Below are 71,839 nucleotides of genomic sequence, written 5' to 3'. Positions count from 1 at the left end.
CCAGACCATGGCCTTTTCCTCTGAAAACCTCAGCAGTTTGGCTTGAGAGGAGAACTGGTTTATATTATATTACTGTTTCTAATCAATAAAAAGAAAGACTACACTGTATGTAGATGACAGCCACAGCAGGGTCATGGAACATTTTGCAATCATTTATTATGCCTGACAATGCCTTTGGTATTAAAAAAAAAAAAAAAAAAACATCACTCATGCAGTTTTTGACAATCTCTAATTAAGTCTAGATCCTCGCTAAGGGTCCAGCCACAAATCTGGTTTGAGAGCCCAGCAATGTCTCAGTGGGGCACTCCATCACCAGCCCCTGGCACGCTGCCTGCTCGTAATGAATGAACAACATTGAGCTCAAATGAGAATTACTGGGTTGGACATGCCATGTAAACTGAAAAGCAATCAAGTTTTTGATCTCCCACTATTCCATCACACTTCATTCTGGAGGGGACCCAGCAAATCTGATGTCCCTGCCTAGAGTGGTTGTACTTCTGGAATAAGTTAGGTAATTGGACACTTAAACCTGACCAAAGCAGTCTTCCTAACTCAAACTTTTAAAAATGGTTTAGAAAACAAAATGAACCTAAAAATAATAATCGGCTTTTAAAATGTAGCAGAATAAAAGACTTTCAAGTTAAGTTTTTCTACACCCAACCACAGCTCAGACTTTATTATCATATCAAACATCAGCTTTCCAGAACACAAGGGAACTATTCATCCAGCAGACGAATAGGTAGCAGTCATCATATATTGCAAAGAGAGTTTTGGCATGCAAACCTTGACATCCTGGAAGCCTGGATATTCTGGGATGATGGGCAGGGCACACTTGCTGACACTGTTTGCCCACTCTTGTTCCACAGTCCTACGAGAGCACCTGCAGCTCCTGGAGAGAGGGCGTTGCCCCAGCTCAGGTGGATTTTCAGCAATACCAAGCACTTTGCAGTGTTTTATGTAGCAAGTTCTCAGGCACAGCGTCGAGGCAGGTCCTTCCATTTCAGTAGGATGCAGAGGAGTCTGGAAGCAGTGTGTATTCCAGAATAACTCTCTCTCCCAGCTCTCCTCTACTGCAGAACCTGGTCCCAGGGCACAGCCTGCAGTGCTGAGTGCCAGCAGACACAGCACAAACAGCTCCAGCAGTCTCACAGGCAGGGGATGCCCGTGCTGAGGTCTGAGACCCTCAAACCATTAATGCTGCTTTTATCCTCTGAAAACTCTCCACAGAAGGTCGGCAAATCTGAACCAAGAACGCAAAGGGTTCAGGTGAGAGGGGAATTTGCAGGGATTAGTGTCCCACCGTCATCTCAGCCAGCCTGATGTGGCTGCTGACGTGGCAGCAATTACAGAAGATCAACAGCCACACGCAGGAGTCGTCACTCAGCCTATTTGGAGCAGGCAGATGACTGCCCCCGTGACTGACAGGGATTCCTGACACCAAAACATCAGGGCTTTAGCTCAGCAAGGTGAAAGGTGAATTAAGTCAACACAACGAACAAACAGTTTAAGAAAGACAGTGTAGGAAGCTGCAATAAGAAATTCCTCCCAAGAAATCCTGTGCCTCTTGGCTTCCTCAGTGTGGTTGGAGATGGGCTGCAGCCCTGGAGATCTGAGGAGACCCAAACTGCCTCACTGTTTGTGTCAGGAGAGGGATGCTCTGCCTTCAGACAGCCCAGCCCCACTGCAAGTTTGGCAAGAGATCATGGAAACAGCAGGATTCCTTTCAGCCAAAGCTGAGCAAATGTTCCCAGCAAGAAGCCATAGCTGCCCTGAACAGCTTACAACCCACACACTGCAGAGGAAGGGCAGCCAGGGAGGCAGCTCCACAGTTTGGATTTGGAGATACCTTGGTGGTATCGCCTGCTGGAAGCAGATAAATGTATGTAGTTGCAACAGTTGGCACATCATGAGCTCTGTCAGCACAGGGCTCCTTTTTGTCCCCAGTGACAGGGGACAGCTCCATTCAGTGGCCCGCTGGGGCCACTCTGCATGCAGAGCTTTGGCACTGAGGGGTGAATTGCCTCTTCTCCATCACACACCGTGGAGTAATTACTGTGCTCACTGGTGCTTGTGGAAGGAGTACAGAGGGGATTTGCAGTCCCCTCATCCTCCAAGGCTTCTCACTTATTCGAGGTATTCAAAAATGTTTGCCCACTCTGAATACATTCATGCAAATATTTGCGGGTGCCCTGAATGAGCTAGAGATCCTTATCAACCCAGGGTACCCACAAACACTTCCATGCACGTATTCAGAGCCCTGACTGTGAGCTAAAGAGCTCTGGATGTGATCCATGAGACCATCAGCTGGGTCCAGGTTAGTGCTTTAGGCTCCCTGGCAGATGGCAGCAGGGCAGGCTCAGGGCAGGACCCTCAACAGCAGCACCCCCCTGGCTGCAGGACCAGCAGGTCAGGAGTGGGACAGGAGCCCACAGAAACGCTTCCACCCAGCCCTTCACTGTCCAGCTGCAAAGGTGCAACACTCCTTTTTTTACCTGCTCTGTCATTGTTTTCATTTGAGGGTAGAGCAGCTCTCAGGCAGAGAACAAACCTCTCCGGGCGAGTGGCCATTGCAGCTGCACCCCCACCAGCCCTCACGGGCCAGGGTCTGTGTCCACAGCTCTGCATGAGCCACACACAAATTCAAACACGAGGCTGGCAGTAACAATTTGCATGTCGAGATGTCACGATGCTCACAAAGTAGTGGAGCTGTGAGTCATCCCTGCTGCAGCCCTGATGGTTTGCAGTGCTGTTGTATACATAATGGTACCTTCCTGCAGAAATACAATGTGGCCTTGCTAGGGGCACCTGAGAAAAAAATTTTAAAAGCATCCAAAAGATTTCCTGGCAAGGAATTTTCCCCGAAAAGGCTTTCCTTGTCCCATTTGGCAGGAAAAAAAAATATATATATTTTTTTTTTTTACTACTCATCCTTCCAAAATTTTTCAGATACTCCCTGAGCCACAGTTGTTCTGGGGATGTGCTCCAGGCAAACCTGGATCAGTAATTCCCTGGGGACATGCAGGAGCTGGGTTTTGTCTGTGAGTCTTCAGACCGGGTCACTGCCTCAAGGTCTAAACGCCTTCAGGCGTGTAGAGACCGAGCAATCCGCACTGCAGAACGTGCCTTACCCTGCCAGGGGGGAGAGAAAACAGCAACAGCAGGAGCCCAGGTGGTTTCACTGGCGACAGAGAGGTACTCGTGGTGCTGCCCACACTTGTCACCCGGCTCAGACAAATGAGAGCTGTGTGAAACAGCTGCTGCTGACACGGCTGGCCACACGTAAAGAGTTCCCTGTTTCCATTTAAACCTGCAGCCTAAAAACCTCTCATCAAAACCCTGCTGGCCCCTGAAAGCGTTTCCCTGGTTCAAGTGAGACACCAGCAGCTTTTCGCTTGTCACTGCGCATCGTGCTCAATGAATGTGCGAGCGCTGCACGCGATGGGCGCTTCCCTGGAGCCGGGAAAAAACAGTTCCTGCTTCAGTGGGAGGTTCTGATTCTACTGAAACTGGAGTTTTGTTCTTTTCCGTGCTCCTTCCTGTGCCATGTCATTACTGCATACAGTGGGGCCAAGGCAGTTCTCTCCTCAGCAAAACTCTCCATCCTGTTTAATACTCCTGTTTAATACTCCTGTTTAAAACTCCCCATCTGTTTAATACACGACTTTGCATTACCCTGTGATCCTCCAGTGAAAGGAAACATGATTTTCAGTAATGTGTAGGCTTCACTAGTTACCCCCCTTATCTACCAACCTTCAGATTCTTTTAAAAATCATTTTTGGATAGTTTGGGTATCATAGTAGGGTTCCCCACTGGGTAATAATTAGTATTGACTTCATGATTGTAGAAGGCTGATCAATCACTTTATTTTACTATACTATACTATACTATACTATACTATACTATACTATACTATACTATACTATACTATACTATATTTTACTATACTACTAAGAAGTACACTTTACCTTTACAGACAGTCTGATACAGTCCTTGAAAATCTAAACAGTATTACTAATGTCTAATTAAGAAATTACCCTTTGGTAAACAAATTTCTATAACACATTCTACATGTGCACAACAACAGGTGTAACAAGTGAGGGTAATAATTTTTTCTCATTCTTTTCTCTGAGCTTTCTCACAGCTTCTCAGGAAAATCCTTGGGAAAGCTATTTCTCTCTCTGTTCAGAGGATATGTGATTGCCACAGTTTGGGGGACAGTCACACCCCTGATGTCAGATAAGGTGCTCAGGATGTGCACAGCCTGCATCAAAACCCAGAAGGATGCTCTCCTGTGTCACACTGTGACACGAAATAACTCACAGAAGCAAGCTAGATGTAAAAGGAAAGAAAAAGAACCCAAAAAAGCAAACTTTATTTTTTGACTCCAGTATATATCCAATAGCAAAAGTTGACAGTGGATTGGAGGGTGAAACTGACACTTCTCCAACCACACAGGTCAAACCAAGAGTCTATCAATTCTCTCCACCCACAAAGAAGAATGCAAAACAACCACTACATAAACATGCATAAGAAAATTCAGTTGAAATATGTAAATATCAGAAAACGTTAAAACTTTTAGAAAAACTTTAAAACTCTCAAAAGAACAGAGCAACGCTCCTGTAAGACTGAGTGCATAAGCAAACAAGAACATTCACAGCAAGAACAAAGCGAATTGCACAGCAAATCTCTTCCTTTGTGCTGTTCAAGGGGTGCCACTGCTCCAGCACGCTCTCCTGTGCTAGAAACAGTCCAGAGTCTGCCAGGACAGCAGCAGCAGTCCTGCTACAACACCCAGAGCTCAGCAAATCCTTCCTGAGCTGCCTCAGCGCCTACAGAGCTCCCCTCTGGCCAGCCATCCTGGACCAAGTGTGATGGAAAGCCTTTAAACTGTGAGGAGTTCTTGTGAAACTGGGGTAAGTGCTGGCTTGTAACACCTAAGAGACAGAGAAGTCAGTCCCAAATCCCTGATAAGCCAGAGCCAGGCAGGATTGCAGGGGAGCCCAGCAGAGCTGAAGTTCCTCTGACAGCCCAAGGCTCTGAAACAGCCCAGAAGTGGGAAAGATGAGAGTGAACACACCAGCCCCATTGCTGCTGACCACAGGAGCAAAGTGCCTCATGAAAAGAAAAGCAAGGAGCTGTTTCTGGCACAGAACAGGGCCCTGGTCCCTGCTCCAGGGGTTGGGGGTGGGAGCAGAAGTAGAATTGCAAAAAGCTGAGTCAAAATGTTGTCTTCTGATGTTACTCAGTTCCTCATTTAGAAAAGGCCTTGGTCTGGCCCTAAAAAGAAGGCTGGGCTGTATGATTGTCTGTGCATCCCAAGTTCCCCCAAATCTGCAGGTGTGACTTCATGACACTTGCAATTATCTCCCCACCACTTCCCAAGATGAGCTGGGGGGGTGAATCTATCCCCCATTTTACTTTGCAATCAGAAACCCCTGATCTCACTCGCACTCTTTTGACCTCAGACCAAGTTTCATGCATCTCTTTTCCTTTTTTAGACAGTTAATACTCTTAAAAGGAGAGACAGATGGCACCCATTTGCAGATGTCAAACGCCTGCCTCACGTGGCACATTTACGATTGGATTTTCACCAGAGGCTCGTGGCCCAGATAGTGACATTTTAGTCATAATCACCAGCTTGAAACGTGAAGCAAAACACTCCCTGACTAGGTCTGGACACAGTTACATCTCTCACTGCTTCTGATTCTTTTTAAAATCATTTGTGGACTGGAGTACAGAAGAGGGACTAAATGCCTGGAGTGCAGGAAGAGGAATATTGGAAGTGGATGCTACAGAAGAGACAGAAAAAGAATAAAAAAATGTCACTGCTGCACTGGTGGGAGGGAAAGGGCAGAGCTACAGGAGGTCAGGACCCACATCTCTCAGTACACATGAAGCTGATTTGGGAGCAATGCCACGGCTGTTTGTGATGAATACTCTGATTTACACTCTGATTTACACTCGGCTCTCCTTCCATGCAGACTTTCCCAGGTGAGCAGCGGAGCAGGCAGGTGCGACCCTTGGCACAGAACAAGGCAGCTGTGAAGTTTGCTGCTGCAGTCCTCAGAGCACGGCTCTCGGGGCTTCTGTTTCTTTGTTTCTTTTCCTGTTTTTGAGTCCAGGTTTCTGAGCTTCCTGGCGGGTGGCTGGAAGCACGGGGACCGTGCTGCTCCCTCTGGGAGGGCAGTGGTGCTTCCTTGTCCCTGCTCACAGGTGGTCCGTGTCAGGAATGAATCCACCTGGACCTGCTGAGCCCTGGGGCAGCTTTGTGGCACTCTAACAACATTGCTCATCTCCAAGAAAAGTGCTCTGTAAGGTACTAAAGCAGCCTCCTCCCTCTTAATTCTGGAAACTAAAGGGGAACACAATCACAGTGCTGACACTGCCACGTGTTTTGGACACGTTGAGCCAGTGTGGTTACTCCAGAAGCCCAAAGTGCCTCATCTACCCACCTTCATCCCATGGCAGCTTCAAAACCACAGGGAGGCTTTCACAAATCCACAGCTGAGCATCCAGGGTGCAGGAAAAATACAGCAAAAGTCAAATGAAATATCATAAAGAAGGTGGCTGCTCGCCAGGTACAGAAATGGTCTGACTCACTCCACAGGTACGTTCATTTTGTCTGTGTTCAGTACCTGAGCTGGGCTGGGCTGCAAAGCGTGCACGTGAGCCACGCTGACAGTGACAGCAAGGGAGCTTCCCATGCTCACCCTGCTACCTCAGCAGGCTCAGGAGTGCCACATTTCTGTCCCTCTGCCCTCACCAGGTACTTGGGGTCCTCCTGGGGAGCAGCTGAGCTGCAAAAGCCTGAGATAGTACAGGGCCACCTCTGCTAGCCAGGACAGCGTTTGCACAGCCATGGTATCAGCTCTTCTCAGGGCTACCAAAAATGTCACAGGCAGAGAATCAGGGGCATGAGCACAGTTAGAGAGTCCAGGTAATTTTCACTGGGACTGCTGCCTTGGTGGCCACAACAAATGTCTTATCTGGGTCTATGCCACCACAACTCTCCTCCCAGGGAAGGAAGGAAGGAATAGGTTTTGCTTTCTCTGAGAGTTATGAGGCTCTGGCACAGCTTCCCAGAGAAGCTGTGGCTGCCCCATCCCTGGAAGTGTCCAAGGCAAGGCTGGACGGGGTTTGGAGCAACCTGGGAGAGTGGAGGTTGTGCCTAAACCCCAAATAAGACGTTGAGATCCCCTAATCCTCAAATAACACACAGGAGCCCCTAAACCCCAAATAAAACACTGAGATCCCCTAAACCCCAAATAACACACAGGAATCCCTAAACCCCAAATAAAACACAGAGATCCCCTAAACCCCAAATAACACAGAGGGGCCCCTAAACCCCAAACAAAACACTGAGATCCCCTAAACTCCAAATAACACACAGGAGCCCCTAAACCCCAAACAAAACACAGGAATCCCTAAGCCCCAAACAAAATACTGAGATCCCCTAAACCCCAAATAACACACAGGAATCCCTAAACCCCAAATAAAACACTGAGATCCCCTAACCCCCAAACAAAACACAGAGATCCCCTAAACCCCAAATAAAACACTGAGATCCCCTAAACCCCAAACAACACACTGAGATCCCCTAAACCCCAAATAACACACAGGGATCCCCTAAACCCCAAAAAACGCCCCCAAAATCCGCCCCCCCCCCCCCCCGCGCGGCCCCAGCGCGCCCTCTGCCGGTGCTTCGGGGCCCTGCACGGGCCGGGGGTCCCGGAGCTGCCGTGGGGATTTGGGGGTCCCGGGGCCAGGACGGAGATTTGGGGGTCCCATAGCTGCAATGGGGTTTGGGGTCCCGTGGTGGCCATAATGGTGTTTTAGGGAATAATGGTGCCATGGGAATTTGGGGGTCCCACGACTGCTATGAGGATTTGGGGGTCCTAGGGCCACAGTGGTGTTTTAGGGTCTCACGGCCGCAATGGGAGTTTGAGGGTCCAGGGACCACAATGGAGGTTTGGAGGTCCTGCTGCCACTATGTGGATTTGGGGGTCCTGGAGCCACGATGGGTACTTGGGGGTCCCGGGGCTGCCATGGGGATTTGGGGTCCCGGCTCTGCTGCGTCCCCCTCACACGGAGCTCACTGGGAGCGGAGCTTTGCCACCTGCACAGGGAGCAATTCCTTCCCAGTATCCCATCTCACCCTGCCCTCTGGCAGTGGAAGTCATTCCCTGTGTCCTGTCCCTCCATCCCTTGTCCAAAGTCCCTCTCCAGCTCTCCTGGAGCCCCTTTAGGTTCCCAAAGAGGCTCTGACGTCCCCCTGGAATCTTCTCCTCTGGGCTGACACCCCAACCCTCCCAGCCTTTCCTGGCAGCAGAGCTGGGCCAGCCCCTGGCCATCTTCACGGCCTCCTCTGGCCCAGCAGGTCCCTGTCCAGCCTGTGCTGAGGGCACCAGGGCTCCATCCTGCAGCAGGGCAAGGAGGGCGTTTAGCAAAATGTTACCCCTGGCTCCAGCTGCAATTTTAGGTGCTGCTTAAGCCTCTGAAAATCCCAAATTTTGAAAATCCCAGCATTGATGTAATGGTGGAGGTTGAATCTCTGGCTTCTGTCAGTTCAAACAGGCATGTGAGACAGGTCCCCAAAAAACAAATCTATTAAATGGTGTTAATTCAATGAACCTGCAGCAGAAGCAAAAGCTGTCACCTGATTAAACCACATTTAAATTAGTGCTGTTCACTGTAGAAATGAAAAATGGGGTCGCAGCCTTGGTGGAACATGTGTTTGCAAATCCTCCTGAGCCAAACCAGGCAGGGCAGTGCCAACCTGTGGCATCTCCAGGCTCCCAGGAAGGATTCACTGCAAGGCACAGCCAGAGGTACTTCTGCCACAGCTCCATCTACACCAGCACAGCTGCAGCAAACTGAAACCTTAGCTTCAGGCTCATTGGCAAAAGATACAACCAAAAAATACCCCCAAGCAAAACCCTTCTCTTTGTTTATAAAGCAGAGGTGCACCAGAACTGTGCAGTACAGCCCAGTGCTAGGGAAAAAAAAAATCATGGAACAGTTTACATGGAAAACAGGACGCTCACCACACTGTGAGCTTGATTTTCCTTTTTTCAGCTCAGTAACAGTTACTTCTCTTTCCTATCACTGTCTTTTCTTCCATGTTGAAAATCGGTGGTTTTTATAAGGTATTTAGGAGGGTTTCTGGTCCACAGTACAACCACTCCTGCCCACTGTATTTATAAGCTTTAAAGGAGACTATGAAGGGGGGGAGGAAGTAATAATCCTGGTGTAGGTTATGCCTGTGCAAAATGGAAGGGTGAAGGAGCAGGGTGGAGACCACAAAGACCAAAGAGAGGGTGGGAGTGATGTCTGCACATCCTCTGGGAAGTGGGTGCCTCGTTCTGCTGTAGTCCAGATGCTCACAAATCTCCCACCCTGGTGAGGCAAGACGTGCCTTGAAGCACAGTGCTGCTTAATAGAAGATTGCTGTCACACAAATAAAATTAAAGTTGTCAGGACATACCCATATCATGATTCTGGAGATTTTAGTTCCCAGCTGCACCCACACAGAGGCAAATTAGGAAACAACAGTGAGGTAAATAATGGTTTTCAGGGTACAGCTACAGCTCCCCTGAGACCAAAACTGGAACTTGGCTGAATGAGGCTTTTTCTTTGTCTATGTCACTTTAGTTACTACTATGCCTTTCTCAATTTTATTTAGCACACCATAACTGATAAATATAAAAATATAACCTGATTTTTCCCTTCCTTTTTCTGTGCAGTTTGAGAGCCCTGTTGGGACATCAGTTACATACACAAGGGCAGGTGACCCTTAGCACTGTAACCTTGAACAGAATCTACCTTTGGCAGTTCCCAGCCTTGCAGCTTTCCCTTTCCATCCACTCCCACCCCTCTGGGGGATCAGTTGCATCCTTGGGCATCCCTCTTTGAAAATGCTGAGCCCTGAAAAGGCTCAGCACTTCCCAGTTCTATTTTCCTAACTTGTAGCCTCTCTTTTTCAAAAATGAAAGAAGAAATAAAAAAGACTGATTCAGGTTTTGGCAGCTCTCCTCTCACAGAAGAATATTCCACGCCTGCACATGAAAGGGAATTTTTAGCCAACCAGAAGAAAGAGTCAAAATAAAAAACATGAAAAATTACCAAGAAAATTGCCACACTCAGTAGTTTTTGTGACTGCTGCTACTGGCTCAGTGAGAGGCTGGTTCCTTGCCTAATCTTGAGCTCAGAAAAAGACAGATCATCTTGAAATTTACAGTGCTATTGGCCCAGCTACAGAGGATAGGATTTCCCTCAAGCCTTTGCCCAATGATGACTCCAAAAACAACAACTCGCCTCGAGGTTGGAAATTTTGCTTCAGAGAGATTTTGTTCGTGTTCTGTAAATGATACACAAATTTTCTTCTGAGTGGATGGAAAATGTTTAAAAGCTGCATAACGTAGTGAATGAGACCAGTCCCGAGATGGAAATAATTTCCTTAATTCCTTGCAGCACTGCTGTCACTCCCAGCCATCTGTTAGCTGGGAAGTCGCTGATAATCCACGGAGCAGCTTGGGCGATGAAACCTCCTGAAAGCAGAGATCACAAAGAGTTCACTTATTTCTCTACAGTAGAAAAGGAAGTGGGTGGAGAAAAGGAATGAAAGGATGAAACACACAGCTCGTACCCTCCTGGCTCCAGGATAAAAGATTTGCTTTAAAGAAAACCCTGGTAATTTCATACTTCCTTAGCAAGAAACGGTGTCCAAGATGTGGAGTGAGCAGCAGTCAGAGGCAGGGCTCTGTGAGCCCAATTATCTTCATTATGGGGTTAGATTGCAATTTTAATCCCACAGGTCTTCCCTGCGCCTGGGGATTTTCCAAGCAGCCTGGTCAGGATGTTGAGAGCAGCTTTTAACAGTGGCTGGTTGAGCACTGCAAGAAAAGCAGCAGAGATGGGTTTCCCATTCATTCAAGGAATGACTTGCACCAAAACTCTGCCCCTGAGGTCTCACCACGAGCTGAGGTTCTCAGTCTCAGTGGTATCTGTAGCAGTGCTGCCTTTTGTCCTTCATGTTTTGGGGTTTCATACTGTTTGATATCTCTTTACAGACTAAGAGGGACATGAGCTTCTCCTCTATGCTCTTTGCTGTCCAGATCCATCTCTGTGGCACTGCAGGTATGCCAAAAGGATATGTTCATGTTGTGTGTAGTGCAGAGGTGTAAAAAATGTCTAAACCTAGTATTCAAACCATTGAAAAATTATTAAATCAGTAAATACAGAACAGGAACTAAGAAAAATTTATGTTCAGCTGTTCCTCTGAACTGCAGCTTGAGAAAGAAACTGAAAGGTTTCAATTTATTGCCAAGTCAGTGTATTTTTTGGTAACTCTGGGAGAGCTTCAGTGCTGCAATTGTCAGCCTAACTTGGTCAAACATTTCAAGTTCCTATCTCATCTTAGTCATGACATGGAAAAACACTTGAAATCTATCTAATCAAATGGTTCACCAGCTGAGACAGGCCCGATGAAAACCACATTTGCTAATGCTGATACAGCTTGAGCTCAGCTCCTGGCAGCTGAAGTGCAGCCTGGCACTTGGACATGTCACCCTTGGACACCCTGTCCAGGACACACTGACCACCACAATCCCCGTGGGCTGAGGGGTCTGGCCAGGCAGCACCTGGGATTCCTTGGGGAAAACATGTCCTGAGGGGCTGCCGTGCTCCAGTAAGGGATCAAACTGACAGATTCTGCTTGAAAATTCACATGGCAAAGAAAACAGGAGCCCCGTGTCTGGAGATCCCCCTGACAGCAGTTGTGGTGCTTGCCCAAGACAGGGAGCATAATCCCCATCCCCAGCCCTGACCCTACAGCACTGCTCTTCCCAGCCACCCTTTCCTGCTGGTTTGCAGAGTTTTGTGCAAGGTGAAACAAAAGCATGAGAGTAACAGGGAGTGCAGGTAAGCACCGGGTTGAATTTTGGGCACATGACCTCTAGAAAGGCTGGAGTGATGCCTCAGGTTTTAGCTTTTGTATTTTTCAGATTTTGTACTGCTTTAGTGTGTACACTGCTTTAGTCTGAGCTTCATATTAGGGGATGGTGAGCTCTCTGCACAGAGCAGGGAGACAAAACAATTCCTTCTCCAGCTGGGCACCAAGGACAAATGATCCAAATCTCAGCCCAAGGGCACAAACACCGTGGACTGAAGAGAGAAAAACAAGCAGGATGGGAGTGCATGGGCTAAAGCTGGAATGGGACAATGAACTCCAAGGTGCAAATGGAGCAGAATTGATCAAAGTGAGAGACCCCGTGACCAATTGTGCATTTTGGGACCATTTTGGTTCATCTTGGGTGCAGCCCTGGCTGGGCTCTGGTGCTGCCCAAGGTGGATCCATGGAGGAGATCCTTTGAATAAATCCCTGCTTTATTCTTCAGCTCTGTCTAGTCTCTGCTCTAGGCCAGCCTTCACAAGGCATCAGGAACAAGGGTAAGAGCCTTCAGCACGCTGGTCACTGCTTCCTGTAGGAAATGTCCTATGGGGACATTGGGGGATGTGACTTCGGGGCACAGCACACGGCAGGAGCAGCAGGGACAAAGGGACAAAGGGACAGCTGCTGGCCCTGTTCTGCAGGTTTGTGTCACAAAGCACGTTACCAGAGCGTTATCTGCTCTGTAATGGCAACTTTCAAAGCAATTTTAATCTCAGTGCACGGGGATCCCCCAAGTTTTGGTCAGAGCGACATCAGCTGACACACAGAGCCACTCCAGCAGAGTTTTGCTGTCACTGAGCTGCAGTTTTGGCTGACAGGAAGGTCACCGGGTGCATTTGAGGAACAAGCAGCTGCGACCTTTCCCTGTTGGGACTCTTGCTCCAAGCCCCAAATCCCTACGAGCTGTTCAGCCGAGAGCCAGGAGAGGGTGCTGCTAATTTTGGCAGCGCTCCCGTTCCTCCTGCGAGGAGCCACATGCCGCTTTCCCCGCTTCTTCCCAAGCCCCTTGGAATGGGAATGCGGCGCTTTTAAACTCCTGACTGCGATGGATTTGCACACGATCAGTCAGGATAGAGCAGCCCTGATGAGAAGCATCTTTCCCTAAATTACAGCCAAACGGGAGCGATCAGAGCTGCGGCTGCAGCTGCTGAGCACTTGCACGGCAGCACAGCAAAGTCACAGAAATCCTCGGGATAAAGGATGCCCCACAGCTCGCTTTGCACCGTGGCTTTGCCAAAAGCTCTGGGACATGAGCTGTGCTGGATGCACAACAAGAGGAACTGCCTCTGGCACGGGGAAATGATCACTGTCATGCAAACAGGGCTTCTGGTTTGTCAGGGGCAGACATTTGGCAAAAAAAAAAAAAAAAAAAAAAAAAAAAGAGTAGGACTTTGTAAGACTTGCTGCCCGGTTTTAGGATGAAAAGAGTTATAAACAGTTTATAAAAGGGAGTGTATATATGACTTTTCAGCTTTGGACCAGTCACAGAATTATATAGGACCTCTCTGCATCACCAGCCTAATGAGTTTTCAGCCCAGAAGCAGATGCTACCCACTTAAAATGTCTGAATTGTCAGTAAAAAACCAAGCACACCCAACCTGTTATCCAGACAGGAGTATTAAATATTTTTCTCTCCCCCACTCTGATTTTTAAAACCCTCCTTCTCCACACCAGTGGGCTGGCAAGTGCACTGAAAGAAATGCAGCAGGAACAAAAGAAATGGGAGATGGAGCAGGTACAAGAAGCATCTTCCCCTGTTCAAGTGACTTACTGCAATTTGTTCAGAGCCCAGTCAGAAGTGAGCCCCACTGTGCCATTCCTTCTTCCAAGAAAAAAAGGGCAGAGTGTAAACTGTGAGAGCTGAAAATGGGATAATTATGGGACATGAAGCCATCTCGACCCAAACTCTGTTCAGAACATAGAAGAGTTGTCAGCACACAGATTTGGTGTATTTGTAGAATATTTTTAATTTTTAGCTGAGAAACACAAAATAGGGTAGAGTTTAAGGCATGCAATCAGGCACGAAACTTCTCTTGCTTGTTTTGTGTGCTCATACCTTCAGTGTAAGTTCTATGAAAGGAAGTAGATCCTATCTTTAATCTCTACATAAAGCAACTCTGAGCACCCACTTACAGCCTGAGGTTGGATGCAATGTTTACAGTTGTTCCTGGAATGAAGGGTTTACTCCTAGGGGAACAGTTCTTTTGCTGTCTGTGTGATTTGTTCTGTGCCACATGGAGCAAGTGTCACCTATTTCCAGGAGCAAGTTTGTCATAATACCAACTTTCCCCACATGTACACAAATTGCAATTACAAACATCTTCATTGCCCTTCTACTGAAAAATACAGATAATCTAATGAATAGGAAAAATATCTTTGCTTTCTGCACGTTGCAAGTCTACTTGTTGGTGTTGTAGAGAAATCAAACAAACCCAGACACCACAAAGAGAGTGGTGCAATCAACTTTTTTACCTCTGAGGTATAAGAGCAACTCAAAGATTAAGAATTCTGTGGGTTAAGGTACATCAGGTTAGAAACATAATAGGTATTGAAATAAACATCACAGGATTAGAGATGCTGCTAAAACATCCATTTCCATTTCAGTAACTTTCATCTTGGGGTAGTGTAAAGCACCTTTGTGTCTACTCATGTGGGGCATTTGCTCTGAGCAAGCAAAGACAGTACCTGAAAGGGAACATATTGCCAAGGAAAGTGTTGTTCATCAGCAGCTACAAACTTAGTTTCTCTCTTTAACACCCCACCTTTGTTCATAAGGCTCCTGGTTTTATTTTCTATTTTTACCATTTTAAAACATGATAGTCAAAGACTCTTCTCGCTTGCTCATGCATTTTTAAAATCAATATGATTAAAAAAGAATCTACTGTGCATCCATGTGATGAATGTGGTAAGAGCTCGTTCTGCATCTTTCCCATGAATGTCCCCATGCTGAATTTTTTATTATCACTGAGACTAATGCAGCAAACACTGGGAAAATACAAATCCCCAGTTCTAAACTGGTTAAGCTGCCCACTCCCAAGGGCTTCAATGCTATCAGAAGTTCTGTCCTCTGCTGTGGTAGGCATTAAGAGTTTGTTATAACAGTGGATTTTCAAAAGGGGTAATCCTGAGATTACAAATAGTTGGCAAGTCCAGAACTGGATGGTCCCATTTCCTAGGCCCCAGCAGAGGAAAAAAAAAATTAAAAAAAAAAAAAAATCATGCACATGTTCAGTTCATTCTTATTCAGTAAAACATTGAAATACAGCTTAAGCATGAGGTCAAATACCACTGGAAGTGCCTGAAGTAATATGACTTCACCATTGAATCTTTCGGGAGCATAAAAAGAACATTAACTCAGTGCACAAGAATTACACCTTACAACATGCATATTATGGAGGCACTGACCTCTTCTTTCTTTGAGTTCCTAAAAATGAACAGGGCATGAAGCTCTAGAGGAAGAATCAGAACTTTCATCCCCACTTTTAACTAGGGAAAAGCCCCTGGAAACAATTTTCTTTACACAATACCTGCAAGAGTGGCTTAGAGTTAAAAGAAATAATCAAGTCTACCAAGAGAGTTTGCATTCTCAAAAATGACAAACTAGACTTAGATTTTTAAACATTGATTGTGACAGCAATGTATGAAATATATCTGGCCTTTCTGATAAAAAAAAAAAAGTACAAAATGTTCAAAAGCTAACTGTGCATTTAGATTAGCCAGCACATAAACAAAAGTTCAAGACAAGCACTGCAAAAAAAATGGAAGAGTAAATAATGAGAGAGTGGGAAACAGCCAGACTACAGCTGCAAAGCTTGTAAATAGAGCAAGCAGCTAATACACTTTCCCAGCTTAAACTGTGATTTAGTAACGCTGCAGTGAATTAATCAAAAAATATATGAACACATGAAAAACTCCATGCCAAAATGTGCTTTGCAGTGCTGACACATTCCCAGGACAACATGGAATGCTCATTGGGAATGTCTTTCTCTACCATCCTTTGATTGCACAGGGCAGAAATAAATTCCCCTTGCTCTCAAGCTTGATGTGAGAGTGGCTGAACCCCAAACCCAGCTCCCCATTCCACTGCAGCTCTCCAAAATCACAATTAGGAAACCCTGAAATATTTGAGTGGGGCAAACAAAACTCGGCAGGATGATTTTAGCAGGAAAAAAAAAAATTGAGTAAAACAAAACCAGATTTGATTTGCTGGTCCTTTGCCAAAGCACTGTTGCTGCACAGAGCAGGATTGTTCAGGAGACCTGGGAGAGACCAGATGCTTCCTGATAGCAGCATCTGGTGTCACACTGGTATGAGGGACAAATCCAAGCTTTGCTGAGATCAGTGTGCCCTGAGAGGGATATTTACTTATTTACTGTCACATTTCCTAATGGCAGTTAGGAGTTCTTCAGAGATTCTGCCTCTTTTAGAGCCTTTGTTCCCAAGGGAATAGAGGTTATCCCATTCTCTGAAGAAGGTGATTGTCTACTGCAAAAAAAAAAAGGGGGGGAATTTAGGAGATACAAAAATTACAAAAATGAAAATCGTGACTGGGGAAGTGTTTTGATTCAGCAATAAAGGCAAAGCAAAACAGACATCACTCTGAAAGAACAAAATCACACAGGAAGGGATTGGATTCTACTGAGCTTAACCCTGAAAGACGCTGTCCCTTTATGATTAAATTTGCTATGAATGACTCACCCACAAACTAATGTGAAATATTCTCCTCAGCTGCTTCTCCCAGCAGTTCAGGATGTAAAAGCTAGTCCCAAATAAAAATTACGAGGCAAAAATAAAAACCCAACCACGCTATCACCCATTTCTCATCACCAAGGTGCCTCACAAAAGAAAATAAAAGAATTGAAAGCATTTTAACTTGCGAAGTATGAAAGGAAATTCATGCTATGGAGGAATACCTCAGCCTTTCAGCTGGGAAACAGTCCTTCCACGGGTGCTTGGTTAATAGCTGTCATGCAAAAACAATTAGTCATTCAAGCAATTAAGAAGGTAAGTATCTCCTAAAAAGGTTCTGAGCTTTCCAAGCCCTAAATGCAACTGCTATAAACCTAGACTGTTCCTGAGTGTAATTTCCTTATTGTATGGCCTCTCCTGAAGGGATCCATTGTGTCTCATGTGTTGTAAATTCTTGATGCTCTTTTAGCTGCAGTCTGAGCCTCTGGTGAGTTCTCCTCTTGCTCCTCGCTCTTCTTGTGGTTTAGGAAGATGTCTGACTTCAGGAAGCGGCTGTAGCTGTCATATTTCATGAGGTTGAATATCTGGGAGGAGGGGGAAAAGAACACAAAGCAAATGAGCCCAGTGAAATGAGATTTTAAATGAGAAGGATGCTTTAATTCCAATGCACTTTCATTCTGTCTGTACTAGAGCATTACTACAGAGCAGGACATTTTTAAAAATACACTTCCAACTCTCCAAGGGGCAGCATGCAGCCAGCAATGTCGTGGGTTCCACGGTCACTGCCTGGCAGTAACACCCACATTAGTTTAAAAATCAAATCATACTTTTCACAATAGCCAGCTTTGCACACCTAATACTGAAGGTGAGAGGTGCCATGCCTGGGTCAGGGAGGAGATGATCAGATCCTTCCTCCTGGCAGGGTATCTGGAAGGCATTCAGAGGGACCAAGCAGAGCTCTGAAGAAAGAGAGGTACCTTTTATGCACCTTGCTGACTGCAGTGACTCCTGAATGCTGCAGAGTAACTCTTGCAGAGCCCTAGATAACTAAGGAAAGCCTCTGAATAATTTACACAAATACTGAAACTGGTTTAGCCAATATTCCTTAAACCTATGCCAATCTTCCCATCCTTGTTAGACAAAATGCCAAGACTGGTCTCAGGCCACATAAGAAATGTTGCAGGGACCTGCCACAAAGAGCTGACCTGGTACAGGTTGTATTTTGCCAGTTAAAATGTGGGTTTAAATTGCTGGTGGATTAAATTTGTGTAATTACACTTTTCAGTAGGCCAAGAGCTTCTCACAGCCAGCATGGAAACACGAAATCAGCCCCAAGTACAGCTCTTCTCTCCCAGGGCTTGAGTTCAGGCTCATCCCTCAGCATAACTTCTGCTCTTCTATTTATACCCACTGCAGACAAAAAAAAAAACCCTACAACTCTTTTGGAGTTTTCTGAAAACAAAAGGGTTGGGAGAGGAGCCTGGAATCTGCTCAGGTGTCAAGGTCAGGACTATATTTTGCTTGGTGTTGAAACAGGGGAAGGGAAAAAAAGTTAACTTCAAAACTATAATTGAGGCAAAACCAAAGCCAGGCTCACCCTCAGCCTGTTATTTCACTGGTGGAGCCTCTCTGAGTCATCTTTCAGGACACTTTTTTTTTTTTTTTTGATACTCAGAATAATTGAATTTCCAAGACAAATTCCTGGATTCTTGCCTGCAGATGTGGCTACTCCATGTGTGGATAACTCATCTTTACCTTTACAGGCCTCACTTCTAACTGATAGTACAATCAGCTAACACAATTCTTTGCCAAGACAAAAAAACAATCTCAAATTGCTTTTTTATTTCACATCCTTGAGGAACTTGGGCAGACACAGGCAAACACCTAAAATTTGACTGTTCTTGTCTGTGCATTTGCTGAAATAGCTCCCTTACAAGTAAATTACATGGTGGGTTTTAGTAGTGTTTGTTTACATATTTAAATATTTAAGTTATTGTCTAAAATTGTGGAAATATTATTCTTCAAGATACATATTGGAATATAAAAAAAAAAAAAAATCCCAAAACACCCACTTTGTGTAGAGCCTGATCTTCAGGGTCTGAACTCTTCCTGAGTTAAGCAAAGTCAAATTATACCTCCTGGCACTGGATAACTACAATATAATTAAATTTATCCTTTGATTGCACAGGGCAGAAATAAATTCCCCTTGCTCTCAAGCTTGATGTGAGAGTGGCTGAACCCCAAACCCAAACCAGCGCAAGGGAAAAAAAAAAAAACCTGTAAGGAAGACATTTCCTGCTAAAACATCATGCCTGTGTTAAGAACTTAGACCCCTCTTGTTTCTGGTATCACTTAAAGCATCTCCCAGAGAGAAAGAGCATTGAAGATCAAGATCTTCTGCAGTCTGGGCAGCCAAATACACAGAGCAGAGTTCATAACCACGTGCCAAAGCAGAACCCTCTTTTCCCCCTCCATCCCTCCCTCCTCTCACTGCCTGTGTGGAGCAGGAACATTTACCCCACAAGTATTCTGGAGCACGTGGATTTCTGGGAACCACTCTCACACCACTTCATTCAGCACAAACAAATGGCCTGGGGGCAGTTGGGGCCACCCCATTTAGCAGGCACACCCCGCCAGTGTCCCCAGTTAAATCAGGAGCTCTCTGGAGAGCTGAAGCTCTTGTTAGCAGCACTGCTGTACACCAGACTGTGGCCTTCCAGCTCTGCCTTTTTCTCCTTCAGACCCACAGTGCCAGCAGTGCTTAACGCTGCTCCTCAGAGAGCAAATTACACCACTCTTCATAACTTTATAAGGATTGAAAACTGGAGAAGACCATAACTCTTCTGAGCCACTATCTAACAGCAATAAACAGTAGCTTCAAGCACTGGAAACTTGCAATGACCCATAAATGCTCTGCATTTGTTTTTAAAAGCTCACAGATTTTCTTCCCACACTAGTGGGATTCCTCTACCACTAGTGCAGTATGTTTCAAGTTCAGGTATTACTGATCCTTGGCTCTCCATGTGCATGTCATTTACAAAACAGCAAATATTTTAACTCCAGTATTCTCTCCAGCTTCACTCTTATAGTCACTCACCCTGAACTGCAGTGCTTAGATCTACCAGAACAGGTCCTTCCCTTTACCAGGGAATGTCAGAACTTTTTCCATCAAAAACTCTGTTTCTTCACATGGAAATTGGAATTCAGGTATTTCCACTTCTAATGTCTTGGAGTCTGCCTGAAAAACAGCAGAGCCTTTGCTCCTCAGACCCCTCCAAGTGACCCAGCCAGTGCCCAGCCAATGTATTCAATACCTGATTGAAATGGGCTGAAAACACTGTTTAAATCACTGTGCTGTTTCTCCACAAAAGGAAAGAGCCAAATGGAAAATACAGGTAGTCCTGAGGATGGTACAGGAATTAAAAATAGTACTGCAAGTGCTGGAAAGCTGCAGATAAGAATGACTCACTTCATAACTTATGCTTTGAAATCAGCTGAATATCAAGAAAATTTACCACCTAAAGACATGCCTGCAAGATTTCTAATTTCTACCAGACCTCCCAGGTTCTTTAGGGAAAGGCAAAGCAGAAACCAACTCCTCTAAGTCCTGCATGTTGCAGAAGAGGAGGGTTTTCAGAAAATTGTGCTATATTCATGTCAAGATAAACACCAAAGCAAAGTAAAATGAAGAAATTTGAGCCCTCAAGGAAACCAGGGGCAACTACAGAAACAAACATCAGCAATGACTCAGAACAAGTGAATACACAGGAAAACAAAGGCACTGAGTTAGTCAGGGCGATTCTCAAGCTACCCACGCAGGAACCCAACAGAAAACTCCATCCAGTTTTCCAGGAAAGTCCTGAGTTGGAATTAGAATGATTGTATTGAGTCTCAATTAATTGGTGGTAGTGAGATGGGCCAAGAACCTGGAATATCTCAGAGCAGCTGCATTAATATCCCCAACATGGAAGCAACCCAGCTCTGTGCTTACCTGTTCAATCACAGCTAGAAAGCAGAGTTCACCAAAACCAAAAATCTTCACTAAAGACAAAAATGAACGAAACTGTGTTATTGAAATAAACAACTTTACCTGGTCCTGGAGCTTCTGAAACATGAGGGGGTGAGGTGTCTCCAGGATGGTCTCACTCAGACGGGACTGCCCTTCAACATTGACTTGGGAGGAAGCTTTACTGGACAGGAAAGTCATGTAAATCTCTTTAGCTTTTTCCTGCATCTGCAAAAGGATATTTATTTAAAGAATTATTTGCTGTGGGAATGTTCTCTGCATCAGGTTTATCTCACTGGTGTATGTTCATTTGTACTGGAAGAGGAACACCCCCAAAGGCCAAAAGCCACACTGGTATCAGTGCAAGCTGCCAGAATTCAGCTCAGAGGGCAGGTTGGCATGTTTCAATCTCAGCAGCCAGTGTAAAACTGCTCAGCATCATCAACTACACCTTGTCTTTGCTTTTAAGACAAATGTCTTTCCCAACAGATCCTCAGTGTGGGCAAGAAACCCAGAGGAAGAAAAACTGGGAACTTGCTACAAGGGAAAATTAAGTGAAGAGAACTCCAACAGCTTGGCTCATTGGCAAAGATAAGACTCTCAATAGCCTCTGAGTGGTGATAAAGAAGGGCCTGACCTGCATAAAGCTGTTTGTTTGTAGGTATTTGCCCTGTTTCAGAGCTCTTCCCTTGTCAAACCAGTAACAGCAATAACATCTTGACTCCACCAGCATCTTCAAGCTTCAAAGCAGCGAGTGGCCACAATCCCCTGAAGTTCAATGAAAGGCCCCTTAACAGATGGTTGGATAAGAGAAAGCCAGAGAGGGAGAAGAGAACCGAGCCAGGCAAGAGCCAAGCCCCCTGCTGCAATGTGAATTCTGCATGCTGAGAGCAACCAGCAGCAGCTGCTCTGGGCCATCCCGAGCCCTGGGCACTCACCAGTGTCCCCAGGGTACCTCTAATGAGCAGCCACAGCTCCACAGCAGCTAAAGGGCTGTGCCTTTGGTGGGAACGGGGCTTGAAGAAGGAAACATTTAAATCCTGCCCATGAAGGAGTCTCAGAATTGCTTCCACATTTTACAGCTGAGGTACATTTACACTCGGAGGTAATCAGAAGAAAAGCTGCATGTGCTTGAGCATTCAGGAGGCCTAAAGAGTTGGGGCTGTCTCACTGCTGAAGGGGACACCCATGCTCTAGTATTCCTTTTTAAGACTCATTATTCATCTGGTGGGTAGAACATTACGTGTCAAGTGCATTAGGTCACAATGAACTGTTTTTAACAATTTCCAACCTGTTTCACAGCTCAGGGAGGACTGGGTCAGCCACTTCTGTTCCAAATAACCAATTAATCCAAGGGATCAAAGGTGTGACTGCTACAAGTGGCAAAGTTAATGTCCTAATGAGGGCACAGTAAAGGGGCCTTCAGCTGTTATTGCATGAGCAATTGCATTGCCAGTCCCACCCAAATGACTGTTGAGCTTGCTGTCCAATTTCAACCATACTTGAGAGAGGGGCAAAGGACTGAGAAAAAGAAATTGCCTTCCTGCTGAGCCAATGGAAAATCAGCAGGAGAAAAGAAAGGGAGAGGAAAAGCAGCACACGCACCAAGGGAAAAGCTGCAGTATGTGCTCAGAAGTTCTCTGCTCTACTTGAACTGCCAGGATGTTCTTTGCTGCTGGCTAATCAAGGCAGATGTAGCTCCTCACCAGCCCCAGCACAAGGTGCTGCTTGCCCAAGGACACAGGAGCAAGCTGGGCACTACAGAGAAAGAGCAGAGGGAGGCTTGAGAGGGAACACAAAACTAGAAGTAACCCTGAGGAAGTTTAAAGAGCATGGAGAGGAACAACAGGACTGTGTGGGAGGCTGGTGAAACAGGGAGGCTCTTTGGATTTTGTGAGGAAGAATAACAAAGAAAGGAAGTGAAAGAGCTGTGGTAGGGATAGGAGGCCATTGCAGAGACACAGAGGACCTGGCTTTATAGCAGTGGGGAAATATGGAAATGCACAGCTGAACATTACAGGTTCTGCTGCAAATAGAACTGTTCTGCTACGTCTGTGCTTCAGCAGTACAGCAGCTGATTAACTACAGCTTATAATTTGCTTTAAAAAGAAAGAACAGTTAAAGCTGCCAGTGTGCTCATACACCCCCCAAATGTCACTCAGGCAGAGCCAGGTTCAGGTGGAGGAGGCAGAGATTGTCCCTGTTCACTCGGTGGCATTCTCTGCTCTGCACCAGCCTGAAACTAAAGCCTCAGCACAGGGAACTCAACTCTGGAACTGAAACAGCTCTTAAACTGGGATCTTGTTCACAGGTGGTTATTAAAGGATTTCTGGCAGTCCCCAGTTCCATCTGTGTGCTCTCCCCAGTGTCCGTGCCAGATTCCCATTTGGAGTATGGAGTTCTGCCTATTCCTATCTGCTTGCTATTCCAGTGGATCCAATATTCCCCCCCACTTCCTTTCCTGAGGTCAAGCTCAGCTCCCAGGCATGTGTGGCTCCCAAACGAGGTGGATGGGAGCCCCAGATGCTCACCAGACCAGGCTCCCTGCACTCAGCAGCTGTGCAGCATTACCCAGCCCTTGCTACATTCCACATGGGAAGCACCAGAGGAAACTCCTCATGTACAGGACTTTGTTCTGGAATCATTCACTACAAAACTTCAACATGGATATTTTGGTGGGTTTTAGCAATAGCTGAAAATATTCTCTGTTGTTGGAAGCATTTATTACAATCTGTAATTTATTTTTGAAGCTCAGCTGCAAGAGGAGAAACATTTAAACCCTGGGAAGCAGCACGACTGACATGTTGTTTATTTAATTAACAGTCACAAATGCAACAACATATGACTAACTCCAAAAAAATATTTAAAGTTAAATTTTATTCCCTTATCCCCACCACTCCCATTTCAGTAATTAAAGATGTGCCCTAACACAAGGGCCACATGGGTGGCAGCAGAACTCATTGCTACGAGTGGACTTGACCCCATTGCTTTCTCAATCTTCACTAAACATTAAATCTTTATTTTAACTTCAATCTTAAAGTAATTTTTTTTTTTTTGAGCTACAGAGATGTGTCTTGAGCTGAGGGGGAACTTTGTACCTCCCTGTTAGAAGAAGATGGGCTGAACTCTAAAACCTGCCTAGAGCAGCAATGCACTCTGCCTGCTGCCTCGCTCTGCAGCTGCCAAAAATCTCCCCTGCTCCCTGAACCATCCACTTTGTACAGCAGCCTGTACAAAACCAAACACTGCCCCAGGCTGGCAGAGAAAGGATAACAAGAAATATCCCTGGCACAAGGGATGCTTAACCCACTGCTCATGTGGTGACCTTCGGGCAAGTTTAAACTGATCAAGTAGAACCCCAGGCCAGAGCTCTCATGTCCAGTAATGAAAAGTTTATCTCATCCTTTAAAAATAGTGGGGGGGAAATCCCATTCATAGAATCATGGAATGGTTTGGGTTTGAAATTACTTTAAAGTAATTTTGAAATAAAGTAAGTTTGAAACTACTTTTTGAAATTACTTACTCAGCTACTTCCAACCCCCTGCAGGGACAGGGGACATCTCCAACTGGATCAGATTGTTCAGAGCCCCAGCCAGCCTGGCACTGAATGTTTCCAAGGATGGGGCTCTGGGAAACCAGTTCCAGTGTTTCACCATCCTCACATTAAAGAATTTCTTCCTTATACCTAATCTAAACTTGCCCTATGTCAGTTTGAAGCCATTTCCCTGTCCTGTCACTCCATTCCTTTGTCAAAAGTCCCTCTCCAGCTCTCTCCAAGCCCCTTTAGGCACTGGAAAGTCTCCCTGGAGCCTTCCCTTCCCCAGGCTGAGCACCCCCAGCTCTCCCAGCCTGGCTCCAGAGCAGAGCTACTTCAGTCCCTGGAGCATCTCCGTGGCCTCCTCTGGACTCCCTCCAGCCAGGGTTAAACTGATATCAGCTCCATCTGACCAAGAGCCTCAGCGTCTGTGAGCTAATCTGTGTGGGAAACCAGTTTTAAGGAGAAGTGAATTACAAAGCAAGTAAAAGTCTGTTTTTAGAGTACTGTGTGCACAATAGAGAAATGCAAAGGGACTTCTGCAAGAGTCACTTTCAGAAGAAAAATCCACGCTTTGTGCTACCATAAACACTGGAAAGATTTCTATTTTTAGTGCTTTTCCTAGCTTTGTAAATTATCTAAACAAAGCCACCGATAAGCAATAGCTACAAAAATTTACTGTAAGTCTTTGTCATTCTAAAGCACATTTATTCAGCCACTTATAATAATTTGGGCAACCCCAGACTCCAGGCTGACCACACTGTGGAACGACTGGTGCTGGATAATTAACCCAAATAGAACCTAGTTAAGTCTCTGTCCATTCATTTGGCAATTCATTGAAGAATTCAAGCTCCTCTTCCTGTACATCACTTTAGCATTTTCTCTACTGGCATCCTAAATTAGCAATCCTAAATCAGCTAGAAATATGGAAATTATTTAGCAAGGGAAAATATGATTATTATCCCACTGAAAGCGTGGGACTTTACAGAAAAGTCGACTGACTGGTTGTTCTTTCCTCAAGACTTTCTGTATTCCTGGACCTTAATGAGGGAGGGAAGCAGCTGAATACACAAAACTGGAATTACTAAATGTTACAAAGTTCACAGACATATTGAACATTTCCCTCTTCTTGCAAAAAATAATATTGTTGTATTTTTATGGATTTATCAATACCCAAAAATACTCACAGCTAAACCCAGCAAAATTGTTTTGAGGGGAATTTTTTTTCAGTGCAAAACACAGGATATTTACAGAAAGTAGACTCCCCTACCCAAAATACATTGTTTGGAAAGGCAGGGAAATTTTTTGTTGTTGAAAATCTGCTGGGAAACTGTTTAAGCTGACAATATTTGACTGACCTTAAGAGAGGAATCTGCAGTCTGGACACAGCCCTCTTACACCTGCACTTCTTAACTCCTCTCCTAGCCCAGCTCTCCTGTCTGATTCCTGTTCCTGGGCATTTCTGATATTCCTCCAAGCACATATAATCCCACAGCACACTCCTGGAAAAGCTGCAGCTCACGGCTTGGCCAGGAGCCCTCAGTGCTGGGCTCAGAACTGGCTGCATGGCTGGCCCAGAGAAGTGGTGGTGAGCAGTGCTGCATCCAGCTGGGGACAGTCACCAGGGGTGTCCCCCAGGGCTCTGTGCTGGGGCCAGCTCTGTTCCATATTTTTATTGATGGCATGGATGAGGGGATTGAGTCTTTCATTACTAATTTTCATAAATAAAATAAAGAAATTTCATTAGCAAATTTGCAGATGACACTGAGCTGGGAGTGTGTGTCCATCTGTTGCAGGGTAGGAGGGCTCTGCAGGGAGACCTGGAATGGCTGGAGGGATGGGCAGGGTCTAACAGGATGAAGTTTAATAAATCCAAATGCCCAGTGCTGCATTTCGGCCACAAGAAGCCCTGCAATGCTATGGGCTGGGGATGGTGTGGCTGGGCAGTGCCCAGGCAGAAAGGGACCAGGGGGCACTGACAGCTGGCTGAACATGAGCCAGCAGAGTGCCCTGGTGGCCAAAAGCCAATGGCTCCTGGCCTGGATCAGGACTGGTGTGGCCAGCAGGAGCAGGGAGCTCATTCTGCCCCTGTACCTGGCACAGGTGAGGGCACACCTGGAGTGCTGTGCCCAGCTCTGGCCCCTCAGTTTGGGAAGGACTTTGGGATGCTTGAGCACGTCCAGAGGAGGCAGCGAGGCTGGAGAGGGGCTGGGAACACAAACCCTGTGAGGAACCACTGAGGGAGCTGGGGGTGCTCAGCCTGGAGAAAAGGAGACTCAGGGCTGACCTCAGCACTCTCCACAGCTCCTGAAAGGTGGCTGTGCTCAGCTGGGCTTGGGCTCTTTCTCCAGGAACTGACAGAACCAGAGCACACAGCCTCAAGCTGTGCCAAGGGAAATATAGGTGGGATATCAGGAAAATGTTTTTCACAGAAAGGGTGATAAAGTTCTGGAATGGCTGCCCGGGGAGGTGGTGCAGTCACCATCCCTGGGTGTGTTTAACAAAGCCTGGATGTGGCACTGGGTGCCAGGGTTGAGTTGAGGTGTTGGGGATGGGTTGGACTCGATGATCTTGAAGGTCTCTTCCAACCCAGTGATTCTGTGAATTCTGTGATTCACTTGGAAGATGTTTAAGGGGCATTTCCCACTCTCACCTCTTCATGGTCCCAAATGTGCCCTTTGGCAACAAGGGCTGCACTCAGGTAAAAAGCATAAAAGTGGGATTTCAAAAAAAAAAAAAAGAGCTTTAGGAGTCTGACTCTCAAGGACAGGAATACTCACTTGGAGTTTTGATACTACTTAATTTCATACACACAGAATGAGTTCTTAAAGAGCAGATAAATTTGAAATTTCTCAAAAAAAACAATAAAACAAACAAAAAAAACAGACACAAAAACATTTTGAGAAACAAGCAAAGAAAGCATGGTACATATTTTAGACCTGATTCTATGGGCTTCAAAGTCTAAATGTGAAAGTGGATCCTGTGTTCCTGGTGGATCTAAATGTAAGCCAAGATCCAAGCAATGGAGAAAAAAAAAACTTATTGGAGGTGCCTGGTTGAAAATTTTTCCAATAGAATATTTCCTACTAGAAAGGTGGAGCTGTCATCAAAATGAAAAAGCTCTGCAGGTATACATCAATTTGGATAAATATTTAAGCAAAGAAGTTCAAACAGAGCCCTTATGTTTTGTAACTTGTAATTTGATAAGGCAAAATGTTTAATTTTGGTGCTGTAAAATATTTTTGTTTGGGCCATTTGTTATTTTTATGTTCCACTAAGATAGCACAGTGGTGTAAATTTCCAGCTAATAGCCGCTCTGCTCTAAAAAAGTTCTGAATGAAATATCTTTATATTTGCAAACAAGAGGATGCAACATCACCGAATTAATAAAACTTTTGCTACACCCTCGAAACTACAAAAAGTTCAATTTTCAAAACATGGGAAACTTGACAATTTCAGCTCTTTGTTTTGATTTGAAATAAAACCAGCTTTGTTTCCAAACAATTCCACCAGGATGATTTTAGTGCAATTTCTTCAAATATATTTATTTTCAATCACGCAAAGCACATTATGCAACAGAGATGTTCTAGCTCCAGCTCTGCCAAGTAAACTTTGTTGACAAGTAGAATTTATTTAGGAAACATACCTGCTTTTTTCCCTGTGTTTTCTTAAATTCTTCACATGCTAACCAGAACAAAACATTTTCTTCACTAAATTCTTTCTTTAAAAATTCCTAGGAAAGAGAAAAACAAACACAGAAAGGTTAGGATCCAATTTCTCAGTTGTTTTCCCCTCTTCCTAGCTAGAAGCTGCCTGCAATTAACTTTACCATGAGTTTACCCAGCCCAGTGTCACAGAACCAGTGCATTTGTGTATCTGCAGGATATGGAACACTCTGATATTCTGCTCTTTGCAAGCACATTCCAGGAGGAGGATGGGCTACAACTAATCTCAGACCATATCAGTAACTAACAGGAACAGCTTCTCCAGCCTCCCTTAAATAACTCCAGCACTTTTACAGCCACTGCTCAAAGGGAAATCCAAAGAGATATGAATTCATCCCCAGGTGAGTAAAATGAACCATTTTAATGAGAGTCACAAATCACTTGGGATTCTCTTGTAGTATCTTTCTGACTTTTCTAATGAGTAAAATCTCTGCAAATAAAAGTGTTTGTAAACGTGATCATCAGTGGCAATAAATTCACTTAAAGAAACTGAAGCAGAAGATGTAGCTGAGTTCTCTATGCTGTTTAACCACAGCACATTCCTCCAAAAGTGAGGCATGCTTCTAAAGGGGAAAAATGTACATTAAATGTATTTATGAAATATAATGACTGAAACTTTTATAGCTCTGAGATCATCAGTTTTCTCTTTCAAGTGTTAGAAAATAGAGACTAAGTAATGCTGGAATTAAACAGCACCAAGATTACTTTTTTTTTTTTTTTAAGTAATTTAAAATCAGCATTTTGTTATTCTTGTTTACCTCACTTTTCAAACCAGTCTGGTGGGAAACCATTTTATCCCAGTGCATTTTATCAGTACAGTATGGCAAAAGCACTTTGAAGTAGGCAGTTCCTATTCTTACATCTATCATGGCAAGAAGGCCTTGAAACACCAACTCACCACCCTCACCTAATTAAACTTCAAGCCATTTTGAGCTGCACCAGCCCACACTTTGTAGTAAACTGAAAGGGAATATTTTCAGTAGAGCTGCTAAACACAGAGCAAGAGCCACAGAGTCATCAGATTGCTCCTGGTAACTCATTGCTTAAGGACAGAGTGTGAGAAGTGAGAGCCCAGGACCTCAGTGACAAATAATGCCTGGCATTATAGTGGCCCAGGGACTGCAGTTTATCCAACAGCAACTTGTTAATCCTTGCAAGAGAGGACAGATCCCCTTAGGAAGGTGCAGCCAAAAGGCTTTTGAGCACAGGCTGCAGTGGCAGGGGGCAAAAGGAGCCACCTGGGAAGCTCCTCAGGGCTCAGTCAAGATGTAGTGACACTTAACCGTATGGATATTAAAAAAGCATAAGATAGCATTTCATAAATTACACGAGCAAACTGAAATCAATGTGAGAGAGAACAGAAATTTGAATAGATGAAGTAGTACATTTTTTAATAGATACTGATATGCATGTTTAAATTAAATTCTTGATAAATAATTAGCTACTAACTATGCTGTGACAATGTTTTGCCAGGGGTCATAACCAGAGGTATCTAGAGGGATGTGTGCCTCTGCTCACAGTGCTGGCACAGCTGCACCCTTCATGCTGAGGCTCATTCTGCTTTAAAACCTGAACTTTGCTTTATGTAAATATCCATATTTAATATATTGACCCTAAACCGTTTCACTCCTTCCGGGTCTTCGAGGAGGTTCTCCAGTGACGTGGCCCATTTCGAGGTCCCTTTCAAGGTTTGCTGGCTGCTGCTTGGGTGGCCCTCACCATCATTTATCTCTGGAAAAAGAATAAAATGAACAAAACAGCATCTTCTTTAGAAAAAGACAAGCATCAGCCACATGGATGTCTCCCCCATTTCCCCCTGCACTCCTGATTTCAGCTTCTCTCTTTAAAGGAAATGCCATAAAACTGAAAATGAACACAGACACACACATACAGACACTTGAATTCTGCTTTGCTTGTAAGGACGCAAAAATTCCTTACAGACACATAATTAATGAGCGTGTAAGGAGGCACTGTCACTGTTTTATAGGGGTTCAAGCACCTCCTGCCTGGGGAACACAATGAGCACAGTCCATATTTTGCTCTGGCACTGTCAACAATGTTGGCCTCTCTAAAGGAACTTCTGACCAGTCACACACGTGAAATTTATTTTTAAGAAGAGAATCATCACTGGAAGCTGGATGTAAAAGCAGAGAGAGAAAGAAAAATAATGGTTTCTTTAGTAGGGGAACCAGTCCAAGATATTAATCCAGTCTAATGGGAGGAAAGACACCCAGCAGAAAAGCATCACTCCAGCTGAGTCAGCCTGGTTTTGGGCAAGAGGGTGATTTTACTGTTTGTTTCCAAGTCCTGAAATTCTCCTTTTATAAGGTGTACTGGACTGTGCCCACATCTGATCTGCCAGCCAGCCTTCTCACAGACAAGGCAGGTGGAATACAATTCCTATTTTCTCTATCCCAGGAACAAGTGCATTTCATTCAAGGCTGGTGATGGCAAAAAACCCCATTTGCTGGCGACCCTTCAGAAAACCTATTACTTGGAACAGCTCCAGGAATGCTATTGCTCATCTGAAAAACTCTAACACAGACATAAAGTGCTCAGCCTCCTCCCCTCTAACACACAAAATGCCCTGGGAACACAAGGGGGGAAGTCAGAAGGATAAGAGCTGCACTTCAGGTCACTGTGCACTGGAGAGATGCACAAAACTCTTACTGCAACCAGTAGAACTTCTATTTATAACTCCTTCATTTCTCCCTTACCAACTTACTGGTTCTGCTTAAGCTCTGCTTTTAAAAACCCTTCTTTCACCATGAAACTAATCCTCACTAAGTATCTCAAAAAACTCTCAATGCAGAAATACATATATATATATATATATATATATATTAATATATAAATACACACTAGCAGATGCCCTTTCCAGCTGGTGACTGGAAATAAAGCTGAGGTTAAAGCCCTACAGAATATTGGCATGACAGCAGAGGCTCCTGAGCTTCGGTTGGTAGGGACCTGTGGAGTCTGTTTGTTTTACCAACTGCTCTAAATGAATGAACATCTCTCCTGCCTTGATAGGGAGGGGATTTTGCTTTAGAAACTCTCTGCTAGCTTAAAGGTCAGGAGCCAGAACCTAAGGATTGTGTCCAAACCACAGCTGCAGCCTTCACATGTGACAAGAGCACAGCGAGCTAACACCGCCTCAGTTTGCTCCCCTTTGTGCAAAAGGATGTGGTTCTTGATTAGCACTTGAAAAAAATTGTTTTAGAAACCTGACTCAAAGTATTTGGGTATTTAATCTCAGTAAAATCTGTGAGATTTGAGTGGGAATGGCCAAGTGTATTGCAGCAGAGCACAAAACCCTCTGAGGAGCTCAGATGTGTAGCTGTGTCCACGCTCACCCTGGAGCAGGATGGCAGCTCTGGGTGTGCAGCTGCTGGTGGCTGCAGAGCCAGGCCATCCCTCACTCAGCATGGTTTAGCACACAACAGGAGGGGGCAACATTTGTTTTCCAGTGTTTATTTTCCAGCCAAATCTGAAGTGGACACTAATGATTACTTTGAAAAGCATGTGTTTCAATGAGCCGATGCAGACCCAGGCCCTTGAAAACCTAAAAAAAAAAAAAATCTGGTGAGCAAAGACCAGAATAAGTCCTTCCAGAAACCCAGGATCCATCAATCTGCTTATCTTCTGCTGCTTTAACTGATCTCCCATTTTACTGCTGGCCATTCTCTATCCTCCCTGATCATCATTTTCCCCATTTTCCTCTCACTTCCAGCCTACCCAGCACAGCCCAACTCTACCCTTCCATTTGTGTTCTGCCCCCTCTCCTCCTTGTCAGCCTCCAAACCCTGCTCCCTTTATTCCCCTTTTTCCTGCACTCTCCTCCTACAGCCTTAACCTCAATTTGGTTTTGAAGGGAGGACCTACACTGCATCTTCCTAGTGTCCATTCTGTGGAGCCTTGCACAGAACACTATCACTCAGTTTATTTCCTCACTTAACCAGCTCTCCACAACCCAAAAAATACCATGGTACAGAGACAAGGGTTGTCTGTCCATTGCAAGCCTTCCATTTACCCCTTGCCTCATTCATTCCATTTATTCCTTGCCTCATTTATGTCCCCAGAGCAGAGGCTGAGGGATGTCTCAGGTGCTGGGCAGCTCTGGGTGCCACCAGAGGTGCAATCCCAGCTCAGCCCAGCCCACAGCTCCCAGCACTGCCCACCCCGAGGCTGGGGACACCAGACTGAGCATCATTAATCCCAGTGTCCAGAGTTCCTCTGCAACCACCATGAAACATCAACATTCCCCTTCAGCACAAACATAAATAGGCTGCACATGACAGTAGGAAACACCCCTGAAATTTTATGAGTCTATTAAAACTGCTGGGTATTTTTATTATATCCCATTAAATATGCCATCACCAACATTTATTCTAATACAAAAGTGACCTGACATCCTCTCAGTCAGGATCATAACCTCCCGCTCCACATGCTGGTTTCATGTAGCAGATTTAATATGTAATTTTCACCATTTTTTTAAAGACAGGAAAGAGGTTTTCCCCAGAGAAGCTGATCCCCAAATCTATCTCTATTACTAAATTACCTTAAAAGTGATACTTTCACTGCAGTGCAAATTAATGAGTTTGAAACAATTAATTTGAGGAGGAAATACAGCAGTGTAGTTACATGAATGATCCTCCTGACACCTATTTATCTCTGATATTTTTAAAAAGACAACTTTCTCCTGTTAAAATCATCTGCTGACAAAGTAACATAGCCTTGGAAACAACAAGCTTGATCCCATTGTTTGACTAGAACCCAAATGTACATACATTTGTAGGATCATTTAAATGAGGAAGGCAGACATTTGCTGTTACTAAAAACTGGGAGATAATTTTGTGCATCACAAAGGGCACTACAAAATGGCAGTTCTCCCACCAATATTTCTGTAAAAGTAACACACAGAATACGCATCAGATGATAAATAAGCCAACTGCATTTCTTACATTACATTTGTTACATTATAACATGCTAATTAAATTTCAGAGCAGAGCCTGCCGTCTTTTACATGGCTTAGAAAGCAAGAGGCAGAGAAAGGCAGCAAGGCATGCACAGCAGAGCACAGTTGTAAGAGTTTCTGCTGAAGCAAACTTTCCACTGAGTTGGAAATCTGCTTCAGAGACACAGCGGCTCGCACGACGCGCGGGGAGCAGCCAGCTGCTCCTACCAACGCAGCAAATGATTGAGTGCTTCTTTGAACAGCACCATTCTTCAGAGGCACTCCATGCTAAGCCAGCAAACAGGCAGTTGCATTATCTGGAGCATTATTTTAGAGGGAAACCTCGCAGAAGCTGCCCTCCCATCGCACAATGGCACTGCAGCAGCAGGCTGCAGATAAAGGCTCTTTGTGCGCGGCAGAACGGTAAGTGCAGCACTAATAACGCCGTAATTATCAGCTGAAGAGTGCTATCAAAAATGCCAAATATTTGCACCCTCCAAACAGGAACTTGGACAGGAAATCCCAGGAGGCATCAATACCATCAATATATACAACTTTGCAGGTCAGAACTCACAGTCCTGGCCCTTGTTTCTGACAAGCACGAAGAGAAAAAACCTGCGGGAGCCCATCAAACCGAGTGATTCAGACACGGCTAATTGAGTTAGCCACGCTGATCACTCTGCTTTCCAAAGCACTGCACACTACAGCCGTTTCCCAGGCTGCTGCCACTCTCCAGCTGTTGACACCGTGGCCTTTGTGGCACCATATCGAGCAGCACAGACTCACAGCCTTGACAGAATCCTGCTGAACACATCCCTTCCCAGCCGCCTGCTCTGCCCATCTCCTTCCCGCACACACCTTCTGCACGCTCCCCAACAAACAGCAGCCACACAAACACTCACAATGACAAAAGCACCATGCAAACAGCACATTCCTCACTCCGTATTTAAGCATGGATGTATAACAGGAAAAGCTGCTTCCATTTCTTTCTGAAGAACTTCTGACCAGTCGTCCTCTCATCCACCTGGATCAAAAATCTGCAAGCCGTGAGTCTTTATTATTACTTTAAAAGCGCTCTGAATAACTTGTCTTGTCCTATAGTCACCAGAATGCCTACCCAGCAACAATCACCAGTCTGGAATTAATAAATCCAAGGTATGGAGCAGTGGGAAACTTCATAAGCAAGCAGCTGAAAAGGGAAAAGTCCCTTACTTTCCATGTATCCAAGCACCAGCGGATGAATCCTCGCACAACAATTTTTTCCTAGTAGCAGCTGAATTTTAGACCCTTTTCCTACAGCAGAGCTGTCCTTTGCATGCGTGGGGTGTTCAGAGCACGAGCTTCAACATCCTCTTTTGACTGTCTCTAGCAACAGATGGCTACTGGATTCCACTTTTAACTATAAGGAAGGAAACTAAAGGGACGTTCCTCTTTTGTAGCATCTTTGGAAGTGTTCACCAGACATATAGCCTTTAAAATACCCCCTCCCCGCCTCTCCCCCCCTCAAAAAAAAAACCAAAACAAAAAAAAAAAAAAAAAAAAAAAAAAAACAAAAAAAAAAAAAAAAAAAAAAAAAAAAAAACCCCCAGAAAACCCAAACAACTCTAGACGAAGATCTCATTTGGCTTTTCTTAGAAAGATTGCAACTTCTTCCTGCACACCATAAAACACAGTGTTATTTTCTAGGATTTGGAGGTTGCAACTGTTGCCCCAAATGTCCCAGCAGTGACAGATATCAGATATCACCCCGTGGAACCGACAGACTCGCAGCATCGGGGCTACAAAACACACAACCGCGTTACAGCGCCTGTCTATAGAGGGGTCCGCGATGCCCTACATTATTACTGCTTGGAAATCTCCATTCCAGCTTGAAACCTCCAAGGCAAACTCCTCAAAGTCAATTTGGAGTTCCAACAACCACGGTCTGATGTCCTGGGCTATCGCCTCGGCCCCGGTACCAGCAGCAGTTCCGACTGAAACTCGGCTGCCGCGGCACAAGCCCGAGCAGAGCCCAGTTCCCTCTTCCGCGCTCAGCGGGAAGCGCCCAGAGCGCGCATCCCCCGCGGCCTCGCTGCGGGGCGGAGGGGCCACCGAGCGGCCCCGGCCCCGGCCCCGAGCACCGGCGGGGCCCGGGGAGCGCCGTGAGCCCCGCGCTTCCCCCGGCGGGGCCGCGGGCAGCGCAGCCCGGCCCGGAGCGCAGCGCAGCCCGGCCCGGCGCCTCCTCGGCGGGAGCGGCCGCGGGCTCGCCCGGGGGTCGCCGCCCCGTCCCCGTTACCTGAAGGCGGCCGCTTCCTGCTGAGCCGGCTCACGGCCCGGTTGAACATCCCGGGCGCCGCTCGGCCCCGCTGCCGAGCCCGAGGGCGGCCGCGCTGCCCCGCCCCGTCCCGCCCCGCCCCGGGGAGCAGCGCCAGCCCCGCACCTGCCCGGCCCCGCCGCGCCCGCGGAGCGCAGAGCCCGCGGAGCCCGCGGAGCCCGGCGCGCAGGGACCTCCCGCGCAGCGTGGCACTGGCGGGGCTTCGCCCCTCGCACCCTTCCCGTCCCCTCCCGAGCCACGCCGCCCCGCTCTCAGAGCCCTGTTGTCCCCGTACGCCCGCACCCTGCTCATCCATCCCTCCTCTAACTCTTCCCGGCTCAAGCCTCCTGCTCCTCAACCAAAACTGCTCCTGTCATCGTGCTCGGGGACACGGGATAGCAGTGTCCCTATCCCCGCCCGGCATTAGCCACCAGCCACCCTCCTGTCTTTGCTTTAGCCACCTCGGAGCAGGTGCAAGAAGCAGAAACACTTCCCCGAGACGGGCACCTTCATGAAATTGTGTCCTGTCTTACCAGAACAGACACACCAAGCTTTTTGTGTTGGAGTGACTCCTTTGCTCTTCTAAACACTTTGAAGGACAATTATTTCTGAATAGAAAAGCGCAATAGCAATTTTAACAAACATACTTTCACTTTCAGAAATAATGTTTTTACCAACATATTTGTTCAAAAATCCACCATGTGAGAAGTTTGTGTAATTCTGACAAAGCTGTGAGCCATCAAACAATTACCTCAGCAAACAGTAGTGGGAGGCAATGGGAGCGCTTAAATCCCACTGGAAATATCACCAATACACAAAAAATTACAGAAACCACAGCTAGCAGACAAGTCAACAGTTGTTTTATTTCCACCTCAGCCAAATCCCATCTTGAATGCACAGTAACACATTGCTAAGAAGCTCCGTTCACAGAGGGAACTTGGATGGGCTCCCCATCTCACTGAAAATTATGGATATTTTCCACTTATATGCACAAGGCCAAGATCTCATTCCTGGGAACTGGTGACACCAGAAGACTGAACACAAGAATCAATTGCATCTGTGCTTCCAAAATAAACAACAGCACAATACCTTCCAGCTGAGGGGATTTGGCCTGCACCCCCTGGACCTCTGCCTTCGGGGCCAAAGGCTCTGTTAGCTGGTAATGATTTCTTGGCTTTTGGGGTGGATTAAAAAAATATAAAAGTTTGCTGCTCTGCTGCGAGAACTGCTCAGCAGCTGCACGTGGTGTTTTCAGGCAGATGAGTGAGACAGGCACAACATCTGGGACACAACTGGAAATTCCATGCAAGCATCAGAAGAGCAGGCAGGGTGTAACACCCTGGCAGCAGCAGGGCCCGGGTGGCACAGCTGGGAGAGGTAGAGCACGTGGAGAGGCACATGGGAAAGGAGCAGGGGGCAGGGTGGGAGAAGACAGCTTGGACATGCACTTCCCAAAGCTTTTTTTAGTCATAGCCACTAGTGCCAGGTATTCCAGGCAGAACATTTACACTGAAGCAGTACAGACAGCACCAGATTTTATTTTTCTTTTCAGAATCAGGTCACAAAGCCCAAAGTTTCTATTTTAAGTCTTAGGAACTCATACTCCTAGGACAACTACATAATCTTTGAGCCAGTGTACTGACAAGAAGTTACCAGATTAGCTTTAAGACTTAACGTCAAGGATTTGGAGCTGAGGGAGTACATAGGAGCTGTGAGAATGTTTGGAGGTCAGATTGTGCTCATGGTGCCTGTGCTGGCACCATGACTCAAGAGAACTCAGCTCCTTGTCCATTCATGTAACGGGACACCTGACCTACAGATCTGCCACAAATTGACCTCTGGAATCCAAGATTCCTCTCTCCCCCTTGACACAAATGTTTCCAAGATTTGTTTCTGCCCCTTTTCCTTGAAAGTACTACTGTGGAGGCAGAATCCCAGGTGGGCACACCAGCACCTGCCCTCTGAGTGCTGTGTTCCCAACGCTGCTCTATGTGTTCTGCTCTCTTGTTCAAGAGCCAGTGCTTCATCAGACAAAACAACTTCAGGAAATTTTCCTTCCAGGCGAATTCAGTGGAGATTTTCAGGCATGGTTAATTTGCTGATGTTTTTTGAATCTTTTCCCACAAATAAGCTGCAATACCCATATTATGATTTAATTCAAACTGTGCCAGTGTCCATATGCCACATCTCTACCTTTTCACATTGGTTTTTAGACCTTGCATGACTTTTTAACCAGCTTTTTCTTAATTTCACAAGGCAAAATTTCCCTTACAAATGAACCCACACACACGTTTCATAACCTCTGGCTGCAGCCCAGGCAATAGAGAGAGGATGGTGTGCTCTGAGTACCTACCACACCTAATGAACTGGGTACCATTAAAACTGAAATCTAGTCAAATAGTCAAGTGCCCTTAAAAGTGACCCTGAAAGCTTTTCTGAGCCTCCTCCTGCTCCATTCTGCACATGCATGACTTGTTTGCACATGGTGTGAGAGCAAGCCTTGGGTTGCTCATCATCCCAAAACAGGGCAGCTTTCTGAATTTGGATAAAATTCAGCAAATTTCCCACTGACACCGGCAGGAACAGGTGTGAGTGTGTGTAGGGGGAAAGAGAATGTGCAAGACACCCAAAAAGGCAGACACACGCTTGATAATGTGATTTCAGACAAAGATTCTATTTTAAAATTTGATTTGTATTCTGAAGAGTAATTTTACTTAAATTTAAATAGCTGGATTTGAAAAGAAACTAAATGAGTTGTGCTTAGCTGTTGCCATTGCAAAAATCTATTCTGGATCATGCTGAGCTATGAATAACATCACAGAAAATTCATAAAATGCACAGCTCATTTCAATGCCAAATTTCGTTGAAAGACTCAAAATTAATCAATAGACTATGTGAACCCCAACTCATGATTTAAACCTGATTTCATTTACATCAACATAATGCAGCTGATTTCAATAGAGGTGGAACTTACTTATGTGATTATAAGAACTTAAAATTAGAAATGTTAACTATGAAGAGATGAGGCCTTCAAAGTAGGAAACTCTCTTTTCTCTGCAAAAAAAGCCCAGCCCTTTAAAATCAATTTTAGACTTTATAAGGTTAAGAGTAGAAAATAAGACTAGATACTGCACTGCAAACTGAACACTGGCCAGAAAATGAGGCTTTTTCATCAAGAATTTGTGCACAAAAATCATACACTGTTCAGAGAATCACAGGTTCAATAAAAGTACGTTCCAAACTTCTTCGGTGTTCACCTTAACATCTTGATGTTCATGATGGGCTGGCAAACTCAGCTTGAAAGCTTTTCCTTCCACATCAGCCAATGCTGAAACGCACAGAGTATCATGAACCTGCAGGGACTCATTTATGGGGTTTTTACCTAAATGCTTCAGCACAGACGTTTTCAGTTTCACCACAAAGCAACGAGTGACTGCCTGCTTGAACACAGCAGTGTGGTTAACCTTGGTCCTTTCAGAGGAAGTAATGGGACTGGATGCTAAGATCTGGGGTGGTTTTTTACAGTTCAAAGCCAACAATCACTTCTGAGTTTTATTAACCTTAAATCAACAAACCATTTTTAGTTTCAAGTCAAGGTTTGTAAGTCTTAGCTAAATGCAGTTACTGCCTGAAGGTTCACAGATACCAGTGTGAAAGAGCAGATAATAAAAGATTTTAATCTTTTAGTAACATACACACAGAGTAAATCTAAACATAACCTTCCTGTAAGGTATACAGCATAAAACAGCCTTGAGAATTCTTGTAGAAAATTATATTCTATTTCAGGCTTGCCTAAATAAATCAGGGGAATTCGTCCAGCACTCCTCACTTTGAACTCACAGAAAGCTCTGACTCACTCCTTTGCAATACTTTCTAGTATAAGGAGGTTCACAGGGTCAACTTTTATCCCTAATCTTGTGGAACATTCCTCAGTACCTCCAATCCAGCAGCTTTATGTGTGCCAAAATACAGACTGAAAAACTCTGGCAGCAAATTCAAACATGCAGAAACTGAAATACAGGCTGAGTAACTCCAGTAGTGCTCCCACCTTACATTACCTACACCTATATCTCTTCATAAATTGCACTCATTAAAAAACCGTATGTTTCAAACCTTGAAATTTAGGTGTGACTGTGATTTTTTAGTTTTATGCTCTTTGCATCTGTCAGGGAAGAAAATGTTTCATTAGATTAGTAATAAATGTGCATTTAAGTTTGATAACAGCATTACTACTAAACCACTCTTACTTGTTTTATTCAACTTTGTTCTATAAAGAAGAAAGAACTGTATTTTCCTTTCATATTGCCTTTAAATATCAAATGCAAATGCCATTTTTTTTTTACCTACAGGACTTAAACCCAGCTTTCAGAAAATAAAGCAGCACTATGAATTAAGTATTGAGATGAAGAAATATGGTTTTCAATAAGCAATTTCACAGCAATAAAAATCTTGACTTGGTAAAATATTCATACATTCAACTAGAAATTAAATAAGAAATTGTCATCAAAATCTTAAAAGCATTCTAAGGCCTTCTGGACTGCACACAGGTAGAACTGACCGGGGGGTACAGTAAAGAAAATGCAACTTTTGTGAAATGTTCAGTCTGGTATGGACCTGAAAATTAAAAAAAAAAAAAAAAAAAACTTAACACATGCTTTCAACACCCATCTATAAATACTAAAATAGGTATAGACAACAGAAATAAAAGATTTTTGCATTACAGGGGAATATTAAAAATGATACCTGAGGTCAGTGTGTTTCTGCTAAGAACCAGATGCAAATACAACAGACTTGTCTCCTGGTGCATGGAAAGCAAGTACAGCTCTGTTGACTAGAAACATAATTAAAAGTGAGAAACACAGCAAAACAGGGTGTGGAAAATGAGTGAAGCATAGTCCTGACAATAACTGAGTCAGAACTCACAATTCAAGCATCCATAGGCATTTTCTACAGTGAAAATAACTATGAAGGAATGTCTGTTTCTACAGCCTAAATAAACTCAGACCTACCTGGATCCCTCTAACAAGTATCTCACATCTTGTCTTCCTTTTACTCAAAAGTCACTGACAGGAGAGACTCCAGAAATAGTTTTCAGTAAGATTTTACTGTAGAAGCATTTCAATAGTTTTCAGTAAGGTTTTGCTGTAGAAGCATTTCAAGGAGACATCAAGTTCTAAGTCATGCAGCTTGTCAGATACTTGGCACTAGACACTGTGACCTTGGAACATGAATTCAAAGTAAAATGTCACATACCTTGGCAAATTTCTATGCATACATCTTGTAGGACAGTTCCTGTGCTCTTCCACAAAAACCCACAGAACAAAAAGGTGCTGGAAGGAACTCTTTCAGAAGTCAAGGTGAACACAGCATCACCCTGTGTATTGGCCTTAAATCTTCAAGATGCAGCATACATTCAGCAATAGCTGTTGGTCCTCTAACCTCAGTATTGAACATTTCAAAATGTATCAGCAATACATGAGAACAGCTGTTACTGGAACAAGAGCTTGTTATATGCATACTTCAAGTTTACATAGCTTTGTTCCCTTATGAAAATATCCATTATAAATTATTTGAGACATGTTTTTGGACCTTCATACCCTTGTTCCATAGAATACATAAATCCAAGTAGGAGGCAAGATTCACTTAGGAATAGTATCCTAGAAACATTCATATTTTATTTTTCTTAGTCTGAAAAGAGCCACGTTTCTAGCTAATGTCACAAACACAAATTCCTCCTACAAAACCACAGCATGTACCTGTAAATGAAAGAAGCCCCAATTCACACCAAGATAGCAAGAGTTCAGAAAACATTGCACCTTAGCTTTCTGAGTATTTGCAAATATTCAGAAGATATTTATTCTGTACAGAACACAAGATTTGCAATTTATCAAAGAAAGGAGCAAGGCATAAATATTTCCAGCCTTTGACTGTACAACGAGATCTGGTGCAGCAGCTGTAGGATGGAACAACAGCTCGAAGCAGTTGAGTCCAAGGCGTATTTGTGTAGACTTCTTGTGCTTTCTGGTGCAAGTAAAACTCAAGTAGAAATGGTTCTACAAAGGTATATTGCAAAATTAAATAGTCTATTAAATTAAATAGTCCTGTTAATAACTAAGAGGGTAATTTCCCCCCCAGTCAGTACCTGAGTTGGAAGATTTAGAATAAGCAATAAATATTATCAATTAGTCTTTCCCATCATGCTTGACAACCCAGCATGAAAGGAAATGATTTGTGGAGTGTAAAAGATCTGCCCATTGAAAGGAACAAAAACCCATGAAGAGCATTTTTCATGGAACAGCAGCCCAGTAATAATTCCCCATTTATTAAGGTCAAAGAAGTAGCTACTCAAATGGAGGACAGCAGCTTTTCATCATCCCCTGTGATATTTACACTTTTAGAGTTGGCTCTAGTAAGTCAATTTCCATCCAGGAAATGTGAGCATTATCCAGTATTTCATGTGGTAGACTTACAATTCTTATTCCGTTCTTATTCATCCCTATTCCAGAAGTTGTCAAGCATGGGAAGATGTTCAACAAGCAGCTGTGCATATCTGAAACTACTTCAATTATACAAACAAAAAGGTCAATATAGACACGCAACAGAATGCCAAGAGGCCTACATTAAGAAAAAGTCTACAAATTCAGATGCTTAACACAATTTCCTCCTTTGGTTAGTCACCTTCAGTGTTCTAGGAACCAAAGAGGCTATGTGGTTTCTACTTTTTTAATTTTAAAGCCACATTATTTTAAGCAAGCTGATAAAGCAAGTTTGTGTCTGAATGGTCACAACCCTTGGGGTACTGCTGCAGTGTCTGTGTAAACCTGTTGTAATCTTAATGTGTTTGACAGTCTGCCTTGGCACTGCTGCCCCAGGCACACTGGGCTGTACCACCTATGCTCATCATCTTTCCCCTTCCTCCTCCTCCCTTCCACACCAGCAGCTGGGAAAGACAGCTGCTGAGAATCTGGGATCTGTGAGAGCCAGGTTCATGCAAGGAATGGCAACTGAGCCACTGTTTTAGAAGGGAAACATTCAAATACCATCACGCATCAGCACAGAAAAGTCAGTTTACACTGAATTCCCTAACAACTCCATTAAGTGTTTTTCTTCTAAACAAAAAACAGTCTGTGCAACTCTGATGTCTTACTGACAGCTTCAACATTAAGATAGAAGGCAAAGCCATGTTTCTTTCCACAGCATATCAAGAATACTTTAATAACCAGTAAGATTCAGATCAGCTTTAATCAAAGCATAGGGAGCTGTGTATTTAAGCAAGAATAACTTGTATTCAAATAATCATTACTGATGTCAAATTAACGTTCTGAGTCATTACCCTTGAAATGTCAGTGAGCAGAGCATGTCATTCACACATCCATGATCTACATCAGCACACAGCCTCAGAAGGACAACACAATCAGTGTTCACTTGTCAACATGAAGTCCTGTTTCTTTTTCAAGTAAAACATTCAGTAAACACTTCAGCATTTTCTTTGATTTGAAATTATGATACAGCAGGATGGGATTTTATCCATGTGATACTGAAAAAGCACAACAACTTTTAAGGGTTTTTTTAAAACAATCAACTGGATTCATAGAAGTCAGCTGAAATGAAACACGACAAAGACCTTCCCAGAAGCTACTGCCTTGCAGTTGCCTTTTTATGAACAGAAACTTCATTACATAGTGAAACCCTAAAATTTATCAATGTGGGACAGGCACCACACATGATCAGAAAAAATGAATTCTCACTCAACTTTCAAGAAACTTTCTTTTGCTCTTGTAGCCACAATCCAGATCCCAGATATCTATATATGAAAATTCAAGCTGGAACAAGGCAGTTCTTCAAAACCCCATTGATTTTTTGGAAATATACTGAACAAAAGATTGCCTGTATCTTGCAATGTAAGAACAGTGCAACAAAATCTTTTATTGCTGACCAGAAAACAGTTTCACGTGATTAAAACAAACACTTGTGCCCTTGTTCAAAAACAGTCAGATAATTAAGAAGTATCAGACACTAATCATGTCCATACAGTTTAAGTCTGCTTCCTTGTGTACAAACACAAGAAAAACAAATCACTATTTTTCTGCAAAACTAAGCCTTATTCACTGTGAGACTTTTTTGAGTGAAATGAAGGCAATGGTTCTGGTACAGTGAATCGCTTCTCATGAAGTTATCTTAGTAAGAAGAAGGTTCTGCAGGTATGTCTAAAAACTGTTAGCAAATATACACAAGGAGGCAGGATTGATGAGAAGCTACACGTAACCTTAGATTTACAGCCTTACTACTGCAACTCCACAAAATACAAAATGATTTTGTAGGAAAAATTTTTAAATAAAACATCTTTTACATGATTCCAAGTGCATAGTTTACAAGTTCAGCCTTGTCTGCCTGTTGTCAGTTTTACAGCAAAGAGGGACAATGCTTTGACAGATGACAAATACAGGATAAGCCCTTTATCATGTTCCACTTTTATTGAACACTTTCTGCAAATGCAGATTACAACCTTGGTTTAGGTTGCACGCATCAACTTAAGCCATAATAAATCGGTATTTCTGAAATCCAAATCCTAGTGGTAAGGGTTAGGTAGTGGTCGATTTCTGTAGTTAGAGAAATTACAACAGTGTAAGTGTCACTCATAAAAGCAGTATGGTGCAAGAGGCTCTTTGGTGCCAAAAAATTGTCAGTGATGCATTTATGAATGCTACTGAGTAAAACGCAATCTAATTTACAACTCCTCCTCGCAGTGCTAGAGAGACATTAAAGGACACTGGAGACCCCCACACCTTGAGCAGTCTGCGAAGAAATATCACCATTACAGAAAAGCTGTATAAAAATCAATGACAAAAGACTTAAATCAGAAGGTATAGTCTATCTTTCATCCTGAAATACAGGTCAGGTACGGCCCAGCTCTACAGCAGGCATATTAAATAATCAGATTTAAAGTGATCTACACATTGAGACCTGAAAGATCACTGCCTTAATCTCACACCCATTTATATGGGCATTTATGTGGCAATGTACTTGCATCATCTAAATCTTCAGTAGTGCCTAAAGAACAAACTGCCTCCACTCCAGCATGCACCCAGAACAGCCATATGGCAAACCTAGACCTAGAAGGATGTAGAAACCCCAGATTTCAAGTGAAGCCTAAGAAATCCTAAAGGAACTCACAATTTGTATCTCTACTGACTTGTGACTTTTTAAACCGGCTGAGTGTAACAAAAACACAGACTTACTCGTGAGGTTTTTCCAAACGACAATGTATAGGCCGATCCTCGCGTAGATATACACATATGTACAAAATGTATAGAAAAACAAGAGTCCTGTAGGCAAGATTCCTATCTTGAGTGGAAAGACACTACATATACCATAAAGGAGAAAAGGAGATAAAGGGCCAATTCTGCCAGCACGAGCACTCGTGGTTCCACACTAACTTCAGTCATTATTGCATGCATTAGATGCCCAGAGTCACAAGTACCTCTGGTGCAGCTGAGCCAACTGACTAAACTGCTCTTCCAGTACATCTCACTCTCAACCTGATCTAAAAGTCAAGGTACTACTTCACACATCAATAAAGGAGGAAAGAAAACCCTCATGTGATTTGCTACAGCAATAAGTGTAGTTATTTGCACAACCTGGCTGGGTTTAACACAACTGCAAATCTCCATTTCAAAACAAGACTACTCCACCTCGCAACACCTGCATGGTCAGAAACAGAAAAGAGAATATACACAGCTTCTCAGACACTCACTTAGAACTACCATCTCTAAAAACCAAATTTTCTGTTTCTTTTAAAATACAAGTTTGCTTCACTGAGCTACTACTGCAAATCCTACTCTTTCCCTTCCAACCCTGCCTGCCTCAGCATTCCAGATGACAGCTGAGGCATTTGCACCCTCTAGCTGTCACAGGGAGGACACATTACTTATATCTAACTTACATTCATTTTCAACTTAAAATTTATTGAGGCAGTTTATATCAATGTAACCATAAAATAATTCAGAAATAACCCAAGTATACCATTTAAACATCTTCATGATTTATCCATTTACACACTCAGTACACAAACAACCCAGCCTCTGTACAAGTTCATCACATGCAAACCATCCATAAAGACAAAAACTTTAATTAAAAATAAGTCACAACTCAGTGTACTGTTTCAACTGCATCTCCATTTACCAAATGGCACATTGAATATTCTCTAAAATAAGATGTTTTTAACAATCTTGTTAAAAAATTCTTGGGCAAAATATTTCTAGACTTAAAAAACATCCAAGATTTTTCAAAACACTCAAGATACTATACAACTTATAATAACCTTGAAATAGGTTTACAAGGTTGTTAACCAAGGTATTTACATACCAAATAATGTAAAGCAAAAAATTTGTATTTCTAATGACAAAAAGGTGATGCATTAAAGATTTATGAAATTAAAATTAAGGCTCTTTGTTATAGTTCTTTATGTAACTTTACATAATAGCCAACTTTGGAAATGTCAGTCTTGCACATTCTTGTCAATCTACTGCATTTAAAGCAGTAGGGTATATTAAGTATTACTTTGAATAATTACATTGCTACTTCTATGTTTGAGCATGCTTTTGAAACACTGTAATTATGAAATATTTACAATGTGTAGCCTTCAAACTTTATGTAAAAGCCCAAGTATGACTGTCTGATTTGAATACAAACAACATACTTGTAAAAACACTTTTACTTCTCAAAATTAAATGTAAACTACTAGAGTTTTAACAAGCAAACCAGCTCTGAAAAGTTCCAACATGTGCCTGAATGTGGACAGTAAAAGTTATGTGAAATTTCTCAGACAGTACTGTTTTTCATTTCAGACTGAACTATTCATTGTATCAGCTGTTTTCTGTAAGCATGTAGAAAAATTAAATATCTTTTTAAAAAATTATTCCAAGTCCTACATATACTTTGAGCTATGTCCATAGGTTTCTTGAAAACTCAATACTGTCTCGCAGGTTGTAGTGATTGGTCCACAGTTTATTTCAGGATGTGTGTTCAACTAAAAGCAACTCCCTGTTTTTCAACGTCATTTCTCTTAAAAGCACAATGATATAAAACACTGAAGACAAAACAAAACAAAAAAAAAAAAAAGGAATGGTAACCTCAAGATCAAATTCATTAGCCATTTCTCCTACTATATCAAAATTTGTAGTCAGAATTGTCTTTATTGACTTTATTTTTCATTTTTGTACACAAAGAAAAACATGTTCATATCCATCATGAACAAAAACTTAAAAAGGCAGAACTAGAAGACATTTGTGTCCTTCACCAAAGCAAAGCTGTGCTAAAGGTTCCAAACATTTCCATTTTTAAAATAAATATTTTCTTTTTTTTTTTCATTGTCTACATTCCAGTCTTCAGAATGTCACTGGAAACTGCAGCCTATCATGAAATACACACTTTTGAACAGAGTCCCAGCTCACTGCGTTTGGTAGCTTGCCATACCATATCCAGCTTGGTTAGGTATTACAGGAGCACCTTGTCCCTGGGCAGGCTGAGCACCAAATCCACCCATCCAGGCAGCAGATGGAGATTGGCTTAAAAAGAAACAGGATGGTTAAAAAAGGTGGGGAAAAGCAACTTTAAAAAAAATAAAAACATACTTCTTACACAACTACTTGTATCAAAATAGAACAATTTCTTCTTCTTTTTAATGAGTAATTCAGGTTAAACTCTACAGCATGTGATTCCTGAAAATATCAGGAGCTTTTTAAGAACAAAGGAGAAAAAACCCCACAAACCTTGGGTACCCGTTGGATATGGCATCTGCCTCCCAAGGCATGAACACACACAGGTGGCTGGAACTCAACATCAGTGATGCAGAAATGCCCAATACCTCATGGGCATGAACACCAGTGATAGGTCTAACAGGGCTTAATATGTTTAATTGGCACCAGATAATGAAGAACTAGGCAAACAAGTTATTTCAAAATTATGTTAAAACAAAGAGTTCTTTTGAAGACTTCAATCTTCAAGAGATCCATTACTAAAAGCCCACCCAAATTCTGAAACTGCACAATAAAGTGTCCGTGTGTAGCTCCTTCTCTCCCTGTAGGCAAATACCCAGGGCTTCTGGCTCAGACTCACCACCTCCAGTCAGAACCCAGAATAGATTTAGACACCAGACAAGACCATCACCCAAAACTTTTGCACACTGGGTGGTCTTTGTGCCTCTATCACACACAAAATGTGCCACGAGGTACAAGTCTGAGCGACTCACCCCAGTATCTGCTCGTGGCAAGCACTGAACATAAACTTTAAGCACACAGGAGCCCCCCTAAACTTTGAAACCTTGTGCAATCCTTGACCCAAATGAGCCTGAAACTTAAGCTACAGCATTCCTGGAATATTCTAATGTAAAAAAAAAAAAATATAATTACTCACTCTACTCCAAAACCCTGTTGATTCCATGCTTGGCCGTACATTCCATACGACGGTACCTGCCACCCATTAGCCATATATTGCCCATACTGTTGTGGATTTCCATATACTTGGCTCCATTGTCCCCACTGACTGTAATCCACCTGCAGAAAGAATAATCCATTGTACTTCAGGTTCTAGAGATGGTTTATATTGCATTTGTGCTGCTGAAGGCAAAGTTTTGGCTATATCAATCAGAGAGCTAAAACAAGCAATAATGAGATCTGAAAAATAAGATGTCACTATGCCTTAATTAGATCCTTGTACTGAAAAATATATCTGTGTGTGCTTGAAACCCCAAAGACTTATTTGGTTGGACAGCCACCTAATCTGCAGTTAGCAAAACAGCAAGAATTAAAATTACCTCAAAGTTTCTCCCTATCTTGGATCATATCCAGAAGACAGTAACAGATATTCCATCAAAATCACTAGCCCAATTTGATGAACTGGAACATAACTGAGACAGAACATGGAATTTCATAAGAACTCCACCACAAAATTTAGCCATTATAACTGGGAAGTCATTACAGGTATAAACACAATTGCTTTTGTAATACAAAGAAAAGGTTAAGCACAGTTACCTGTTGGAAGTTCTTAGTCATATCAGGGGATTCTTTACCCCAATAACATTTAACAACATGTCCTTCAATTGTGGTTCCATTAACTGAAACAATAGCATGTGCTGCACTTTCATGGGTTGAAAACCTAAAAAATGTAAAAACAAACTAATATTATGTTTTACAGTACTTCCACCTGATTACTTAAAAAACAGTGACTCCATATATACAGGAAATCCAGAGAAAAACATTTGCATTCACAAATATTCATCTTCTGAGGTAAAAATGTTGGTGGCCCTTTTTACAAGTTCCGAATTATTCTATGAATATATGGTGACAGCTTTTATTGTATCAGGACAAGTTCAATCAGGTGAAATTACAGAGAAATGAAGTGTTACTACACGCACAGACCCAGAGATTTTGCTTTCTCTGTCCATACCTGACAAATGAGTAACCTTTTTCTGGAAACACCCTTATTTCCATAATCTGTCCAAACGGTGAAAAAGTCTGTCTCATAAGCTGATCTAGAACGTAAGATGTTTTTGACTTAGTAATCATCCTGGTGTCGAAAAAGTTTCAATAATAAAAAATAAGAGAATACTTCATACCTGTTAGCCCCGAGGCAATTCCTCCACAGTACACAGTACAATTTTTTGGACTTGACTGATTTACTACATCTTCAAATCTCAACTGTTTTGTATTATCTATAAAGAGAGAAGGCTGGTTTTCAGGAGTGGGCTGACAGTAGCCTAGACACTTACCTCATACACAAGCATGAATTTCACATTTAACAAACACATTATAAACAAACATTAAATATTTTATGACTATGTTGATGCAACATACCTAAAAAATCTAATCAAGATCTGGAAGGCAAGCTAATATGTGATTTAAGTAACATGATTTTGGCTTATGTTTTATTCCCCCACTGAACAGTGAAAAGACAGCAAACACAACACAGCATGACACAAAGCTCTTACTTTCTTGTGTACTTTTAGGGGCTGGTGGTTTCCTTGTTGCCCAGTTAGTTCTGATCTGGCGGCCTCCCAACCACTGGCCTCCCATGTGTACAATAGCATTTTCTGCATCCTGAAGAGATTAAAACAGAGATTGTAGCACTTCCACAAAAACCATGTACAAATCTACTCCCAAGACTTGGTTATCAGTTAATTCCACTGACAAAACCAGTAACAATACTAAGAAGAGTATGAAATTCTGAACAATCATAGCAAGCAGACAGACATTGATCAACATGAAGGCAACTGGTTACAGAGAAGGCCCTCAGAAGTAATTTGGTAAAAACTTCCTCCCACCCATTTTCTACACAGGATAGAAGCCAACTGCAATCATACATATACTACCTGTATACATACACGTATACACACATTTTTACACACACACATTTATACCATATACACATACACTATACAAGCATCTACATTAAAACGTTCAAAAGTTGCCAAAAAAAGTGGGAAGGTCACACAGATGCCAGGACTAATCACTGAAATAAAACTGCTATACTAAATGTTTCTTTTGCTTCCTGCAGGTGTGCAACAGATGCTTTGTAAGTTCTCCACACGTTAAAGCCATTGTATGAATACACATGAGAATCCATGGCCCACTTTTTATCTCGAACATGAAACTGAAGACAATCTTTAAGTTCACAGTGTAAGCAGAAGGAGCTGGTAAGCAAGGGTAAGTTTGCTAACAGCTGCAAGAAGCAACGTGTTTCCCAATTGCTTTGGAAGAAGACAGGCAAATAGTGCTTGTTTGAAATGCTTTTCCAAGTGCACAAAGCTTAAGGAAAAAACTGCCAAGCACAAGGGACAAAAAAAATGTGGACAAGTTAAAGGTGAGCTGCTCCCAGCTAGAATTCTCTTCTCAAACTCAGGACCTTGATCTTTCTAGGTTTTAATTATATTGAGTACTCATTTTGAAAACACATAAATACAAAAATGAAATTACAAAACATAACCAATAAGAAAATCCAATCTAAATGATAAAACCAAACCACCAGATAATTAAACATCCCAATTGATTCAAGCACCTTTGGCTCCTAAAACATGGTGAACACATAATGAACTGACTAGGAAAAGAAACACTCTCTGATCAATCTTACTGCTGTCCTGCTTGAGGATCACAGCTGAGACAAAAATGGAAGAGCACCCAAGCCATAACGGATCCAGTCCAATGCAGGAGTTCCATTTTCTCTTAACTGGGTTATGCATTAAGAGCTCAGGCTGGAATACCTGAAGACTGGGAGTATATAATCTAGCAGAATGATACATTCTGAAAAACAGGCCTTAAAGGACCAGCACAGCATAGTCACACCATAACTCTACAGGTGCAGCTGCTGTGGGAATGAACAGCAATCAGGACATGAAATTTAAGAGTACTTTTTAGTACTGTGTTTAGAATTCATCCATTAATTTTGTAGAATTAAGAGAAATTTCAAACTGGAGTTTTTATGGCTCAGTCTCAAAAGAATCCACTAACTTTAATTCCACGACTGTTACAGTTCCCCTCTGGTCACAGGAACCAAACAACTGTATGATAAGGGAAAAGGAGTACAAGGAATTAACAGCTATTCCTTGCTTTTCCAGCTGAAACACAGAACAAAGGAAGTGTAACTGGAAAAACACGCTAAATGAAGGCATTAAATTGCAGTATCTTATGGTACTGGCAAATCTGAAGAAATTAAAACTTTTTCTCTGGTTATGACAGCTCCAGGTAACTGTTACAGAACCATCAAAAGAGATCTGACATGTAGGACTTCTGACCGCACAAACAGGCTTTATGTGCCTAAAATCCTGAAACTGTGAGTTTTTCCTATGCAAAATATGTAAGGAAAATGATTCAGTTTCACCACGTTGTCCTAAACATACATACAGCTCCTGTACATGTAAATTTGTTTCCCTGGGTGAAGTCTAATAAGCAGTGAATACATAATAAACAAGCAAAACTAAAAATGGAAAATAGGAACTATTTTAAACCTGCATTGTGATTACTCACCAGTTTGTTATAAAAAGATACAAAACCATAGCCTTTTGACTTTCCAGTTGCCATATCTTTAACTACCCGTGCATCCCTGTGAAAAGAAGCACAGCTATATGAGGGTAGTATTGATAACCTGCAAAATAAAAACTAAAAGGAACCACACACACTGTATTGTGAGCATAATTTTTTCTTATAAATTCAGTTAGCCCTAAAACTACAGTCATTCCTGAACTCTCCCTATTGCTTCTTTACCTGTTAGAAAAAAGCAGTAGGACAAAAAAAATAACATGTAATAAACATGCAACCTATGCACATAACCTATACTGGCTAAAACTAGAATGTTCAAATTTGAAGTATAAGAGAAACAAAGTTTCCTTTTCTAATATTCTATTGGCTAGGGTCCTCTAAGGTTTACTGTTCTATAAATTACTGTAACAATTCTATCTAATTTACCATGCATTTTCTAAATAGTTAAATGTCTTCTGCCTAGTGATACAAAATATATGAAATATTAAAAAAATCGAAAAAGAGGAAAAAATAGGAATTAAAAGGCATACATGGCCTGTTAACAGATTTCTTTATTTTTCTTGGTCAATTCTCTACCATCATTTTGGAGTTTGGGTAGCTGTAAATTTTGAAAAATTGACATTTTCAGAAATTTAAGAAAGGAGAATAAAACTAACAACAATGCTAAGCACACCAGTACGAAAACAACAAATTTACACAGAAATTTTAGTGAGTAAGTTAAAATGATTGGAAATATAGAACTGCACTGAATATAGAATGTTAAAATGTAAATACTAAAATATGTATATATAAATAATGTATAATAAGAATAAATAGAAATGAGAAAAAATCTACAACTGAGTTCCAGTGTGCACAGTTCCTTGCAGTTAGCCTTCAAGATCCTGTCCATTCTTATGAGCAATTCTGCAAAATAACCAGAATGCTATTACTTTTAATTGTGACTTGGACTTTAGAAAAACTGCAGGTCTCAGGTATAAATATAGATTGAGAAACAGAAACCTGAATTATTCTTTTTAAATTGATTTTTAAAACAGTACTACTTACCACATTAAGAGACAAAAAGCAAAGTAAACAAAACAGCAGAGGTAAGAAATAAGATTTATGATTCATTTAAAAATATGCGTACAGAACAAGAGAAAAATAAGAATTTTGTTCTTAGAAATATATTCCTGTAAAGTAGTACAAAAACATTCATGTGCAACTTTGATTTTTATAAAGATAAACTGATAAAACAAACAGACATTTTTTGTAGGAGTACTCTTTAGGACATATATACTTTAGCACTCTCAAGGATTTTGTAATGTTAAATACGTTCAATTAGAACATCAGGTGATTTAGTATCACCTGAATTGTCCAAGAGAAGTTTAAAGAAACATTCTCTTAACTGGCAGAAATGTGCACATATTGCAAAGCCACCATTCTTTCATTTAAGATATTATAATTGTAATTAATCCCATTATCATCCAAAAAAACAGATTTCATTCTCATAAGTATTAGCTTTTTCAAAACATTCCCAAGTTATTAACTAGCTGCTTTATAGAATTATATTTCAATTGCCCAATTTTCCACTGCCTATGAAATGCAGCAAAAATGCACATAAAACACACCGAGAATACAATATATACCACTTATCAAGTCACTACTCTGTACACATTCTCAACACCAAAAAATCACACTTTGAGCAGTAATTAAATTTTAATAAAAGGTTGAAGGACATTAACATATAAATTAGGTTAAAAGCACATTGCTTGCAGCAAACCAGAGCACAATTACATTATTGTATTTACATTGTGAAACACACTGAGATACAGCCCCTCTTTACTACCCACCCACCCACCACAAAGAAATGAACAGCAGAAAAATTCTCCCAATAGATAAGAAATAACATTTCAACTTAGAAACACATTTTCACTACCACATTTTCTGACTGATAATGGAAATGTTTATGATGATACTTACGATATTTTACCAAAAGGAGCAAATGCTGACTTGATGTCTTCTGTTGTTATTTCTGGACTTAAATCCCCAACGAACACATGGAAGTGATCTGAAAATAAATAATTTACTAATCAAATATTTAACTGCTATCTAAAGTTTCAACTCCTGAGAAAGTGATGCTCTGCACACAGCTCTGGGAACCAGGAACGCTCAGGATTCCATGTGAAGAGCAGCAGCAATTTAATCTGTCCACTCCGGTTTCCCCAGGTGTAAAGCAGAAACAGAAGAATTAGTTTGCAAAATTCTATTAAACACTAGATGGGAAGGAGAGAAGTTATGTTTAAATGCATTTATGATAAATTATTACCACTTTGTGAAGTATTTGTGTAGAAGTGATACTGTGGCATTACATTACTTACTGGATGTATCTTTTTTCTGGCTACTTGGTGTTGTTGCCCAGTTTACTTTGACCTCCTGAAAACAAGTATAAGATTTAGTATAAATTCACAAAATTCTTACATTTTATAAGTTCATTCAAGGGTGGGTTACAACTGTCAATGCTTAAAAATCATCATTTAATATAAAACACCATCATAAATAGAACATCACAATGAATACATTTCCTAAATAAGACTTACTTTTTATATCAATACTTTAAAAATTATTCTATCAATATTTAATCTTGGTAAAGCATCTTCAACAGTTTTATTAACATTTTCACACAAATCTATATTCTTTACATCTAAGATTACCATGTGAGTGACTTACCTTTCCCAAAATTTTTCTCCCATTCATAGCAGCTAATGCAGCAGCTGCATCTCTGTGTTCATAAAATTCCACAAAGCAATAAGGGTCATTGCTTGTATGCTGCAAAACAGAAAATCCAACAGAAGAGTTGACCCTTCTGCTATCGGGTTGCTGAGAAGAAAATCCAGGAAAATATATTACTTACAGCTAGAAACTTTCAGAATGATTTGCATCAGATTTATGAAATAGCCTTTGACATTAAAGTTAAATGCAAGAATTCTTCTGATGGGATTTTTTATTAAAGGTCTAGCAGTTTCTGAAGGATAGCTTGTTTTGAACGAGGACTGAACTAAAAATAACTGATCAGAAAAGTGATCTGCAAACTGGATGGAAAGGGGGGGAAAGGGGAAGAATGGAGAGAAGAACAAACTGCCTCATGCATATACTCAAAGCTAGGAAGGCTTATTCCCCAGACACATTTTCACCAATTTTCTCTTGCCCTACTTAAGAAGTCTTTCCATTTATTTGACTGAAAACCACCAGCAGGCAGCAACCTGGAACCTGCACAGTGTCAGTCTCAAGTGAAAAATGCCATACCAAACAACTGGGAAACAACCTTTTAAAAGAACTCAAAATAGTTTGACTGAGGGAAAAGGATATTAATCAATTGACTGTTAACTCTGTTAACCTTGAGTACAACCTGTTTTTGTAGGATGACCTATCAAATCACCTTTAAAAATACTCACTGACAGAGGTCACTGAAGTAATACATGTATCAGAGTATAAAGTGCAAAGAACAGAAGAGTTTTTTGAAAAGCTGATCAAGTGAAAAGGATGTCAAGAATGCTAACATGAACACTGGATTTGATCTATCTCCAAGATGTAATGAGTACAAAAACTCTAACCAAAACATTTCCATTAACCATTCAGCACGTGCATGGACCAAACTATGATAAACACTAATATTACCCTAAACAAGTTATTTCTCACATGGATAGGAGTCTAGCAGAGGAACTGTTCTGGCCTCAGTATTCTCACTATCAACCTCCCCCAGTACAGGTAGAGCATAGCTGTAACACAAGCTAAGAGAAGACTTTTCCAGCATTCCTACTTAACTTCTGACAACCCATACACACTTACACTGATGAACAGATCCAGTCCTTCCCCCTAAAACTGGGTTGTACAGCTTAAACATAGCTCTGTCTACTTCTGAAGCTGTGAAGATACAACAGTTGAACAGATCATAAGGCCTTTATACACCTACAATGTCCATGGAATCTGAAGTCATCCTCCTGAACACTGTCAGTACTCGGGGCCTCTAACTGATGCACCATGAACAGATAAGAAAATGCACCTGAGATCACAAAAAAAAGTTTCAGTCACAAAGTTCTCTATAAGCACACTCACCTCAGATGCCCCAAAAAAGAAAGCCTTAATTCACTCCTTCTCCCACACTACTTTGGGAAACCCATTTAAGGCTTCTTTAGGAAATTTGGTGCAGTTTATGCTTCAGCTGAAGTACAGCCTTACTTTTACATTGTAGGGAGGTCTTCTTTAGCACTGAGAACTTATCTGAACAGGAGAAGAATCTCCTTTGCAGACAGTCAGATCTTTAGGTGTTCAAACTATCTACAAATATTGTGCCAGCACTCTGAGTATTATATACCCCCAAAAGAAATACCTGAAATTTTTCAACACTTGATATGTTCGTGTCATATACTCTACAAAAGAAAAAGAATGACTTGATACACCTGGCTAAAATGGAAAAATCCCAGTTTTTTTCTCACAATGGTAAGAACCACCTAACCATGATAGAGTTCCTAGGACAGGTTTACCACACACTGTAGAAGGACAGACACCATGGACAGGTCCTGTGACAGCTGCAGGCCAGTGCCAGTCTAGAATCCATCCTGTACTCCTGTGACTGCTTATTGGCAGGTGCTGAGGTCAGCCCAGTGCAGTCACCTCTGAGTGACTGAATACAGCTGCCAGCAGTTTTTGTTTATCTACTTGTTCCATGAAGATATCTCACTTATGGAAAGATCTTAAAACCACAAAGTCTTAACCAAGGTAAAAAATGTTGGAATTTCTCATCTAATTCCTCAAGAAACCAAACTGTGCTAACAGCTCTCACCCAGCCAAAGGTGGGAGCAGCAGCACCTTATGTCTGTAGAGCACATGACAATCAAAAGTGTTTCTTCAGAGAAGAACTAACAACTGTGATCTGTCAGCCTTCTGTTACTTTTCTCCAATAAACTTAAAGCAAATCCAGCAGAGAAAAGTGTCACATGGGAAATTATTAGTCCAGACAAAGATGAGAGTGATTAAACAAGCAGCAAGTTGATGATAAGCTAAAAACAAAGAAACAAACAAGCTGTGTGACACACTGAAAGGAAAAGAAGCCCACAGGGGAGTTTCTGGTAGCACTCCTAAAGAAGTCTGGTCACAAGACTTGCCTTTTAATACTTTCATTAACAATCTTGACAAAAAACTAATGTAACTGTCCTCAAGAAATCTGTAATTACAAGTTAGTAAGAAACATAAGATGTAGTAAAAAGTATGAAGAGAATACAGAAACCAGAGATGAAGGACCAAAGCTTAAACCTGGCAGAAGCTTAGATTAGTCCCTGCCTGCTCAAAGCTTACCAGTTACAAATGTAGAAGGAAGGAAAAATACCAGGGAGAGAGAAGTTTTGTAGGATGTGTCAAAAAGCTCACAGAAATGGCTGCCAACTGTAAAGGTACCAGAGTATTTACAATGGAGATAAGAAAGCATTAATACTTACCAACACTCTGTGCAAAAGACTTTATCTGGAATTCTATGGAAATTTTGTCACTTTGTTTCAAGGAAAAATTAATTTAAGAACAGACAGGTGCTGACAAGAACTATTTGTAATGGTGCAGACAAGAGGTATTTGAACTAATGCAGAAAAAGCTGAGGAAGAGTCAAACTTATTTTGAAGGATTTCTTACTTTTCATCCATAGAAAAGAACCATTCATTCAAGAGGGACAAGAATTACTGAGGCTCATGTTCAAATAAAGTAAAAAATGTACCGAATAGCCATGAATTACACTTGACATAAGGTTTCTGATCAACAGAACAATGTGATTCTGCAAAGAGGGGGTAACAATCTTTTAAATAAAGTGGAAACTCATCACCAGGTGATAAAAGGTATGTCAAGGCTACAGGCAAAAGTATAGGATTGCACACACCAGGTCTCCCCTGCAAAGAGTTATCCCCAAAGCCAAACACAATCAACCCAAAGAAACCCACTGCCAGTAATGTCAAAAGAAGCCCTCAACTTCATTTGTTTTAGAGAAGTTAGGATAAAGTTACACTATATATGCCACCCCCCAGATGTGGAAGGCCTTACCTCTGTTATCATTTTACAGCTTTTGCATGGTCCAATCTGGCTGAATAACTGAAGTATGAGAACCTCAGTCACATCTCTGGAGAGGTTTCCTACATAGCTACACAAGGAAACAAAAAAACAAGATTTTAAACCAGAAATTGTCATCTTTTAAAATGTAATCATGGTTTTAAAAACTTAAACAACTATAAAGACTCACCCTTTAAAACATCTCAAGTATTTTAAAGACAATATTTAGTAATTATTTCATAGTTTTAATGCAGTACTCGTGTGGTTTCTAAATTATAATGTTGGCCACACAACTGAGAAGTGAAGCTCGATGCAGACAGCGCTGGACACCAAGACCTTGTGCCAATCATTTCCTTGGCACAGAGATGTCAAAAGCATGAAGAACATTGCTCAAGAATGTTGTGCAGAACAAGCAACCAACTGGGCAATGATATTTTAAGTTTCACTTCCCACTAAGTAGCTCAACAAGAATACTTCTGAATTTGGGTACAAACACACATCTGACTTCCATGAGCTCAGGAGCAGCTCTCGGACAAGTTGTGCTGCCTTGCAATCAACCAACTCAACTTTTCTGTTTTCCTGAACATTTGGAAAGCCAGCCCACTCACCAACAGACAAGGCAATTTATGCAGTATTCTGCCATAGGAATGCACTATAGAGCATCTATCTCAACAGCTCCCACCTTTGTAATACCTCCCAAAATTCTGGCAGTGTTATTTTAACATCACTCAGACTTCTTGATTTTTGTTAGTTTGTAAATCTTGAGAAATAATTCCAAGTTTTGAAATACCTATCAAGTTTAGATAAGAGTCCTAGATTTAACAGGTCATGATAATGGCTGAGAAAGTCATAAATACAAAACTAAATTCTTTTTAACAATGTGGCTAATTTGTAATCAAATTGTAAACAAAATGATCAGTTAAGAGCAAGGCTTGTCACAGTAACAGATGTCAAAAGCCATCAGCAGAGGGACATTCATCACCTTTACAAACAAGCCTGTCAAGGCATAAAGAATTCAAGTGCGACCAAGAAGATGAGCAGAACCTTCTGTGATTTAGATGTTGTAACAATATACATGTTACTCATTTCCCTCTGGTCAGTTACAGAACGTCATAAAACTGCAAACTAAAGTCAGCCTGACCTGTTAATACAGTGAACATAAACGTGAACAAGCCTTTCTTATTGCTCACAGATAAATTTGAATTAACTAAAGGTGTGCTCTGAAATTGCTCTGAGAGGCACCCCTTGAAAATTTTTCAAAAGCAAATTGTGTTTGACAGCTGGACTTTCATCTGGATCAGCAAAATTAAAACGGACACTATTTGTTTTCATCAGAACACCACACAATGTTATCAACAGATGTTTGTTTACGTTGTTCTTTCAGCAACTATGAGGCAATTCTGCACTTTCTCAGCAGGACTTCAATGCTACAAGATCCAGAGTGACTTTCTGAAGTACCACCTGAATATAGAACATCCACTAAAATCTTTCAGGTACTCATTAGTTTCTTATTAAATATGTATGAATTAACACAAATCATTAACAGAAACCTGCATTGTTATGAAGCTTTTCAGTAGAGAAGTTAAAAACTGCAGAACTCTAAGACCCCTTACAGGACAAATTGTCAATCTCACTGACTTTTCAGTTCTACCCTGAAAACTTAGTAGTTAAACATTTATCCATACCTTCTTTCTGAAATATTAACTAAATTTTTGTTAATCATTCACCAAGAATAAATTGTAAATCACTAATAGCTTTCAGTGGAAATATTAACCTGAGAAGATACTACTAAAATCAGATGGGAAATGTATATCCCAGTAGGAATTCCAACACAAAGGGTCAGTTTATTGCTAGTTCTTGTTTCCTATGTATGCTGCAGAACAGTATTCATTAATACTGAGCCTTCACAGTAACACTGTATGAAATACAGTAACACTGATATGAAATTAACACATTATTTCTACTGCAAATCAGATACAGTAAGGAATACAGTTAACACTAACAAAAAACAAAACAAGTATCATCCTCTTCTGCATAATATCAACATGTATTTGGAAAACACAAGTCTGAAAATCAAGCTGGAGAATCCTCTTGGTCTGACAAAAATTTAAAAAAGAAAAAAAGGCCAGGGAAAGCCATTCCTCAGCAATCGATTCAACTAAGGTAAGAAAAGTTACACTAACTGCTAGAATATTTAAGATATACTAAGTGGGTTTTTTTTGATACCACCATGCATCATAAACCTTAGCTATGAAACAAGCTGCCTTTTCATAAAAATCAGCACCACCTTGACTGCTGGATTCAGATGGGATGTGAAATCCTACTGGTCCATTAATTCCCTAAATGTATCTGATAAATACTGCCTTGGTGCACAATATTACCATTAGTCAGAGGCATTCCCGCCCTTCCCAAGTTGCTAAAACTCAAACTTCAGTAATGCACTCACTGAGAATACTGCACAGTAAAGGTTCATGTAGCAAGGACAACACTCAGAGAGACCCAAATCTCTCAATCTCTCAATGGAAATACAAATCTCTACAAATTTGAAACAATATGCTAAAAAGTAAGACTTGATGGTTACTTTCATGTCTTTAGCAGACTGCAATAACATCACCTCCTTCAGGAGAGTTAGAGAGGACTTTAATAAAAACATACAAGCAAACATCTTCCGTGTCAATGTCTGAGTACTACAGAACTAAAGAAATCAATGTATTCACCACATTAGGAGCAGACACCTTACCTTTCTGGAAACACAAAACTTGGCTCAGCTGATGCTAATCACTACTCATGGCCAGCCTATGGTCAGCTTTCCCCTTTCTAGCTCCATTTCCATGTGATGTAACACAACAGCTGCTTCTATTCTACTTCATGAAATCAAAACTTTCACAACCATACCTCAAGAAACCAGAAGACTCCTAACATGCTATTGCACTGTATTTCAATCTTTTTTGAGTGATACATTCTAGAGGAAATGTTATGCAAACTTATTAAAAATTATAAAACCCAGCAAGGCAGAAGCACTTACTAAACTCTTAAAGGTGGTCTTGGATGATGTGACAAGGCAGCAAAAGTTGTGGCTTTTTGCACACAGGCAATAGTGTTTGCTCCCTTCTGCAAGTCTGAAGCACTTAAACACCAATTAATAAGCAGCTACCAAAAAAAAAAACCACCAACAACCTGTAGACAGATAGAAGTCCTGACATACATTTTTATCTATTACACTCCTGAATGCTGCTGACAACACAAAGAATAACAAACTACTTGAAATTCAGAGATGTTGTAGAACTATCTAAGGAACACAAGAGGCACGCATCAGTCCATAATGAGTTTTGGAACTCAACTCTTTGGCTTGAGCAGCAAAACTCTCTTTTTGAAGGTAAACAGGTTTGTGTTACATCCTAGGCAGGGAAGTAAGAAAGGGACACTTACAGCCACTACTTTGAGGTACACAAAACTCCTTTACACTCCTTTTTGGAGGAAAGATAGTAAATCTGATTTCTCTCTCACACAGTCAACACACAAGAAATGGCAGTTTCCATATTTAAAAGAGGAAATTATGATAAGCAATAAGGTAACTGATGTGGTCAAGAGCCCATGGAAATTCTAGCAACTCTGCCTAGTGCTTGTGAGCTACTGGAAATAAAATGATACCAAGAACAATCCACTCTGTAGCCTCCTCCAGGAGACAACATTCCTGCACAAGAGCTGAACTGAAAGGAAGTTCAAGAGAAGTGAATCTGGGTGAAGCTTTACTCCTGCACCTTATCCACATTCCAGACTTGGAATACAGCATGGCAAGGCTGATGAGGTAACAGCTATAGTCATGCAGTGACTTCAGAGCAGTCACTGAACACCTACAAACCACACAAAATATTTCTAAAAACTTTAACAAGAATATACAACTTTGCAATTTTTCTGGCTGCCTGTGGGAGCTGATAACATTAGCAGCACATCAGGTTTCTGATAGTTTAGTTTTCACTTTAAAGTAGAAGCAGGACTTTGATACAGCCTGTGAAATCTAACAGTACTCATAGAGAACAGAGCTTTCAAGTGTTCTACTAAAACAAAGAACAACAAAAAAAATCAGAAGCTCACAGCTCATTTTAGGACCAGCTAAAAAAATTACATGTGACAAATCATGCAGAAAGGCCCCCATTCCTGGAAAGATTTTTGGCAGAAAGTATCTAAGGTTATTCTCCACATTTCTATAAAGTTAAGAAATATAAGAAAGAAAAATGCAAACGGTGTCAGTTTTCTATATTAAGCCTCAGAAAATATTCTGAATTCTTAGAGGTTTATGACTGACCTATCATGACTGGAATAAACACAACAGCCCTGTAAGTACTGCAAATTGAAACAATCCTTATTGCTGAGTTGGTTAAGATGGGCATAAATGTTGAGTGAACAGTGGTAAGGTAGGTTTTGCTTTTTATAAGTAAAAAAAAAAAAAAAAAGGCTTGCAACTGTTAAAAAAGAAAATTCCTTCCTAATTTACAGATTTTAGATTTCATTTATTCCTTCAGGAGTGAAAAACTGAGACATTCATAAAGTTCTGCTTACACCATCAATCAAGTGCTTTTGCACATGGTCAAATAGCTACTGAAACAATTTGTTCTTCACTTTCTCCCCCCTCCCCCTCCCCAAATAAACCAAACAATGAAAACTTAGAAGTTCAACTAACAATATTTTTATTTGTTGTTCCTGGAGGACAGTGAGTTTTATTCATGAGATCACAACTGCTCTATATGAAAAGCAGTGCTCAGGATAATAATCTTTAAAACATGCCTTGCTATTCTAAATTTAAAGATATTTCAGATTAAAAGTACGAATAAGAAAGTAAAATGTAAAAAATGCTACAGCAAAATTTTTGTCTTCCATGCAAAAAGCCTACAGATAATTACAGGAAAGTAACCCTCTGTGATTGTGGTTACTACAGAACTACTAGGAAATTAATGTGCATGCTGTTTATTAGTTTAACAAATGAAACAGTCACACGTGTGCAATAAACCATTTGGGGCAGCGGCAGAAATGCTAGTTCAGACATCTTAGTACAAATTTATTTCTTTCTTATTAGTAACTAAGTGGGTTAAGTCAGGTCCTTGATGGATGTGTTCCTGGGTAGGACCTATGGCCAGTGTGGTATCCAAACTTGTTAGCACTAAAAAAACATCTTAAAACTTAGTGGGAATATAGCAGTTCTGAAAAAAGAAAGAAAAAGAGCCAATAATGAAGAAAGGAGCCTTGAAAATAAAACACTGTGTGACTCTGCTCTTTTCCCTCCTCCTACCCTAAATCAAGACTCAAAGCTAGGTCTGAGGGCCAAGCAAACTCAGATCATTTGGGTAATCAACACAAAAAGCATTTCAGATCTGCTTACTTAAACTATGCACCTCAGGGAGCAAGGACTAAGTACTTATACTACACTATAAACGACTTCAAAGAACTTTTGCAGACCTAGAAAGGAGAAAAAACAAATTGCCTTGAGAAGCCTTAAATGCCAAGTCATCATTTTGGTAGTGAGAACAGTATGATGAGACATTTTACTCTGTTTCAGTAGTTTCTTTACAGTGGCTTTCAGTCCCGACTATCTCGGAGAGTTTTTCTGAAGGCTACTGTCCTGAAAGCTAAATAGACAAAGATTTCATTTGCACTGTCCTGAGCTGTGTTTGTCATCTGGGCAGCCCGAGCATGAGCCTGCCTTTCTTCCAGGGACAGCCCGAACGCTGCACCGCTCACAGAGCCCGAAACACCCTCTGGCAGCTGCTCTGCAAATCTGGGAGCTGGTTAAAATCAGCAGCAGCACAAAATCCCTGCTCTCAAGTGCCCAACCACAAGCGCGAGCCTCCCTCGTTTAAGCCAACAGGACAAAGAAAATTCACCAAAACCACATCTGCAAAGATGAAAAGAACTCTACAGCAACCCCGAAATGCTCAAATTTGTATTTTCAAACAGTAAACGGATGACAGCCACCAAGTGACCAAAGAGCGCGGAGAGACACGGCCAGCACACAGTTATTTCTTTCTGCTGGGCCCGATACCCTGTTATTGAACCACAGCGTGACACGCTGGAGGGAAAAGCGATCCCTCCCGCGTTCCCGGCGCTCCCCATCCCACCCACCGCCGGCAGAGCACAAAGAACTTTCCCAGCGCCGGGACCGCCGTGCAGGGGGGGCCCGGGAGTGGCCTCTGCCCCCCGGGGAAGGCTTGGGACCCCCGCGTGCACCTCCAAACCTCCGGGGACGGGCCCCGGAGGCTCCGGGGATGGACCCCGTTACACGCCGGGTCCAGCTGCGGCTGGCCCCGTGTTTTCCTTGGATCGGTGCAGCGCCGTCTCCGTGCGGGCCGCCGCGCTCCCCTCCCGCTCCCCCTGCCCGGACCCCGCTCCCGGCCCTGCCGCACACGCTCCGTCCCGCTCAGCCCCCTCCGCTCCCCCGGCACCCCCTCGAGGCCCCGGCCCCGCTCCCCGGGAGCGTATCCCTGCCCCCGCCCCGCTCCGCCCCGGACCCGCTGCCCACCCCGCCGCCCCCTCCCCACTCACAGGGTCCTCGGCTGCCCGTCGTCTTCCATGATGGTGGGCGAGCGCCGCTCTCCGCAGCCGCGCCCGGGGGCAGCGCCGGAGGGGCTCGGCGGCGCACGGAGGCGAAGGGAAGGTGAGGAGGGTGCGGGCGGCCCCGGCTCCCCCCGCTCCGCGTCGCCCCCGCGCCAGGTCCCGCGGCCGCAGAGCCCGAGCGGGAGAGGGAAGCGGCACCACAAAATGGCGGCCGCCACCAGACGCTCAGGAAGCCGCGCTTCGCGCAGGCGCCGCCCCGCGCGCTCCCGGACCCGCTTCTCCTTCCAGGCCCCGCGGGGCGCGACGGGGATCGTAGGCACGGCCGGGCACCGCGCGGCGGGGCCCCGCAAGCTACTGGGAGTTGTAGTTCGCCTGGCCGCGCACAGAACGGCGGCACCTCAAGGTGAGAACTACAATTCCCGGCATGCCCGACGGCAGAGGCGCCGCGGGGGCGCGCCAGGGCTGCCGCGATTGGCCGCCGGCAGCCCGGGAAGATTCGCTTCGTCCCGGTCCCGGTCCCGGTGCCGGTCCCGGTCCGAATCCCAGCTCCAGCCCCGGCCCCACGGAGCGGGACGGGGGTCCAAGGCTGCGCTGGAGCGCGGTGTCACCGTGCGCGGAGGACAAACGCCGCGAGCCGCTGTGCCCCGAGGCTCATCCCGGCCATTCCGCGCGGCCTGCGCCGGGCGGGCGCGGCCCGCTCCCGCCGGGCCGCGTCACTGCGGGCAGCGTCAGCCTCTGCAGGGGGATGGCCAGGCTGCGGGGGCTCGGGGCAAGCTGCCCCGTGTGCGGCAGGGGGTTGGGACCAGGTGGTTTTTTAAGGTCCCTTCCAGCCCAAAGCGCTCTGATGCCGCGATTCCCAATGATTCCGATTTAATGTGCCACCACAGCCTGGCTGTGCAGGAGCACCGTCTCAGTTCATTGGGAAGATGAAGAGATGTGCGATGCTTAGGGGGCCCACCGAGAGAGCCAAGTTAGGAATTGTCAGTGGGGAATGGATCAGGATAGCTCTGCACAGGCAGCGGATGAGCATCCTCCCATGCAGCTCTTGCAGGATAATCACAGCACTCTCATTCTGGAAAAAAATCCATTTGTACACATACTGAATATTCAAGTACTCTTAAATCCCACCCCCCCCCCCCCAAAATAGTAATATCACAGAGAAAACTGCATATATAGTTATCAAAGTCGATATTTTCGTGCCTGCTGCTCTCACAGTAGTGTTTTCCTCTCTTTAATTCAAATGCAAGACTGTTGCCAGGCACACATTTGTGGTAGAAGTTTTTCTAGCACATGGATGCAGATAGAGGTGGCTTAAGTAACTCTTAAAAATGTATTAAAACCAAAGCAGTTTGGAGGTGTAAGGAATTAGTGGAGTACTCTAACATGGAATTTGAATAGCCAGAGATCTGCAGGTAGGAATCTCCGTGTCCACCAGGCATCAAAGGCTTTTTTGTTTATTTCACACGTTTGGTCTACAGGCAGTAAATGCCAGGAATTCTCGGAGTGTTGTGACATTTTCCAGTGCCTGCAGCTCCAGGAGATGATGCAGCAGGACTGGTGTGAGACAGAATGGAGTCGTGGCACCCAGCACTGACCAGCACTGCCTGAACTGCCAAGTCCCTGGCAATGTGTTTTTGTCTAATGCATCAATAAGAAAAAAAAAATAAACTTGTTTCAGTTTCAGAGATACTCAAGGTCCCTGCAAAAAGTGGGTATAAATATATAAATTGCTTTATAAAGATAAAGCAATTCTACACTGACTGAGTCTTCTCCAAGCGTGTACTGAGGGTGAAGTTTTTCTACTGGGTTTAGGATTTGCAGTATCCAGAGTGTTGGATAGCACTGATCTCAGGAAAAATTCTCTGAGGGAAAAAAACTCCACTGTGCAGCTATGTTTTCCCATTAACAAGTACCTCTTTTGAGATTTGTAAACGAGGGGATCAGACCCAGCCAACATGAGATTAGGAAAAGGCAAAACCTGCTTCTCCTTCTGTGAGAGGGAGACCCACGTGGTGGATGAGGAAAGACTGTGGACGTGTCTGTCTGGACTTTAGGAAAGAGTTTAACACCATTTTCCACAGCATCCTCCTGGAGAAACTGGCTGTCCATGGCTTGGACAGGGGCTCTGTTTGGTGGGTAAAAACCTGTCTGGATGGCTGAGCCCAGAGAGTTGCCCACTTGCTACAACAGCATTACAGTTTTCACTGGGTATCGACTCCAGCAAAGGAATTGTTTTGGATTTGCCTCTTGATTTATCTCTGTCAGAGCAGCCAATCTACTGGGAATTGTTAGCCTGCACACCTTATTCTTAATTCCAAGTCTGGCAGCTCTGCTGTGGCAGTGAAATCTTGCAGAGATGGTTTGCTGGCTGGTCTTCACCTCAGCTCTAAAATCAAAGCTCTTCTAATTTTTTTTTTCCCTACAGAACCCACATTTTACAGATTTATGAAGAAAATCAAGACACAAGAAAGGTTTGAGTTCTTAATCCCTTCCTCAGGATACTGTAGGTCCACCTGGGAGGTAGCACGAGCAGTGTGGAATTAGGAACAGGGAGGCAGAAGGCAGTGCTGCCTCTGGCACTGCTGCTTCCCCAGAAGGGAGGAGGAAGGCATGGGGCAGGAGAAGATCTGGGAGAGCATCTTTGAGGAGCTGTTCTCACCCAGCAGAGACACTGCAGGATGTGGGACACTGAGGTCAGAGCCCTGATGGGAAGCAGCCACAAGGAAACGAGACTTAAATACATTTTCTTCTTCTTCATCATCTTTACTGCAATAGCAAGAAGGTTAGTCTTGATATCCAGCCTTTTAAATCTAATTACTTTGATTTTTTTCTTTCTTTACAGATCAAATTATCCTTCGGAAGAATAGCAGGTGCAGTGAGATTTAAAATAACTCTTCAAATATGGACAATTTCAGATGTGTAACAGAAATACCTGGGGCAAAATTTGGAGATTTCCTCACAACTGCTACCCAGCCCTTGGTCAGACTGGTCAGATTCCTGTGAGCTAACTGGGAAGTAGCACAGAATTATGGAGTACAACCAGGAAAGGAGCCTGAACTTAAACCATGTCCTGAAAACATGCTTTTCCCTCCTGACCTTGATTTCTTTTATTTATTTTATATATTTATTCTCCCCCCAAAACCTAATGCTTCATCTAAATGGAATGTCTTTAGTTTTACCTGATTTAGCTGGGATGTTGACATTTACAGGGAGACAGGGCTAATAGTCTGAGCTATTTGAATTTTGCAATACAGACACAGCCAAAGCTCCTCCCTCACAGAAAACAGGTAGGAAACCAGACCTAGGACAGGATGGCAGCTGAGCAAAGTAAACTAATTAAATAATACTTCACAAGTAAACAGAAAAGGAATTGTCAAATAACTAAAACTTCTAAAAATGAGAAAACATAAAGAAGGATCAGTTTCCCGCATCAAAATACTCTTTTATTTTGATATCAATTACCTTTTACTAAGAGGAAGAAATCTTACCTGTAGGTCAAAACCAGAAGAGTCATTTCTGTTTTTTCATAGTTCGTCAAGCCCATCAACTCGTCCAAAAATCCGATTGTAAAAATTGACAGCAACCAAAAAACAAACAAACAAACAAACAAACAAACAAACAAAACAAAAAAAACAAAACAAAAAAGACAAGAAAAAAGCAAATTTCATTACAGATTTATGTTTCAAGGGAACATCCTTTTTCTTAAAATTTCACCTAATTCCTCTCAGCTGAAACTTTCTCATGTGGAAGTATAACTTAATCAGAAAGCATCTAGAGCCTTTACACGTGGAAAGGTCATTCCACCAAAAATAAACATAAAGGCGCTGCCAGTCTACTGGAAGTTTAGTTCAAATGCCATCCAGAATTTGTCATCTGTCAGCTTCCTTGTTTGCAGCAAGAAAAGACAGATGTATTCTAAAATACAAGAAAACTTTCTGTTATGTCACACTGCTCCTATTTGATCATAGTCTAAACTCTGAAAAAGCATTGGATGGGATCCCAGAGAGCCAACAGCTGAAAATGTGTCTGGCAAAATCAGGGAGTTAAATACACAGACAAACTGATGCAGTGTTGCTTTTCTGAGGTCCACAAAAAGAAACTTTGAAGGGTGACCTCTGTCTTTACTGGAGCTGCTTCAAAAAGCCAGAAACTTCACAGCATCTTTATGTGAAACTGAAGAAAAATATTCCAAGAGAACATGACTCCCTGGACATCTTAACAGGAGACATCTGCTTATCACAATTACCCCAAACTTTGACTCTTGCAGCTCAAGAGTTTGTTATACCAAAACCACGAAGCAGAACTGTGTAAGACATGTCTTTATTTGACTGCTCAGAAGCAAAAGAGATGTTGTTCCAAACCTATTTGTTTTTAAAATGTATTTCTGTGCATTATGCATACTTCATAATCACTCAACATCTTTGTTTAATTATGCTAAATAATGGTGAACAAGAACATTTTCATTGATTGTACATTAAAACATAATTCACTGGCACACAAATGCACCATATTACAAATGTACAACCTTGCACAACCTCTTACAAAGATTTTGTTTCTGAGACTTTAACCCTGGAAAAAGCAAAAAGGGGAACCATGCACACAGATAAATTGTAAAAATTGTAAATGGTGGGGATTCTGTGCCAAAGTCACCTGGCATTCTTTGACTAGTGAGGCTGGAAACCTGAAATTCTCTTCATGTATTTTCTTTAGGGAAACTTCTGGCTGTATTCATGTTAGAGAGGAAAGAAAGTAATGTAAGATATTGTTGTCTAGACACTATTAGATCACAGCATCCCACACTGTGTGCTCAGTACAAGGGCTCAGTCATGCAAGATTCTTTATTTTAATCTGTTTATTGCTCTGCTGAGTCTTGCTGCCTGCTTGATATTGCTTCAGACTGCTCAGCTCCCTCTCTTGCAAGTTCTTCCTGGATGTTCAGACCTGGCATTGCTCCCAGTGAAGATGTGGAGCTAAAAACCCGTGGTGAAACACAGAGGACTTCAGTCCCAGAACTGGGTTCTGCTCCTGTTGATTAAAGCAGCTGAGGGTAAAGGCTTAAAACAGAATTCTCAAGGCAAAAAATTGCACCTAATGCAGGATGGGCTTCAGGAAACACAGACACGCAGCCAGTAAAATTCTCAGACAAAAGACAAAAAGCCCCACATGAAGTGATCTTGTGGTATAGAGCTGAACTAGGCTGCAAGAAATAAAGGTTAAAGGCTTTGATCTGGGTAAGAGCCACAAGACTTGAACCACAATCCAGTGCCTGCCCTAAGCATGGGATTATTCTGGGATGATATTTAAATTTTTCTACACAATGGCAAAAAAAGTAAAGCTTTTTCCTTCTCAGTGAAGATCACTGACAATTAAGAAATCTCCAAAGATTTTTGGATGGAAGAAGAAACCAGGGCAGCACTCTGCTGCTTCTCAAACTGCTCTGGCTCTCTCACCTTGCCAAGGCAGACTATTTTGGCAACTCAGGATGTGCTGAAGAGTGGAAGTGATCTGCTCCATTTAGCTGCCAGGCCACATTCCCAGGGAGCACAAGGAGGGCTGTGCTATCCCAAAGCTTAGCAAGGATCTTTCCATGCCAGTATAAACCTCTAGAAATCAGATCCACTGTTTTTGTGTTTTGCACTGTCTGTATTTTTTTTTTCCTAATAGAGTTGATATTTAAATCACAGCATAGATGATGTTCAGCCAAAAAAAAAAAAAAAAAAAAAAAAAAAAAAAACACCAAACCAACAAAATATGACACTTTAGAAAGATATGAGAAAATTTGCAATATGCCCTTAGAAACAAAAATCTAGTTTTCCAGTGCCCTGGACTATTTAGAAATATAAAAAGTGGGAAAGGAAAACAGCTTTGTTCTGGGTAAAATCAGCCACAGATTGAAAAAATCCTTTTAGGTACTACAGACCAAAATTGCAGTTCTGTAAATGCAGATAAGCATCACCTAATCTTCTGTTTCAGAAAATTGATTCAATTTGGAAATATTTCCCTGCAGCTGCTCTGAACTCCAGGTTTTATGCATTATCCAGGTTTGTCTTGCTCTGTATCTGTGGAGATGCAGTCATGACTCAGCCCCTGGAGCAGCCCCTGGGGCAGAAGTGGAGTCCCCAATTTCCTGCCCCTCTGCTCTATCAGGTGACCCTCGAGCAAGGATGGCAGAAAATAAAATGTGATCAGGAGCTGCAGATTGCAGTTTTCAGTTCTAATTTAAGAAGGGAATTAATGGCAGTCCAGTTTGACCTGCAGGTTTTCCCTCTGTGGCCCTGCTGCAGGAACCCCTGAGCCATCCAATCCAACATAAACCATGCCCTGAACACCAGACAGAGCCACTGCTAGAAATGGGATTTTTACTCAACTCTGTTAGCAAGGAAATTAGAGGAAAATTATTATAATAAGTATTCTTTTATAAATGCCTCCTCTGGCTGTTGTTTTCTTTTTATCAGGAATATGCAGAGTAGTTGGATTTCTTTGCTGCTGAAGACTGTATTAAAATTCACCATGGCAAAACTCCCTTTTGCATGAGGATACCTGCAAGGATGGTTTTGTTTATAACTCCATCTCCTGAAGGTTATTGTGCCAGTGAAGATTTGTGCTGACTTCTTGGCTGGTTCAAATTTCAGCAGAGGCACAGTGATATTCCCCTTAAAGGAATGTGTGGGTTCTGTGCCACCAAAGGGTTTAAATTTTCAGGTTTTAGTTTTAGTTTTTGGTTTTTCTGACTGGTTTGCAGCATTGAGTGGGTGGGTAAATGCCTCCATGGATAAGACAACTGATGCTCTGAAGAGTAACACTGTCCAGAAACCCTCCTCTCCCCTCTGCCCATCCTGCTGATCCAGCTGTCCTGTGTGGTGGAATTCCTAGGTAGGCAAACAGTAATTATGGCACTGCAGCTGTGGGATATCTTTGGAGGGGGCCTGGGGGGAGAGCTCAGCAGAAAAGAGCTCCGGGCGAAAGGAGGGGAGGCACTAATGCTCCTTCCAACCCTTGTCACTGCTCTTATCAGCGAGCCAGCCTTGAGCAGCCAACCACACTCCGAAGAAGTGGAGGGGTTGCATTCCTGGCACGGACCCGAAGAGCTCTTTGTATGGCGAGGAAATGCTAGCACTTCCAAAGCTGAATTCCCAGGCAGACACTGCTCCAAGGAGAGCCAGAAGGAGCAGAGACTAAAGGACATGCATTTGTTTCTTTCTTTTCAGTCTGTTGCCTCCTTTGAGACTCCACTGTGCCAGGGAGAGAGCCAGAGATGCTATCAGCTCTGCATCTGCTTCTTCGATTCAAGGGAATAAAAATATTTGGAAGAGATGGTTAGGGACAGAACACCAATATAATTAAATCAGCTGCAGTACCCACAGAAACTGGAGAAATACTTTTACATGTGCAACATTCTGCTCATAAAAGGATCGATTTGCTCATGAAAGAGGGTTTTTAAACTCCCTTTTCAGTTGTTTTTTCCAAACTCTGTACTGTGTCTGCTATTGGGCACCCTCAGGTCTGGAAATGATTCTGTTTTGGACCAAGATTTGCCAGTAAACTTTGGAAAAATGACTCAGATGTTCCCAAGCACATTAGGACCGTGGCAGCCCGGAGTACAGCAGGGCAGATTATCCACTAGGTGGGAGCCTCTCAATTCTAATGGGTGCTGGCCACTGTGGCAATTAAAGCACCGCCTCAGACCGACTCTCCTTCATCCTCCTGATGTCTAAGGAAGACAAAGTTCTGTTCCCTGGTTAGACACTCCTAAACCAGAGAGCTGCCTCCTTAGGCTTCTATCTGACTGACACTGGAAGAACAGGGAATGAGTAGCCAATAATGCCTATTTTGGAAATATTAATTCACCTTACATGTGCCATATCATGACATATTAAGAGAGTTGGTAGCTCTAAACATTCAAGTTGTCTTCTGCTGCCTATACTTGGAATTGAATTTTGCTTTTGCTGCATACAGGTCACAGAAATTAAAGCTGGTTTTGCAGCATTCACAGCCAGATTTGCTCCCTGGTTTATGACAAATTTAATTCCAGGTGGAAATA

At 42.6% G+C, this 71,839-nt stretch overlaps 2 protein-coding genes across 7 annotated transcripts; both read right to left on the bottom strand.

The window, feature by feature from the left end:
• Positions 1-13,898: 13,898 nt before the first annotated feature.
• RGS10 (regulator of G protein signaling 10) lies at positions 13,899-35,207 on the bottom strand. Its single transcript, XM_053949722.1, has 5 exons — positions 35,135-35,207; positions 29,518-29,636; positions 27,827-27,913; positions 20,730-20,873; positions 13,899-17,223 (listed from the first exon to the last, which is right to left on the bottom strand). The coding sequence occupies exons 1-5, from the start codon at positions 35,181-35,183 to the stop codon at positions 17,077-17,079; spliced, it is 546 nt and encodes a 181-aa protein (XP_053805697.1). The 5' UTR covers positions 35,184-35,207; the 3' UTR covers positions 13,899-17,076.
• A 7,851-nt stretch (positions 35,208-43,058) lies between these two features.
• On the bottom strand, positions 43,059-64,004 carry TIAL1 (TIA1 cytotoxic granule associated RNA binding protein like 1). Of its 6 annotated transcripts, none has more exons than XM_053948522.1 (12): positions 63,787-64,004; positions 57,244-57,340; positions 53,890-54,039; positions 53,541-53,595; positions 53,143-53,230; positions 51,172-51,247; positions 49,140-49,248; positions 48,768-48,863; positions 48,599-48,683; positions 48,184-48,307; positions 47,567-47,706; positions 43,059-46,719 (listed from the first exon to the last, which is right to left on the bottom strand). In XM_053948522.1, the coding sequence occupies exons 1-12, from the start codon at positions 63,813-63,815 to the stop codon at positions 46,602-46,604; spliced, it is 1,167 nt and encodes a 388-aa protein (XP_053804497.1). In that variant the 5' UTR covers positions 63,816-64,004; the 3' UTR covers positions 43,059-46,601. The 6 variants fall into 6 exon arrangements, with proteins under 6 accessions (XP_053804497.1, XP_053804498.1, XP_053804501.1 ...); XM_053948523.1 differs by having other exon boundaries at positions 53,890-53,988; XM_053948524.1 differs by lacking the exon at positions 43,059-46,719 and adding an exon at positions 47,967-48,059 and having other exon boundaries at positions 47,619-47,706.
• Between the last annotated feature and the right edge of the window lie 7,835 nt (positions 64,005-71,839).

The sequence above is a fragment of the Vidua chalybeata genome, chromosome 8 (genome assembly GCF_026979565.1).
Source record: "Vidua chalybeata isolate OUT-0048 chromosome 8, bVidCha1 merged haplotype, whole genome shotgun sequence".
In the NCBI taxonomy this organism is placed as follows: domain Eukaryota; kingdom Metazoa; phylum Chordata; class Aves; order Passeriformes; family Viduidae; genus Vidua; species Vidua chalybeata.
The sequence above is the reverse complement of the archived record's forward strand: the minus strand, read 5'-3'. Positions and strand labels throughout refer to the sequence as shown.

Coding starts and splice junctions, on each gene's coding strand:
- RGS10 (XM_053949722.1), bottom strand. CDS start 35,183: ATGTTCAACCGGGCCGTGAGCCGGCTCAGCAGGAAGCGGCCGCCTTCA. Junction 27,914..29,517: donor AAGGAGTGAAACGGTTTAGG/GTCAATATATTA, acceptor TCTCTTTCCTAG/GAATTTTTAAAGAAAGAATT. Junction 20,874..27,826: donor AAACACAGGGAAAAAAGCAG/GTATGTTTCCTA, acceptor ATCCTTTTGCAG/ATGCAGGAAAAAGCTAAAGA.
- TIAL1 (XM_053948522.1), bottom strand. CDS start 63,815: ATGGAAGACGACGGGCAGCCGAGGACCCT. Junction 53,596..53,889: donor GGAGAAAAATTTTGGGAAAG/GTAAGTCACTCA, acceptor ACTTGTTTTCAG/GAGGTCAAAGTAAACTGGGC. Junction 47,707..48,183: donor TGACTAAGAACTTCCAACAG/GTAACTGTGCTT, acceptor TTCTTTCTGCAG/GTGGATTACAGTCAGTGGGG.